The sequence below is a fragment of the Anolis carolinensis genome, chromosome 1, assembly GCF_035594765.1.
Source record: "Anolis carolinensis isolate JA03-04 chromosome 1, rAnoCar3.1.pri, whole genome shotgun sequence".
NCBI classification, from domain to species: Eukaryota; Metazoa; Chordata; class Lepidosauria; order Squamata; family Dactyloidae; genus Anolis; species Anolis carolinensis.
Window position 1 is genome coordinate 61536834 of NC_085841.1, and position 72089 is coordinate 61608922.

Genomic DNA, 72089 nt, shown 5'->3' on the forward strand with positions numbered 1-72089 from the left:
ATTTTTGTTGTGGTATAGCCACTAAATTGGGGGAGGGCATTTAGGATCAGCACTATTGTTCACTTTGAAGCTTTAATAATGGCAACATAATTAATTGCTTTGCACCTGAAGTAATTTGTTGGCCCTGGTTGTTAATCCAATAGTAGCTGTAGTTCATAACATCTGGAGGTCAGCAGACAGGGAAAAGCTGACCTACCCAGTTCTCATTGCATACTTTGTAAATAGTCATCAGTCTTCATGGTGGGGCAATGGGATCCTTGAGGATCCATATATATAATATTACTATGAAAATAAGCTCAGTACAAACTGGATGCTAGCTTTGGTTATAATTTGCCAAATTTAAGGCTCCTTCTTTACTGCCATATAATCCAGATTATAAAATGTATTTATTTGCCATATTTATATCCTGCCCTTCTCACCCCGAAGGTACTCTACATTATCTGCTTTGAACTGGATTATGAGTCTAGACTGCTATATAATCCAGTTCGAAGCAGATAATCTGGATGTTATATGGCAGTGTGGAAGGGGCCTTAGACCTTAAAATATAAATAATTGGTTCAGGAGTTACATAAGATTTAAAGTTTATTTATTAAAAAACTTGTGTATTAGTGGCCTAGTGATAAAATAATGCCCGGTAGAATGATTGCACTTTTATCAACACTGAAATATCAGCAGATTTGATTGCAATTAGACCCTCATATCTAAGATCTTTAATTGGATATCATAAATGAAGCATAATCAGCCCCTTTGTTTTGATCTGGCAGATGATAGGTAGAGGTTAGGAAGAGAATAAAAGATCCCAAAAACAATTATGGTCTTCGCTGTATGAAGGTAGGATTATAAGAAAACCTCCAAGCCATGCTGTTCTTGATAATTGATGAATAACCTAGACATGCTGTCAAAAATAGGCCATGATGGTACGAGAGAGGCTATGCTAAAATAGATATAGGACCCATTATAATTGTAATGGATGCTCATTAAAATGCTTCTGGATGTAATGGATGCTATTAGAGCTAAACCTTGAATGTCTGTGTTCACATATGTCTTTTTAGAGATATATATAGTTCATCAACAGATGAGATTGTATTTTTAAAGGACAAATGGCTAAGTTATATTAAGTTGGTAATGTTCTCCTATTTAATAATTGAACACCTATTAGAGACACAGAAAGAGGATAGAGGTCCAGCCATGTAGTGAACATATGAATCAATAAAATGTAAAGGAAGCAATGCGACCAGTCTGTCTTTTTTATCCCTGAAGGAAACATTTGTGTTTGTGTAGTTATGAGTCAATATGATAAATAACACTATGTAACAAAATTTGAAAAATTTTCTGTTCCTGGTTTGAAAGTGTTATTCCTATTTAATTGTGTGGTACTTATTTTGAAAGTAGTTGTTATACTCCAGAAACTTTGTTTTTATGGCTGACACAAATTATGTTGAATTGGTTGCAACTCCAGATATTCATTGAAAAACTAGAGCAAAATGTGCTGCAGGGTGTCCCACAAAAACAAAATTTTGGCAGTTTAATAAACTTTTCCCATGTTTTTATGACAGAACAAATTAGGAAATGACATTAATAACTCAGGAACAAAAACTGTTACATATTGTAATCTAAAGGTTTATCAAAGAGCCTGCCCATATCAATATCTCAATATTTCTCCCATTAAGAATGCTTAAGTGAAATGCTAACATTAACTTTGCTTGTCTGTTGTTGTTTTTTTGCGATCTAAACTTGGGTAACAAGGTGACAAGAAGGAGATACCAGTAACACAGATGAATCCAGAAAAGTTAACAAATGGCAAAGGACTCCTTGGTCTAAGAAGATGGGGCTGCAGAAGGAAGCAACAGGTAGAATGGCACTGAGAGATGTTGGCAATTTCATACCCGTCCTAAGAATTCTTTGGGCAGCAATCTTGTTAAAACATCCATAGGCAACATTTGGTAAACCCACTGAGAAAATATAGGGCCACTATTTTTTGTAAATAAGGGAGGGAACGGCAATAAATGTTTTTTTACTATGAAAAGAACTGTAGTTCTTTTCATATGCAATGCAAGTATACAGTATACAGGAAAAAGTTCAAGACTTGGCATTCACACAGGCATTCTGGGAGTAGTACAATATGGAATTCTGTTTTAAAATAGATTTTTATTGGAATTTCAAATAAAATTAACAGCTGAGTAGTAGAAACAGAGAAGGAAGGGTAGGGAGAGGGGTGTGCGCGAGGGTAAATGGAAGAAAAGAAAACAGAGCATCCAACCAGAAGAACCCGCGGAAAACAGCCGATCCAAAGAAAAGAAAGAAAGGAAAAAAAAAAACGCAAAAAAAAAACGCAAAAAAAACAATAAAAAAATGAAAAAACAAAAAAAAAATAAAAGTTGACTTCCATCTCATACACAGATATTTTGTATTCTCTTACATTTGATCTATTTCTAATAATTGTTTATTTAAATTAGCATCATTATTTGTTTTTCTCTTAAATACTTCTTTATCAAGCCCCAGTCCGTTTGCCTTTTTGGTATGCCATTATAATGGCATACCAAAAAACAATAATGGCGTGCAATATGGAATTCAACTGGAATGTAGCAGCTTGAATAATGACTATAGGACTTGGCACAATGTATATTTTTAATCTGTTTTACTGCATTTATGTTTTAAATTGTTTTTAAATGGATGTGTTTATTATCGTATGTGCATTTGTGGCATTGAATTTTGCCATGGTCTGTAAGCTGCTTTGAGTCCCTCTTGGGGTGAGGAGGGCAGGTTATAAATATAGCAAATAAATAAAATTGCTTGTGAATTACGTACTATATTTTCCGTCACCTCTGCTTCTGCCATTTTTAACAGGGACTTCACCAGGAAAAAATCAAACTGGCAGAGAGGTTGCGAATAGCTGCATATATATTACCTTGCTCATACACATGAAGAAGGGGGTGGGATAGGAAGAGGACACACACACACACTTGATTGTTCACTCAGTCACACACTGGAGGAAAGAAGGGGATGGGACAGGAGGGAGGGTGCTCATACTTTGCTCACTTCTGTGGGCAAGATCAAATGGAAGGAAAGAGGGTGCTCACACTTTCGCCCATTCAAATGGGAAGGATGAAGCAAGTAGACAGGACAAGAGGAGAGTGCTTGTGTTTGCTCACATATATGGGCAAGAGTGGGGAAGGGGATGGGATAGGTGTCCTCTTTCTCCCTCCATCCCATCCCTCCCTCCTGCTTGCAAAAGCAAGCAAATGAGGGAATGCGTGCACAGGCTGAGCCCAGCTCACCCTGCCATCACAGGGACCTTTTCATGTGTGTGTGTGTGTGTTTTTTTTTTCCGTGTCAGGAGCAACTTGAGTTGCTTCTGGAGTGAGAGAATTGGCCGTCTGCAAGGACGTTGCCCAGGGGACGCCCGGATGTTTTTTGATGTTTTTACCATCCTTGTGGGAGGCTTCTCTCATGTCCCCGCATGGAGCTAGAGCTGATAGAGGGAGCTCATCCGCACTCTGCCCAGGTGGGATTCGAACCTGGCAGCTTTCAGGTCAGCAACCCAACCTTCAAGTCACTTAGTCCACTACGCCATCTGGGGGCTCCTTCATGTGTGTTAAATACAGGGGTCTAGAGATATTTACTGACTTTCCACTTCTGCAATGGTTTTGCACCCTGATCACCACAAAAGTGGTGGGTTGACTGTACAAAGACAGCTCCTGAAACACTTGCATATTGTCTGCAAGTCCACAGATATGTAAACCCCACTTGCCTAGTTTCCAACAGACCTCATAACCTCTGAGGATGCCTGCCATAGATGTGGGCAAAACGTCAGAAGAGAATGCTTTTGGAACATGGCCATGCAGCCTGGAAAACGCACAGCAACCCAAGCTTTTATTGCTGCCGCCACCACTGCCATCACTTTTCTAGCATTCACTATAGCTGTGGCTTATCCTTCTATTGCTTTCCAGTTGATTATTATACTTGTTATCTATTTACCCTCCCTACAAAATCTTTTGTCATCAGTTAGTGAAGAGTTTCATGAAGAAAGACCAATGGTTTTGCATCAAAAGGTCATCAGCAGTACTAGTTCTGCTGATCTATTTAGAAGAGTGAAGCATCCTAGAGCACAGCAGTTCATGGAAAGCGATTTGCTTCCCTTCAATACTTCTAGATTGCTATGAATACGTGCAGTTGAACAACGCAGGAATAAAGGACAAGTAGTCACACTTTATTTAAGTCTGAAATGCTGATTGCTAATATACAGCACAACATGGTGTTCAGTTTGTCTTTTAGTTCTGTGCTTTTAATATCCATTCTCCTTGCAATTTAACATGTTTTTAAAAAACACACGCACATGTAACAATGCTCTGCAATTATGCAAGTTGTACCTGTTCACAGGCGTCACGCTTCGATATATCTTGTCTGAAAAACAAAATCCTATATGATACAGTACACAGTGAAGGCTACAGCAATCAAGCTACTAGGGAGTAGCATAATGAAGATGAGGAAGCTGCACCTATTTAAAAAGAAGAATCTTAACATTGCAACCATACTACTTACCTTCCCACATTCATTTGGTCAGGATTTAAGTCTGCGTTTTCATTGCCACAGTTTGAATTAATTCATTTCTACAGAGATGAATCTGTGGATAAAGTCTTTTAGATTTTAAATCTCTTAGACAGTTACATTCTGATCATCTAGAACATATATACAGTATATAAATATATTCATATATTTATGTACACAAATGAAGGTTAAACATTGTAAACAGAACCAACATAAGCAGTACAAAAATACCCACTTTGATGAGAACATGCAAATACACTATAACCCAAGTCAAATTTGTGAAGCATCTCTGAGTTGTTTTCTTAAAATATAAATTTCAGCTCACATAAATTTTAAAGCACATTTGTCAAGAAAGTCAAATTTCCTAATAAAGGTATAAAATCTATTAACAAACACTAGTTATTGACTAAATTAATATACAGAGTTTTAGATGATACAGTTTCAAGTATTTTTGTCTTCTCATAGAAATCTAGATATTTTAGTATTTGGCTCAATTACTACTTCTTTTAACAGATAGGACCATAATTCTGAAACCACTTGACAACAAATGGTTTGTGAATCAATGCCTATGGGTAACATTGGAGCCAAAAGGTTGTGGGTAAATGCTTAGGAAGATGGCTTTCCCCTATGTTGTGCCTGCAGTGTTGTATATGCTGGTGTTTATGGGTCCCTGATCCTATATATCAATTGAAATCAGTTGTAAAACACCCTTTTATTGTTTTTTAAGGCTGGAAGGAAAGCACCCAGCTATAGAATTCTTGCTCAGTAATGCCTACTAAATAGGAATATATTTAATGAGTGACATCACAAATACAATCACAGTGCATTTGGCACTGAGCAAATGGGTCTTCACAATACATTCCATCACATCTTACAATACCTGTTTGTCATTATCCTTACTAAGCCAGAAACTGAAGGGGGCGGCTGAGCTCCAGAATCACAATTAAAAAAGCTACCCAGAACTGAAACAATGCACTTGGTCAGGATTTTAGCTTCTATATGGTACAGGAATAGGCACAACCAACAGCACACTCTCTTATACTTGAGTGAACTCACAGATGGAGAGCTGTCAAGAGTCTATTCCTGCTTTTCTTGTGCAGCTGTTGTCTCAACAAGCCACCCTCCCATCTCAACACTGCATGGAAACATGATTTTTTAAAGAAGACTCCACTTTCCTTTTATGTACCCAAACCAGATGTAACACTTGCCATTCTCATTTGTCAACTAGAAACATATGCTTTGGAGGGAGATGATGAACCAACGACTGAGCTCCCCAGCCTGGTGTCCATGGGGAGCAATGTGTCTGCTGACAGTCCCCGTTGTGCTTGCAAAATTCACCAGCCCTTCCTTATTTATTTTTTTTAAAGAAAATATTTTTGTTTACCAGAGTGCTGAAAAACATGCCACTCATAACCACCCAGCATCTTTATACTGTTTGCCATGATATTTATTGAAATGATGAAGGGGAATGAATATGGAGGAAAACTGCGGATATATATTTTGCTTTTTTTTTTTACACTAGCTTGTTAAGAGACAGAATACTGCCTGCTTGAGGGGATGGCTACCTGGCTACCTGGGGAAAGTTGGAGAAAACTACAGAGAAATGGAAGTGAAGAGAAGCTAGACAATACAGCTACACAGATGGGATTGGATGGTTGAGTATGATAGGGAAGGGAGTGTGACAGAAAAATCCAAATGTAGAGTCCTTGCAGGCAATTACATGTGTAAGGAAATAAAGAATGGGTTTAGAGGAGAAAGATCTATCATGACGCAGGTGTGACTCTGAAAGAGAAAGGTACACACTTTACCAAATGAGGGTCTTGGTATTTGAGCTAGATACGCATGCCCCATTTCTGCCCCTGATCACTTTATCTTGACAAAGAGTATCCGAAGTACAATATAATATCCACAATACTTCACAATGTTGAGAATCCCAGTTGAATAGAGCTGGAACTTGTGTATTTGTAATGAGAGTTGAAAGGATTTTGTGGTGTTCGCACTTCAGAGAGCAATAAAGAGAGTTAGGGGGAAATCCTGAAAAAAGAGGAAGACACCTGTAGGTTCAAACAAGTGGTTTTGGGTTTGGAACTCCCACCCCACCTTTGCAAATTCTTGAGTGACTTACTGGCCTTTTAGGTTCATAAGCAATCCTTGCCAAGAAATTGGTGCTTAGGTCATCATAGCACCCAAACATTTCTGCGACTACGTGATGACACCCGTGACATCGTCTAAGAAGTCCAAAAGTATCCATCTCAAACAGAGAACCCCTGAATTAGAGAACTGGTAGTTGTCCTTTAGTCTTACCAAGTTATTTTCCATGTCATATGATGAATCCAGGAGTCCCCATCTGCACCATGTTCCTAGAATCTAGAGCTGGCTAAAGAAAACTGTTTGTCCCACATACCTTAAAACATTCCAGAAAAATGAATTATTGATAATATAGCATAGCTTTCCTGCCACTATAGTTTCATTAATGTTGCTAGTTCTAACTGCAAGAATGTTAAGTGCACTGTAGATATTAGAACAGATGTCCATGTTTAATTTATACAGCCATCACAATTAACTGCAGGTTGAGGAGTCACAAAAGGTTCATTGACTTTCTGATCTTCCTTCATGGAAGCTGCCTGGTCTGAAATGGAAGAGAAGGAAAGCTGATCATGTTCTACTATATGTACTTGGTCCTCTTCCTTGTCTTTCTTCACATAAAACATCTTCCTAAACTTTTTGAGTTCACGAAGTTCACAGAAAGTCTCAAGAACCACCAGCATTGCAATGAGGCCCAGCAACAGATAACCTAAGAAGGAATAAAAATAGGCTTGAAATATTAGTGAGTAAAATCTGTGTGGCAGCACTCTTAACTGGAAATGGGTTAAATGCTTTGAGTTAATGGCTAATTATACTGTACAGAAATCCACCTTTGAGCTATATGTATAAAAGATAGATGTGTGTTTACGCAAATTGAAGTACTGTATAATCTTTAAATTATTATACAATTACTATGTGTAATACAAGGTTTTGGTTTAAAATTTCTTCCATTTCTTCTTCTCCAAAGATGTTAAAAACTTAGTGATGTATTCAAAGTCAACTAGCATGTTTCATACCTAATCAGGGATTTGAAACAGGTAATTTTTAAAATGATTGCTTCTACACTAGATAGATTTACAAGATACATGCAACTGACTATCATGTTTCCTACATATGAAACTGCAATTGCTCACTTTGATATGTTTGTAGGGCTTGTTGAAAAGCCTTCCTGGTAAAGGAATGCAAATTACATAATAGGCAAAACTGAGTGCAAAGATGAATTTGACTGGAGGAATGGTGAAAGATAAAATCTATCCTTTCTCCCAACAGTCTCTTTGACCTTATAGGCATATGCTCGGAGTCCTCTGTGGAAAATCAACTCATGAGGAATAATCTGAATGGAAACCAAAGAGAAGCTAGGGAAACAAAAGAGTATCCTTCTCCCACTTTTCTTCTATTCAACATTGTAAACTTTTAAAGTTTGTTGCTGTTGTGTGCCTCCAAGGTGTTTATGACCTATGGCAACCCTAAGGTGAAAGTTTTTCTTGGCAAGATTTGTTCAGGGGTTGTTTTTGCCTTTCTCTGAGGTTAGAGGATGTGTTTTGTCCAAGGTCACTCAGTGGGTTTTCCTGGCTGAGCAGGAATTCAAACTCTGGTCTTCATAGTCCAATGTTCAATGCACTAAAGCAGGGGTCCCCAAACTAAGGCCCGGGGGCCGGATGCGGCCCTCCAAGGTCATTTACCTGGCCCCTGCCCTCATTTATAATATAATATTTTTATATCAGTTTTAATAATATAATATATTGTATATACATATGATATTGATAATAATATTATTTCATACAATATAATACTAATAATAATACCATATAATAATATTAATTGTATATTACATATAATATTACAGTATAGTGGTATAGTTCAATATAGTAATATATAATGCTAATATTGTGCTATGCTAATAATATATTATATTGTATGTACATACAGCTGCTCTGAGTCCCCTTTGGGATGAGACGGGCAGGATATACATGTAGTAAATAAATGCAGTAAATGAATAAATAAATAATGTTAGACTTAGGCTCGCCCAGAGTCTGAAATGACTTGAAGACACACAACAACAACAACAACAATCCTAATTAACCTGACTATCTCATTGGCCAGAAGCAGGCCCACACTTCCTATTGAAATCCTGATAGGTTTATGTTGGTTAAAATTATTTTCATTTTTAAATATTGTATTGGTCTTTCATTGTTATTGTTGTTGTTTTGCACTACAAATAAGATATGTGCACTGTGCATAGGAATTTGTTCGTTTTTTTTTTTCAAATGATAATTCGGCCCCTCCACAGTCTGAAGGATTGTGGACCGGCCCTCTGCTTTAAAAGTTTGAGGACCCCTGCACTAAAGCATGCTTGCTCTCTAAGTTACTTTTCATTTAAAAGAAAAACTCTGCTTGGGGTTTGCTTCTGCATAGATACTTAATGTTTATATTATCTATTAGGCTGATGCCAGCAGAGGGAGCAAGCTACTATTGAAAATAAGCCAGAAGGAGTTTGAAGATGCTGGTAAGAAGGACCAGAAATTTCATGATCCTGGTGGTGGATCTGTTTTAACCATGACCAAAGAGAACAAAAAGAAGAATAAAGAAGGTTCCTAACGCCAATACAATGCAAATCACAAAGATGCCCAATGGCCAGTTGAGCCAACACAGGTCAACCTGAAGAATCCAAATCTTGCTCAATCTAGTGGTTCAGAAAATAACTTCTATCCTCTCCCTTCCCCAGATTTATGCAAGCACTGTGGCTGTATCCCTTGGTTTGAGGAGCTTTAGATTAATGTAAACCAGTTTCCTCCTTCCTTGTACCTTCTTTTTTGCTCTTCTGTTAGCATTTCTTAGAAGCACAGTAGCTCTGCCAGCAGACTGCTTTGTCGGCAGACCTCTGACGTGAGCTGGCAGAAGCAGGTGCTGCCAGAAAAGCATTTCTATCAGTAGCAGAAATTTGCATCTCATTTTAACCCCAATAGTTTTGGTACATTTTTGACTTAGGACTGCACTGCCTGAGACAGTGAGGCAGAAGAAGGATAGTTGTGCATGTGGCGTTTTCAACCAATTGATGAACCACAACATTGTCAGAGCAGCTTTGCAGGATCAGATGAATGGCCCATCTAGTCTGAAATTCTGCATTTTACAATGTAAAACTAAATGCCTGCAGGAAACCTGGATTTAAAGCTGTTAAGATTCTAGCACCTGACATTCAGAAATACAGTCTCTCCATATTTCAACATCCTATTTAAATAAACAGTAAGTAACTGTCGATATAGTAGCTTCTTTAGATTTGTTTAACCTTGTCAAAACTCCCATAAAAACTTAATTCTGTTATTCCATTTAGTGGCACTAGGTTCTCCACTTAAAATCCCATATCATTGGTCAGCCTGAAAGAATGAAAAAATTGCCTGAATTCTATTGGGAATCCCAATTATAAACTCATGAAATCAAGATTTACCTAACTGTTAGCTTAACATTAAACAGGTCTCATGTAGCTGGGGTTGTCAATGAGACTCAGGATCTGGCTATCCACCTTCTCCAAAACAAACCTAGCTTGGAACTGTCCTCTTCTGTGTGCCATCAGTCAGAGCAATATGCTCTGTGAGGGCATGGGAGAAAACTTTCTCTATGGTGGAAGCCTAATTAGCACCAGTTTTTGTTGTTGTAAGCACCAGGTAAAAACATAGTTATTTATACAAGTTTTTGAGACTCAACAGATTTTACCAAATTTCTCCTGAGTACACAACTTCATTTTCAACGTTTAATCTGTCTCTTAATTTGTTAATATGTAGTTTAATAGGTTTTATATTTTCAAAGCTATTGTAATTATTGATATTATTTTTATTATTTTGAATTTATTTGATCATTTTTATTGTATGTCAGTCTAAGATATTCAGCTAAAAGGTGGATAGAAATATTTGCCTAAATAAATAAATAAATAAATAATATTATCTGAGACCAAGTAACCTGGTGTTTACTCTGAATTCTTCAGTATATGGGCCTTAAATGACTTACTTGAATATTGTTGGACTGCATATCCCATCATTCCTCAGCAATGGCTATGCTGGCTAAGACTGATGAGAATCACAGTTGAGCAAAATCTAACAAGTCACAAGATACAAGCTAATAGCCACTACAAATAACACTAAATGACCTGGTCATGCTGGATTTATTATTATTGAATTGGTGACAGAAAATCTATAGAAGGGGAAAATTACTTTAAAGCTGTGATCTGGAATAGGCTAGTACTTGATACTGACTCCACCAGAATGAAAAAAAAATTGTAACTTCACACATAAATAGAATTTCGGAATTATACATGAAATAACGTATTAATTCCATGCTTTTTCTAAAAAGCACACACACAAGAGGAATTTGGCAACCATTTCCAAAATGTAAACAAAATGCAGCTTTGATGTTATTTTAATTTTTTTTGGTACTGATAACTTTGATACTTACATGTTATTCCTATTTTATACAGCTCTCTGAACTTTTGATTATAACCTTCTCCTGGAACGTAGTCGCCAAGGCCAATGGTGCTCAGAGAAATGAAGCAAAAGTAAAAAGATTCCAGGAAGTTCCAGTCGTCTTCAAGGCCAGAAAATATTGCAGCTGGGATTAAGAAGAAGCAGGAGACAGTAAGAAAGCCCAGGATCACTGCATGGATGATGGCAACTATCTGCTTCGAGAAACCCCAGCGAATATGGAAGTACAGCACAGGCCGCCTGGTGACATAGACTATAATGCGCTGCACCACTGCTGTCAGGAAGAGCAACGTGAAGGGGATGCCGATGACAGAATAGATGATGCAGAAGGCCTTCCCCCCATCAGACAAAGGCACCGTGTGACCATAACCTATGAAATAAACAAGAAATTAAAAAGGAGTGAGACTTGGAGGGAAGGAATAGGTTTCTAAGAGAAATTTTTTTGTCTATTTTAAGACAAGAGCCCAGTCCAACATGGCTGACTGTATGAATTTATAGTCAAGTTTGAACTGCTTTTAACACTATTAATGCCATTTTATGCCATGACCTGTATTTTTTTAAAGAAATATTCATGTGTGTCAGAGAATAATATGAAAAATATAGGAGAACCTTTTCTTAATATTCGATTCAACATTTTTCTGTTGCTAGGAGATGTGGGCAATTTTTCACTTTAAACCATATATAGATAATCCCAAATATGAATTGGATTTGAGTTTCTTAACCATTTCTGCAAGCAATACATTTTGTCCTTTCTTGCTCTTAATAGCATCTTCCAAGTGAGGGCAGCCAACTGTAATTTCTACTTCCACTATCTTTCTTTAGTTTTCTCCTAAGATTTTTTCTTTCATATTGTAAAGTTCTGACTATTAAGCACCAGCATCAAATGATTGCTCCTGTATTTGGAGTGTCCAATCACGATTCCAAAGGATAACCTATTTCTAAAGCCCAGACTATTTGAGGCATTTGATTGTGAGTCCTATAGGCATATACGCAATCACTCAAGCGCCTACAAGTTGACATAGTACATTTGGAAGGACACGTTCTATTCATTTGTTTTCCCTAAAAACTCAGAAGAATAGCATAAGTAACTGCACAACAAGTCATGTTCTATTTAAGTACTTTCTTTTTGTGTTTTGAATTAAGGCTGTAAAACCTTTTTACAATGTTTAGTGATATCTGGCTCCCAAGTTCATAATTAACTGCAGTTTAACTTTGATGAAATCTCAAGGACTTATTTCCCCCTTCATTTAATTGCTGTTGGGAAACTGGTATAAAACAGGTATATTCTTGCGCTCTGATATCACCAAGCCCTAGGTAGCAGAAGAAAGAAATCCAAGGTGCTAAAGTGGAAATTTACTAGTCTTAAAGTGCATCTACACTGTAGAATTAACACAGTTTGACACAACTCCCAACTGCCATGACTCAATGCTATAGAATTATGGCAGTTGTAGTTTTCCATGGCTTTGAGTCTTCTCTGGCAAAGACCTCACCAAACTACAACTCAGCATTGAGTCTTGGCAGTTCAAGTGGTGTCAACATGTATTAATTCTACAATTTAGCTCAGGCATGGGCAAACTTCAGCCCTCAAGGTGTTTTGGACTCCAACTCCCACCATCTCTAACAGCCGAAGTTGAAGTCCAAAACACTTGGAGGGCCAAAGTTTGCCCATGACTGGTTTATCTTCACTGTTACTTAAATTTCAAATCAGGTCCATCTTTTTGAAACACCCTATATAATGTGAATATCTGTTTAACAATCCCACCTGAACACATGCACTTTTAATGCCATTACAGGCCCCTGGGCAAAGCAGTGCACTAAGCCTGCATAGGAATAAAAAATCCAAATTATTGACAAAATAAACGTACATCGCCTGACCTTCAACAACCTTGGAACACAGACAGCAGAGGCTCTCCTCCAATAATGGAAATGGACACTGTCAACAGTTAATTGCTTTCTGTGTCTCTTACAATATTCTGCCTCCATAATATTGCAAGCAATAAAAACGGTAAAATTTCTCTCACAAATACAGACAACTTGCTGCAAGTTGTCATTTTCCTTTTTCTACTGAGTTAGTGAGAGATTTGAATGTTGACGTGGGTGATTTCAAGCCAAATCTACATTTATTCTTCAGGTGTCATAAAACCATGCATTCAGGTCTTTGAGTGTTAATATTAAAGGATTTAACTATTTTTTAAAAAAAAATTACAGAGAAATCAATAGACAACTTCAGAATATGTTTTGTGTTTAGTGATATCTGGCTTCTAAGTTCATAATGAACAGCAGTTTAACTTTGAATTTATCTGTAATTGCAGTTAGTAAAGCAGACTACTGAATTAATGTGAACCTTATATTCCCATTAATTCCATAGATATAATTAGATATAATTGTAAAATTAGGACTAACAATTGGGAGGAGGCCAAATAATTTATACCTAGACACATATTTAATTTTATAACAGTTATTTGTATATGTTATTGCAAATGTGCCTGATGAAGGATTATTATGGATTTGAAATAAGGTAGAGTAATACATATTTTAATGCTACTTATTATTAGTGCCAGGCATCCAGTATTTCAGTTACAGATTCATAACCTATAGTTACATACACATAACTGTTCCATATTCAATAAGACTATGTGGTCTTAAATCATACTGCACCAGCCACCTTAAGTGTAAGATTCTGGAGGTTCTTAGAATTGGAATCAAGCTCTCAACAACAGTTCGCTCAAGGCAACTGATTTATTCTGTCTTTCCACAATTACTGAATAACTGCTCTAAAGGATTCCCCACTTAAAACACCCTGTAAAGAACAGTCCAATTCCCATCTGCCTTCTAATGACCAAACACTGTGTCCACAGTCTGGTAACTGCAATTCCTAATTCCCTTCCCCCTACCTCACTTCTTTATGGCAGAGAACCGAAGCAGCCAGTCCCCAGCTGTTATGGTGATCCTGACATCAAGAGCCATGGGCTGGACTGAGTGCAGGAGGTTGCTCAGCTTCTGATCAGGACATAAGACGGGTAACATTTCCACTTTGCCACCAGTAAGCAAGGTTGCAACAATCAAGAGGCATAACCCCTCTTACAAATCTTTGTTGCAACCTTAATGGTGAGGAGGAGAAGGTTTAAGCATCCTTTTTGCAACTTCATTGGAAGCTGAATGACCCTGCTTTGCCTAATCCAGCTTTGGCTCTTAAAGAGGGCTGAGATGACTGGGCCAGGAAAGGTGATCACCTACAACCTGTGGGTCCCCAGATATTTTGGCCTTTAACTCCCAGAAATCCTAACAGCTGGTAAACTGGCTGGGATTTCTGGGAGTTCTAGGCCAAAACACCTGGGAACCCACATGTTGAGAACCACTGACCTACAATGACTTAGGCACACATAACTAAATAGTGGATGCAGAATATTTACAGCAAAAGCAACACAAATTGTTTTTTTTCCTCTCAGTGAATTTTCTTCTAACCCAGATTTATTGATGTGTTTCAAGGCTGGAATCACTGGATTGTTATGAGTTTTCCGGGCTATATGGCCATATTCCATAAGCATTCTCTCTTGATGTTTTGCCCACATCTATGGCAGGCATCCTCAGAGGTTGTGAGGCAGCCTTTAATTTACAGAAATTAAATTGTACAAAAATTATCCAGCACTTTATGTACATGCCAGTAAAGTTTCACCTTTCTTCAAATTTAGGAGCTCAGTTTTATAAGTTGTCCAATGAAAATGAATGTATAGCTATGCAGTTTTGGTTTTCTGAGCACATAATGAAAGCATCTTCAATACAGGGCTTTATTTTTAAGTCAGGCTTAATTCTCTCAGGAATTAACTCTTATTCATTTCAATATATATTTTCCAAAAACAGGAAAGCAGAAAGGGGGTTCAGAATCCAGTAAAAAGATGTTAAAATGTATTAATCTGGTTTCTGAATATCAGAATTGAAAATAATACAAGTGCACTATGGTAAATCAAAATAAATTCTTCGAAAACATAACATGCTTTTCAACAAGGTTGACTTGGCTTTCCAACATTGAAAATCATATACAGGGAAAAGAAATATGCTCCTGCACAACAAAATTTAATAACCTGGATAGAAGAAGCCAGATTTGACTTCTGAAGTTCCCTTTGAGTATTTCAGAGAGACAGCTTCAAATGGCTACATTTATTGGTTTACCTATTTGGTAGACAACAAATAATCAAGAACTGCTGTTTGGGTAAGGCTCTCACTAATGAGCTAGGGATATTGCCTGGCACTGCTGAATCAATAACAAGCAGATACTATATCCATATTTACAAGGAGTATAAAAGTATTCTGAAGTAAGCAAGATCAGGGGTACTTGTGAAGACTTGTATGTAACGTTGACTCCTGTTTATCCTGTCTTATAGGGTGCATTTCAATTCATACAAGCTAATGATGAAGTAGTTTAATTGGGCAAAGGGACTAATGCATGCCTCGCCTCAACAAGGCAGAGTCCTGTATAAAAGAGATTGTGATAAGGCCATCACTGGAAAAAAAACCCCCACTTTCTGAATTTGGCTATACTGAATAATGACTAGCCAGTTCCTGATACACTTTTCTTGGACAAGGTTCTATAGCACATGGTGGCATGCCAGCTCAAGGGACTTCTACATGACATAGATTACTTAGGTCTATTTGAGTCTTGCTTCAGGTATACCCATGCGAAGGGAACAACTTTGTTCCCCTTGGTGGATCACCAACACCAGGATCTAGATTAGCGGTTCTCCTGTGGGTTCCCAGGTGCTTTGGCCTACACTTCCCAGAAATCCAAGCCAGTTTACCAGCTGTTAGGATTTCTGGGAGTTAAAGGCCAAAACATCTGGGGAGCCACAGTTTGAGAACCACTGTTGTGGTGTGTACCCACCAAACTAACGCCGCAAGGCAATGAGACATGCAACAAGGCCTTTACAGGGGATCTTTATTTTCAGGCAAGCTTGATATAGAAAAAAAACAAAACAAAACAACATAGCCAGGTTATAAAATCAACATAGATTGTAAGATGAATTGTTTATTCTAGTTTGTAATCCATAGTATCTGCCTGGGCTTGGAGCAATACTACACTATTACTATTCTAAAAATAAACAGACAAATACACACTTAGAAAAGAAAACTCTGCAGATGATTCTAGAAAACATTCCTGCACTTTGACCAACCACTGCAAGGCCCCAATTTTGATTTTACTTCTGACAGTTTACTAAAATAGCATGGATGTTCTAGTATGAAGTTGTTAATTAGCAGTAATTATCTTGTCTAGTGCAGAATATAAAAGAATATGAAAAGTCAAGTATCTCTTTGAGGCAGAAAGATGAGTTTAATGTTATGCTTTTTCATCCTCCGCTGCAGCTTTCACAAATATGCATCCATTTTTAATGCTCATCCTAATTAATCCAAGCTCTTGAAAAACACTGTTTATTCCTAACCATCTGTGCTGATTGTTGGCTGTGGAGATAGCGACTGCTGAGTGCAGCACCTGGGCAGGATGGTGATTCAGCCAAGGAATCACAAATGTCAGGTGCAATTAAACCAGAACAGGCTTATGACACTGGTTTTATGGCATCTGTTACCAACCCACACTTGGTCAACAGCTTGACAGTCGTACATTGCCATCTACTGATATATTTAATCAACCAAGAATCTTAAAAAACCAGAAGACACTGTGTAGCCTCGTTGGTAGAAAACCTGAAATATATTAGTGCATAAATGTACATAGATTGTTGGGAAGAAGAGAACAGAGTTTAGAACCACTACTCCATCCTCCAAAAAACAACGACACTTAACTCGTTGTTGTAGTTTTTCAAGAGCATCAAGCTACACCCTACTCATGACTAACAAGTACTAAATGTATTTGTGACAAGCTCTTCTTTGAGCTTCAACATTTTTGAAATAAGGAGAAAATGTTCATCGTGTGCACAACAGCAGCAACAATTTAACATGTAATTAAAGGCAATGAATAATGACACTAGCTGATATTCTGAATTATGGTCAATGGTACGTAACTTCACCCATCTGCAACTAAGTAGCACAGCCCCAACAAAACGGTGTTAATTGTGAAGATGTGTAACAGGGCACTAGCCAGAGAGTCCAGGAGTACAAAAGACAGTGATATGGCTCAGGGTGCAATGTGCACCTGCCATTTCTGTAGGTACTTTTTGGTACAATTATGTGTTAATATAATGGAAACCCTTTGGTGAATAGGATGTTGCTCAAATGCTCAGTTCTCTTTCCCGTACATGTATAGCCGCTTACGTTGATGCAAGTCCTCAACAAAATGTCAGCCAGTACTTTTAACATATTGTTTCCATATCAAGCTTGCCTGAAAATAAAGATCCCCAGTAAAGGCCTTGTTGCATGTCTCATTGCCTTGTGGCGTTAGTTTGGTGAGTACACATCACAAGACTCCCTCTCTTCCTTGACTGCAAACTCTCTCCATTCCCTTTAAGTTTCCAACTGACAGCTAAGACTGTGTTGTTTCGAATGATCTTCAAATCTTAAAACCAGGGCTTACTGCTCTGGCTATTAAACTATCCATGGTTTTAAAAGTACAGCATTTTGAAGTAATCTTTGCTTTGTTATTAAATGTTTCATTTGTATGATAACAAGTTATACAACCAATCCTGTATAACATCAACAAAATTCCTGCCTATGGTGTTCTTATAAAAACAAAATTTTTATTTCTGAGCATTATACAAAGTTTCTGTGATTCCAAAATTATTTTCATTGTCTGTTCCTCTAGTCTAGTGGTTCCCAACCTTCAGTCCTCTGAGTGTTTTGGACTTTAGTTCCTAGAATTCCTGACAGTTGGTTAAGCTGGCAAGGGTTTTTGGGAGCTGACATCCCAAATACCTAGCTAGAGAACCAGATTGGGACCACTGCTAGTTAGTCCTAGATAACATTTTACAGTAATTATGATGCTTCCTTGACCTCAGTCAAAGGATACTTCTGCACCCTTATTCCACTCTCAAGTCCCTTTTAAGTGTATTACATGGTGGATAAGTCAAGGCAGTCAAGATTTCAGCATTCCCCACTATTGGCCAGGCTGATGGTCCAATAAACATGTAGATTCCTGTAGGATGCCTATCCATGGAATATTTTATTGGAAGTATTTCAGCTCCTCTTAACTTCCTCTCTGTTTCAAGATTTCTTTTCTCACCATTATGCAGTATTAATGCTTTTTACACTTTGCTCATGCCAAAATTTGTATAGAAATCAGTCATTGGCTAAAAATAATGTTACTAGCTGCCACCAGTAGTTGAATTCAGACTACAGCCCTTGTTAAGCTGCTAACATGGGCCTAAATCCAACTGATGATCCAAGCTAGAGCAGATTCTTGTAACTGTTGAAACTGGGTTGGTATGGACTAGAGCTGAAGATACATTAAAAACAACAAATTGATAAATCATCACTTATATTGATTTGAAAGATCTGTTACAGAAGCTCCACTGCTGCCAGTCTGTTTCCAGACACAATTCAAAGTGCTCCGGTTTAGGCCATTCAGCTGAGCATATCTTCTTGTATGAACCTGCCCGGGCCCTGAGGTCTTCAGGAGAGGCCCTTCTCTCAGTCCCACCTCCATCTCAAGCTCGATTGGTGGGAACGAGAGAACGGACTGCTCTATGACTCTGGAACTCCCTGCCGAGGGAAGCCAGAATGGACCCCTCCTTGCTGTCCTTCTGACGGCAGGCTAAAATCTTTTTATTCAAACAGGCATTAAAAAAAAAGATTTTTAAGATTATGTCAGGGGTTGCTGTGGTTTTTAGTTTTGAATATGTTTTAAATAGATTTTAACTGTGAATTTTAAAATGCTGTTTATATCTATTTCTGTTTTAATGTTTCCATATTCACATATTTTAAATTGTATGCTAATGCTTTTATGATAAGCTGCTTTGAGTTTCCTTCAGGAGAGATAAAGCGGGATATAAATAATAATAGTAATAATAATAATATAATTGGGACAAGCATTTGGGAGGAGAACCATGTTTTGTTAGATTTCAAATCCCAGAAGTCCTAGACAGCATAGGTAAAGGTGAGGGATACTGAAAACTGAGGTCCAACAAGATCTGGAGGGCCACATGCTTATGACTCCTGATTTAGATTAGAGGTTTTTAAATGTAAATGAAATAGCATAGTTCTGTTGGCACAACAAGCAACCTAGATATTCTTTACTTTTACTATGATATCATGGCAGTTCAATCCATAAACCTTTCTCTATATATTTCAATTAACTTATTGGTGGCAGTTTTAGGGCAAAAAAATTAAAGTTTAGAGATATGGCCCAAGAATATTGTAATGTAAATTTTTCTCCTTTTATTATTAGGTGCTAATAACCAGCATCTCTTAGGGTTTAGACTCAAATCTTCCTCTGAATACCTGGCTTTACAAAGGAGCTTATGTATGCATAATATGTTGTGGATGTGCAATAGTTCCATAATATACATTACTAGTGAGTTGTATTGGCAAAACATACCATATTTCATTGCATAATAGTCACCACCACATATAAGTCACTACCTCATTTTGATGTACAGTACTTATATTTTGGCCCTCTGTATGTTGGGTTCTGCATCAACCAACCACAGCTTGAAAAAATTAGAAAAAACCTCCAGCACTAATTTGAGATGTTTACCATTTCACATTATGGATCCCATCTTACTATGTCATTGTATATCATGGGATTTGAGCATCTACTGATTTTGATATCCATGGGGTGGCAAAGGTGGGAAGGTTATGAACCAAACCCCAGTGGATAATGAGAGCCCACTGTAGTTCATGTACAACTACAAAATAAGGGGGGAAATAATGAAATGACTAAAATGTTATGTCAATGTAAACAGTAATAACTAAATTAAACTTCTTTGTACAACACAGCATGAAAATTATGACTATTTAGTTTACATTAATACTAGTACAACTGGGACCTCTAAACTACTCACTTAAAGAAATAGCAGATTGTTAATTTGCATGTAATTATCACATATTGTGTTGTACACAGCAATTAACTCCTTTATATGCCATATAATTAAATACTTTTTATAATTAGTTGTTGGATATTACAAATATGAATTCTAAGAATTGAAGGAGTTTGCTATTTCTTTTTCAACATCCATGATGTTTTGTTCCACAAGATCCACATATTACAATGATCCAGCTTGAAATAGAATTACATTTTCACTAATATGAAGTATACATGTTATTTCTCATCTTTAGTCTGTTTTGAACAGTCATTGCAAACTCAAAAACAGCAAATTAAAATTATCCAGATTAGTCTAGTTTTCATTCTAATCATGCAAATTAAGCAGTGTTGCATTTATCCCATACGATTTGTTACACTTACAATTGTTCTCAAATTACCCAGTACAGAGGCCCTTTGGGTCCATTGGTTTTTAGATCTGTGATTTCAACCAATCACTGATTGCCACGTGCCAGATTTTTAAAATGCAGCAACGCGAATGTAGACACACTGAAATGTGCAGGTTCACATTGCCACTATTTAATAATATGGGGCATGATCATCCATGTTTTTTGTATCCATGCAGAATCCTATAATTGAATCTTGTACAGCAGGACCACTGTACAGAGTAATGTTATATTGTATAGAATGACTGCGATTTGAGTCACAGGATGTAGAGAAAAATAGGGAGGAACAGCAGTAACTGAAATGGAGAAAGGTGGGGTCAGATTTCATCCCAGATTAATTACTTTATTATAAGTTGGAAATTGTCTTTCACCTTTTGAACTTTTCTTTCAAACTCACTTGATAAGCATTTCATCAGTGGTAGAACACCTATGATCCCTCCCAATTATTGTTTGCCAATGGCAATTTAGACTATGGTAAATATTTTGGGTTTTTTTTACATTTCCATTCCCTCCCATCTCACTAATTGCATCCTCCTACACCAAGCATGTGGACAAATATCTTCCAACTTAGGAAACTCTCTGTGCATCTAAGGAAATGGGCTACAGTCTGCAAAAGCTTACGCTAAATAAAACTTGTTAGTCTTCAAGAGCAGATATTATTTTGTGTGTTGTAGGAGTTGATACCAGATCCTACTGTTTTATCTGCAAGTGCATCTCTCTTGGAAGCTTTAAAAGGTATTGCTTGATAGAAGAGAAAATGTGGCATAGTGGTGGCTTGCTTCTTGCATTCTCTATCTTTTGCTTCACCTCACACCCTTATAGCATGCAACCTTGTGTTGTGTCCCTCACTTCCTTTTTGTATGCCACTGCTAGCTTCCCCATCTCTCCTATTTGCTCCCTCACCTCAGTCTTCCACATTGTGTCCCTTGCTTCCTTCTTGCATACCATTTAACCCACCACTTGCTTTTGCTTCCCTCATGCCAGAAGATACTGACCAAGAGTGCCTTCATGTTCTGGCACATACTTTGTCTTCTACAAGGGGCAAAAACTTGCTTTTTTGAAAAAGGAAGAGAGTTCAGAAGCCAAATGATGTTCTAAACAAACATTGAGAGAATGCCGTGTCACACCAAGAATCAGGAAAAATGTGACTATCCAGACAATATGGCAACTGTATACTAGTATCGTTCCTTTCCATCGCCATTTTCATGCCAAAGGTACCTTTCTAAGGGAGAGAACTATTGATATTGGTTTGAGAGATCGGATGGAGACAGTGACAAAGGCAAGAATAGTGCACTTCCCTTTCTTGTGTGTTCTATATATATGTATCACTATGACCTGACTAGATCTACACTCTTTGTAATGAAACTAGCCAGTAAGATTGTTAAAACTAAAACACAGATTAAGCATTTTGCCTTCACTCCACCCATTTGTCAATAAATTCTATAACCCATTACAAACTAATGCTGATGTTAGGTATATCAGGCCACTTAAATATCTTATGGCATTGTTGGACCCATGCACACTTGCTGTTTCAGGGGAGGAGACTCCCACTGATGCCACATATACACCAAATTCCTAATCCATCCATCTCTAATTTACAATAACTCCATGCTGTATGAATTCAGTTTCAGTTTATGAAATCTCATTCATTCTATTACCAAGTCTAGGCATACCTATTTGTTTTGTCTAGGGCAACATGAGGCAACTCCACATGATGATGTCATGCTCTTTACTTTATCTATTAAAAGAAAGTACAACTAAACTCCTATTATGTGTTGTTTTTTTTAAAAAAAATAAAACAGTTCTATCACAACATAAAGCTAGAACATTTGGAGCAGAATTAAGATAAGATGAAAAGGCTTGGCTAAGTACAAAGGTCTTTGTCTGCTGATGGAAAAAGAACAATGAGGTTATTTGCTCGTGGTTACACTTGGTCATTTGGATTTGGCATTGATTGTGTGTGGCCCCATTTGGACATGACCCAACCTAATCCAATCAGTCCTTGAATCCAAAACATTTTTTTTTTGCATTTTCAAACCTCCACGCCTCTCATTAACTTATATTGGGAAATTAAAGCAGGCATTGCGTTCTTCCCATATAGATGCATGACAATTTGAGATATGATAATAATAATAAACATTCACACTTGTGTCAAGCAGACAAGAGGCTTTTTTTTCTCCCACCCTAGACATTCCACAGATATATCAACCCCACTTGCCTAGTTTCCAACAGACCTCACAACCTCTGAGGATACCCGCTATAGATATGGGCAAAACGTCAGGAGAGAATGCTTCTGGAAAAATGGCCATTCAGCCTGGAAAACTCACAGCAATCCTGTGATTCCAGCTGGGAAAGCCTTTTGACAACACATAATAATTCATTTCTTACCTGCTTCTCCTGGTGGCTCGAGATGGATCACAGCACAGTTAAAATATACAAACATTGCAAACATTTTATAAACTTGCATATTAAAATGTAGTTCAATAAAAGATACATATTAAAATGTATTTATATAAAATGATATCATCTTTACAAAGGATTAATCCTGCCAAATTGGTGTGATGATTTGGGCAAATTACAGTTGCAGTTAACTTAATATATTTAAAATGTGTTAATGTGCATGTGATTATTTTCTATAATGATAGTATCTATGAATTTTTACTTCTGTTTAAAAAACTTCAAATGAAGTGCAGCCTATCACACCGTCAAGAAGATTTTACTGTCAGGGAATTCTTCCTAATTATCAGTCTTCTTTCTTGTTATTTGAATTCATTGAGGTGCTGTTGTCCATCTTTCTTGGATATTTGAAGATGGCTATCTTCTCAGCTATCAATCTTCTCTTTCCTAGGCTGTCTAAACTTCTTTTTGAAGGAAATAAAACTCCATTTTACCCAACTGACTGAACATTCATGTTTTTAAATGCCACTGGAATATAATGGAATATATAATGTACTTTCCAAGAATGATGGATTTTCTACAACAACACAAAGGCTTAGCAAATATAATTCAAATGTCAACATTCCCACCTGGGCCTTTTGTGATTACTGACTCAGCCTTTTAAAAGCATCTCATGTTCATGAAAAGAAAGCATGTTAAAATGCTTCAATGAATCATTTCCCAGGACGTTTAATTAGAGTTCTCATTCCAGCCATGCCAAACTCCCCCCCAATATTTCTTTTAAAGTGTACTTGTCATCAATCCTGATGTGAAAAATGAATTTTGAATCTAATGACACTGTTCTGCATATTTTCAGTCTTATGATAATAATTTTAATTTGAGCATTTTGCTTTATTAGTTTGACCTCTAACAACGCATAGTAATCAGGCAAACAATAGAAATGTTTTTCTGCCAAAAAGGGTTATTAAACTATTAATGCATAATAGCCAAAAACCGCTAAATAAAACAGCATGTAAGGCAAAGGTATAATCTTTTCCTACACTTGCCTTTAGAAAACTGCTTGAATTTGTCTTGCTACAGTGATTTGAATGGCCCTGATGCTTTGTTTGTTGCTGTTTACAAAAGAGTACATTTTTGTTGCTGTTTACAAGAGTGTATTATTTGAGAACACAGAAATGTTGGACCACTCTAATAACCACCATGTCAGACTAAAGAGACAAGCAGGTAGACAATTTCAACAGAAAGGAGGAAAACATGAAAATGAACAAAATCTGGCTACCAGTATTTTAAAAACTCTAAAATCATGACAGTCAATAAAGAGCGACAGTCAAAAAACAGAGGAATTCCAGACATGAAAAAACCAGGGCCAGCTAAAACTTCCCAACAAAGGATTCCTCCAGGCAGGAATCAGCCAGGCTTTAAAGCTGCAAGGCTTTTCAATACTAATCAAACATAAAAGAGTTCTTTCTCCCACCCTGGACATTCCACAGATATATACACCTCACTTGCCTATTTTCCAACAGACCTCACATCCTCTGAGAATGCATGCCATAGATGTGGGCGAAATGCCAGGAGAATGCTTCAGGAACATGGCCATACAGCCCGGAAAACTCACAGCAACCCAGTACATTTCATTTGAATGCTAAGGACTGGGTTGTTGTGTGTTTTCTGGGCTGTATGGCCATGTTCCTGAAGCATTCTCTCCTGATGTTTCACCCACATCTATGGCAGGCAGCCTCAGAGGTTGTGAGGTGTATATATACTAAGGACTTCCTGACATGAGAAGGTCTGTTGACTGGGGATTGAAAAGATGCTTCCCAGCACCAGAGCAATCATGGTAACAATTTCTGTTCAAGAGCAGGCCTACTGAGCTGCGTGTAGGGCAAAGGTCTTTTGTTTTACTATGTAATACTATACTACACTACACTACATTACAGTGATCCCTGAATGGAAAATTGTACTTTCTTAACTCGGCTCTTAGTACATTGCCTTTGGGACTGTTTACAGTACAGCATATTTTAAAGTAAAGTATTTTAGCATCATCATTATCATTAATCATCAATTACCAATCCGTATCATCATCTGCATTAATAGCCAGTTGAGGAGAACAGGTGCCCATCCATTTTGAAAAGAAACTGGGCCATTCAAAATTAAAATGATGGATTCTAAATCCTTGGACAAATCACTATTTGTGTGCATGTGAACACACTGTAAATGAAAAGGTATTTCAATATGCCAAATTACTAAGGAAACACGTGAGAGCATCCCAGGATATAACAGTATGTTGAGGTGTCAGCCAAAGATGGGGGAGGAGAAAGTACAGTTGAAACCTACAGAAAATTGTAATAAACCTGGGGAATGTAATTAGTATTAGATGACTCCTTCTTTTCCCCAATGTCATTCAGAGCAATTATTTTCCTCTTCCAATTCCCATACTCTCTTCCCTATCAGTTTCTTTCTGATGCTTCTGAGAAGAGGTTTAGGGATAGAAATGACAAAGTATGAGGCTTTGGGGCTAGAGAGACAGAAAAGAGAGACACTTTTCCTTCTCTCCCCTTCTTAAGGTAAAAGTAAAGGTTTCCCCTGACATTAAGTCCAGTCATGTCTGACTCTGGGGGTTGGTGCTCATCTCCATTTCTAAGTCGAAGAGCCGGCGTTGTCCGTAGACACTTCCAAGGTCATGTGGCTGGCATGATTGCATGGAGTGCCGTTACCTTCCCGCTGGAGCGGTACCTATTGATCTACTCACATTTGCATGTTTTCGAACTGCTAGGCTGACAGAAGCTGGAGGTAACAGCGGCCGCTCATGCCGCTCCCGGGGTTTGAACCTGGACCTTTCGGTCTGCAAGTTCAGAAGCTCAGTGCTTTAACACATTTCGCCATCAGGGCTCCCTCCCCTTCTTAAATTCCTTCTTAAGTCTATTAAAGCTACAACAGCCCTTTTCTGGGTGGACTGGAAACTCAAACACAGCCCTCTTTCTTATATGGAGCACACAGCAGTGTTTGATCCATATGTGAGATGTCGTGAAGATCAGTTGTAGAATGGGGAATGCCTCTTTCTGCATGATTTTCATCCTTAACATCCTTCAGACAATATAATATTTGGGGATGGGGGTACAAACAACACAAGAAATGAAGCCAAGTCCTAGTGAAGCTGGACTTGCAATGTGACAATAAGTCTTTCACATAGAAATATACTGATCAAATGGAGAAAGTGCCAAACAATAAGCATTGCAGTAGGACAGTGGTTCTCAAACTGGGGTCCCCAGATGTTTTTGGCCTTCAACTCCCAGAAATCCTAACAGCTGGTAAACTGGCTGAGATTTCTGGGAGTTGTAGGCCAAAAACACCTGGGGACCCCAGGTTGAGAACCACTGCTGTAGAAAATAGTTCTGTATCACCATCCAAAAGTGAAACCTTGTATCAATGGTAATTTCCAGCTGCCACAAATTAGCACTGAGAAGAAACTGCAACAATATACTTTCATAAAGGAGGCTAGTGTTTTCATTTGATTCGTGGAACTACTAAATTATGAAAAGGCAATATTCTAGTCAAGAAAAGTATCAGTATTAAGAGCAAGGGAAAGTATAGGTGCAGGATGGAGTGATCTAAACTTTTCTGGACCATGTAGGATTTCCGAGAAAATCACGCAATAATGTTTATTTAAAGCACTAAGAGTCACAGCATAGTACAAAATAGCTACAGAAACACAAGCTGCCTAAACTGGAAGCATACAATTAATTAGTTATGGGTGTACTTTTCCCCTTCAGACAGACATCATGAGCAATCGGTTTTTCCACTGCAGCTTGCAATACGATACCCATGTCCTCATCAGGTCACCTTAGCTGGAGAGCAAGGAAACACAGCAGCACGTTTGCATCTTCTCTCATTGGTCTTTGAGGTTCTCTCAGCCTTTGGAGGAGACTCACAAAACTTGTGGTCTCCCTCTGCGGAAACTGTGGCTTCTGAATTTTCCGGTTCTGCCAGTTAAGCAAACCGATAACATTTAAACTAAACAGGCTCTGTCCGTTGCTCTGTTGTCATTTACTACTATGTCTCCATGTAGGGCAAATGGAAGGCAAAGCAGTTAATTTATAGGCTAAAAACTGATTCCATATTGAGACCTTCCAATATATAAATGGAAGCCAGTGGTAGCAGAACCAAGTGAAAAACGTTTATGTTCCTATATCAATGCCTTTTTGAAAACAGCTCTGCAACTCTAAGATACATACTAATTTGAACCAATTAAATATGTCCCCCCTAGGATTTACTTCTTAATTTGATACAGTGTTGTCATCCCACCATTAGTAGAACAAAAGCTTCAGGCTGCAATACTGGGAACACATATCTCGCAGTCCCTTCAAATATAGCAATCCCGCTGCCTTTCTATGTAAATATGCACAACACTGCACTGTACATTTCAAGATAGGCCATGATAAAACTATTTATTTAGGTGCTCACTCTTGCCATGAGTGGCAGGAGTGATTCAGAAGTGAGTGGCAAAGACCCTTGAATGTTACACGGGACATCACACACAGCAGAAATCAAGGACAGTCATCCCTCCATATTTGTACATTTAAACTGTCCTTACTGATACCAACTATGAACTTGCACACACTACCAACATTGCGCAGAGACCAACTTTTCAGCTGGGTCTACAGCAGGCATGGGCAAACTTCAGCCCTCCAGGTGTTGTCGACTTCAAGTCCCAAAAATTGCAGTTTGCAGTCAGCTTACTGGCTGTTAGGAATTGTGGGAATTGAAGTCCAAAACACCTGGAGGGCCCAAGTGTGCCCAGGCCTGATCTACAGCTTAAGCAAAGGTCTACTTGATCAGATCATTGGACAAAATCCAATGTAAACTCAGATCTGAATCCAACCTAGTTTTGTGTAGTGTGTTTCCTCATACCTGCACTTCATCATCAATAATTCCATAGTATAGAGGGCCCCTCTGTTTCAGTGAAAACACAGAGTCACTGTGTGTTAAGTCTTTAAACTGCTAGGGACAGAACGGTCTGCTCTTTAAGCCAAAGGTGGCGGGGGGGGGGGGGGGGAGCCCAGCAAGGCTTTGGAAGGCAAGTCCTTGGCAGGACTCTTTCTTGAGTGTAGCTTTATGCCTTAGATTTATTTATTTGTTACCTTTCTATACTGCTTTTCTCACCCCTTGGGGGACTCAAAGCAGTTTATATCAGAGTAGACGGCAATATTCAAGGCCTCACAAGACCTCACAAAATTCAAGACCTTGTGCCCCATTTTGCCTTTCCTGAGCCTTCAGGCTTGAATCCATTGGAAGAAGGGATGAAGGGGGTAACACCAGCAATTGGGGCACTGCGAGTCGGCTTGGAACAAGGTTGGAGATTCAGGGACCTAGCCTGGCTTGAACCCCCCCCCCCCCTCCAGGCCTCTCCCCTGAGAATCTCTTTGGCTTCTACCCTGGAAGAAACTATTTCCCCTTGGGAGACCCCTTCAGCTTTAAACCTGGAAAAAAACCATTCCCCTGTGAGGTGGGGCCACTGGGGTTCTACTCTAGATGGAACAATATTGTTAAAGGCTTTCATGGCTGGAATCACTGGGTTGCTATGAGTTTTCCAGGTTGTATGTTCCAAAAGCATTCTTTCCTGGCATTTTACCTACATCTATGGCAGGCATCCTCGGGGGTTGTGAGGTCTGTTGGAAACTAAACAATAGAGGTTTATATATCTGTGGAATGTTCAGGGTGGGAGAAAGAACTCTTGTCTGTTTAAGGCAGGTGTAAATGTTGCAATTGGCCAGCTTGATTAGCATTACATAGTCTGGCAGCTTCAAAGCCTGGCTGTTTCCTGCCTGGGGGAATCCTTTGTTGGGCCCTGATTTATTCTTGTCTGGAATTCCTCTGGTTTTTGTTGTTGTTGTTGTTGTTGCTCTTTATTTATTGTCCTGATTTTAGAGTTTTTTAATACTAGGTGCCAGATTTTGTTCATTTTCAAGGTTTCCTCCTTCCTGTTGGAATTGTCCATCTGCTTGTGGATTTCAATAGCTTCTCTGTGTAGTCTGACATGGTGGTTGTTCAACAGAAATTTCAACAGACACCATAGAATCATAGAGTTCGAAGAGACTTCGTGGACCATCCAGTCCAACCCCATTCTGCCAAGGAACAGGAAATTGCATTCAAAGCACCCACGACAGATGGACATCCAGCCTCTGCTTAAAAGCCTCCAAAGAAGAAGTCTCCACCACATTCCATGGCAGAGAGTTCCACTGCTGAACAGCTCTCACCGTGAGGAAGTTCTTCCTAATGTTCAGGTGGAATCTCCTTTCCTGTCGTTTGAAACCACTGTTCTGCGTCTTAGGACTTCATCACACTAGAGCAAGCATGGGCAAAGTTTGGTCCTTCAGGTGTTTTGGACTTCAACTCCCACAATTCCTGGCCTCAGGCCCCTTCCTTTCCCCCCTCAGCCGCTTAAGCGGCTGAGGGGAGGGGAGGAAGGGGCCTGAGGCCAGGAATTGTGGGAGTTGAAGTCCAAAACACCCGGAGGGCCAAACTTTGACCGTGCCTGCATTAGGGCATGAATCCACTTCAAATTCTGGGGCTTGTAGTTTGGTGAGGCCCGGGACCTGTCTGGCTGAGCTGTTTAAAGGTCCCTCCCTAAAGCGGATTGAAAGTGGGTCCAAACTCTAGTATGATGAGGACCCTAGCCTCCAGGGCAGCAGAAAACAAGCTTGCTCCCTCCTCTCTATGATTTTCCCTCACATATTGACACATGGCCTTCATCATGCCTCCTCTTCTGCAGGCTAAGTTTGATCTGCTCTTCCAGCCGCTCCTCCTAGGGCTTGTTCTCCAGACCCTTGACCATTTGAGTCGCCCTCCTCGGGACCATTCCCCCAGGGCTGCTACTCTGGAAGAAACCAGGGCCTGGGGAAGAAACCCCCCGAGGCGTGGCCGGCCTTACCGGTGGTGGAGAGGACGGTGCTGGCGAAGAAGAGGGCGGAGGTGAAGTCCCAGTTCCAGTTGCCGGAGGCGTTGCTGAGGACGGAGACGCCGTAGTTGCTGGCCTCGAGGACGCGGGCCAGGAAGCCCTCCAGCTGCTGCTCGGAGAGGCAGGCGTGCTCCTCCACGAAGCGCCGCTTCAGCTTGCGCAGCTCCTGCCGGAGGAGGTCCTCGTAGGGCAGCTCCACGGAGGAGAAGACCACGGCGCCGAAGACCAGGTAGAGCAGGTAGCCCAGCACCAGGAGCGCGAAGCACCAGGCCGAGCGCCGCCGCTCCACCAGCCGCACGCACGAGCTGCCCGCCAGCGACTGCAGCATCCTCGCCCGCCAAGGCCCGGGACAAGGCCAGGGGCCCCGCGGACCCGCGCCCCCCGCCACCGCGGACCCCCACCTGCGCCTCCCCACCAAGCCGCCTCCTCTCCCTCCTTCCCGCCTTCGTTCCCCTCAGCGCCGGCGTGTCATCTTCTGCTTGCTTGCCTGCTTCCTCCTTGGGGCCAGTTTCGCTCTGAGGCGCCCAGAAGAGGAGGAGGAGGAGGAGGAGGAAGGGGGGGGGGTCACGTGGCTGGCGTCCCGGCTCAGGTAAGCGGCGGCGGGCCTGGCGTCAGAGGCATCGGCTGGCGAACCGGTTCCCGCGCCAGGAAGGGAGGAGGGAGGGAGGCGGAAGAGGAAACCCGCCGCGTTGCAGCCTCAGCAGGAGCCCAGGTTCCCAACAGACAGCCCTACATCCAAGCTGGGACGCACGACACGCGCTTGGAAACAGTCCCTGCGATGTCCTCGTCATCCGCAAACCCAATCAACAATTGGGCCGCACCATTTATAGAAAACCCATGTCATGAAATATATAATGTCGTGAGAAATATTATCACCAGCCAATCCCTCTGCAATGCCAGGAATACAGCTTAATGGAGTTAACATTAGAAAATGTACACCATTTCTGCTACTTTGGCAGCCTCCTCTCCACAAAAGTCAACATTGACACTGAAATACAACACCGCCTGAGCTCTGCGAGTGCAGCATTTTTCTGAATGAAGCAGAGAGTGTTTGAGGATCAGGAAATCCATAGAGATACCAAGGGGCTTGTTGATAAAGCCATTGTCCTCCCCTGTTCTACGCCTGCGAAACGTGAACAGTCTACAGACATCACACTCAACTCCTGGAGTGATTCCATCAGTGTTGCCTCTGAAAAATCCTGCAAATCTCTTGAGAAGACAGGTGGACAAATGTCACCGTGCTGGAAGAAGCAAAGACCACCAGCATTGAAGCGATACTCCTATTACGTCATCAACTCCGCTGGACTGGCCACGTTGTCCGAATGCCTGATCACCCTCCCCCAACGCAGATACTCTACTCCCAATTCAAGAACAGGAAACGGAAGGTTGGTGGACAGGAAAAGAGATTTAAAGATGGACTTAAAGCCAACCTTAAAAACTGTGGCATAGACGCTGAGAAGTGGGAAGTCTTGGCCCTTGCGAGCACCAACTGGAGGTCAGCTGTGACCAGCAGTGCTGTGGAATTCAAAGAGGCACAAATGGAGGGCGAAAGAGCAAAACATGCCAAGGGGAAGGCACATCAAGCCAACGCTGACCAGGACCGCCTTCCATCTGGAAACCGATGTCTTCACTGCGGGGAACATGTGGATCAAGAATAGGGCTCCACAGCCACCTACGGACACACCCCCAAGACACTGCGCTCAGAGGACCATCATCCTCAGTCTACAAGGGATTGCCTAAGTAAGTAAGTAAGGTTTGAATGAAATTGTATGAAAGATGTATGAATGTGGCCTAATAGGGCTGAAGATACCATTCTAAGGAATAAGGCCAGGAAAACAACTACAATTCATGGACTGCAATTAAAACCTGCTAATGAGACCTGAAATAGTTGACCTGTCTGGCAAACTGTGATAAGAACTGTGACAGTGATAAGAGAAGTGTTTACATCTGTTTACATCTGTCAACATTTGCTCACTTGATGAACTTTTGGGGCAAAGACAATGGCTCTTTTAAGTTAAGGATTTTAAGAAGGAAGTCAACATGAGGCTAACACATATCAAGAAGAGGCAAATTCTGCTCCAGGAAATTGAGATGGAGCCAGAATGGAAGGCGTCTATCATTCATTTACAACTTGTGGACAACATCAAAATATTGCTATCTAAGTGACCATATGACAATCCAAAAATTGTGGCAGATCAGAGGAGTCTAGCTCTCCCGCCGTGCTCAGTGGATGGGAGTGGCAGATGGAAGCAGTCTGGTTACTTGCCTCCTTTTCTCAAGGGAAGAGGAAGGAGTGCATTTTGGAGTCATTTTACACTGCAGGGAGTCAGTTCTGCTGTATGGAAACAGGGGGATGATCCTTGGCACTGTTCTTAGGGAAAGAAGGATTCATTCCGGAGTTTTGAAGTTTCGGCGTGTTGGCGTTATGGAGTTTTGTGTTGGCAGGCTGCAGAGGAAGCAGGGCCTGTCCTAAGCAGAGAGGGAGAAAAGGAAATAGTAATATTTGGATGTGTGCATGAAGATGAATGCCTGTACATGTGTGTGAATGCTGAGTGAAAATGTAGCCCCCCACCCCCACTTTGTCTGTCTTTTAGCCAATGTATTTGGCTGTTGTGGAATCCAATGTAGTTGCATAGAATCTGTATGCCTGTATGTTTAATGATGTTTGTGTAAAAGTTCTGATATACCTCTCACGCTGAACTTGCAATAAAAAGAACCTATGCTTTAAAGTTATTGAAAAGTTATTCATAACATACCTACATAAAAACTCCAGCCATTTTGACTCCAAGTCAAAAATGAAGCACAATCAAAGCCCTGGCAGGCTGTGCAAAAAGAATCTGCAAAGGCCACCACCTCCAAGGGGAACTGAACCACCTAAACCGGGGTCTACAGGCCAATGGAGGTTCCACCACAGACATCAAAAGAGCTGGAGCCCCCCAGTAGCACAGTGGCGGCAGGACTAATGACTTGAAGGTTGGGTTGCTGACCTGAAGGTTGTCGGTTCGAATCCAACCTGGGGAGAGCGCAAATGAGCTCCCTCTATCAGCTCCAGCTCCATTCAGAGACATGAGAGAAGCCTCCCACAAGGATGGTAAAAACATAAAAACATCCGGGTATCCCCTGGGCAATATCCTTGCAGACAGCCAATTCTCTAACTATAGAGCAACAGATATTTATATATCTCTATATAAGTGTTAAGTTGTTCTGTAACTAAATCAATTATGACACTGGTTAATAGAATGCATACAATATGTACAGTAAGATTATTTCTAGAATCAGTACTATGGGCAAAATACATATCAATATCTCTAACATCAGAAGCAACTTGCAGTTTCTCAAATTGCTCCTGACATGGAACTATCTACAGACCCACTAAGAAAATTCAACAAATGCTATGTTCAACAAAGGACAAGAGGGGTCCTCTTACCTCTGCAGGAGTCTACCGTATACCATGAAACCGTGGACATGTCTACATAGAGACCACCAACACAGCATTGCCTAAATACAAAGGAATATGAAAGGCACTGCAGACTAACCCAACCAGAGAAGCCAGCCATAGCAGAGCTCTTGATGAACCAACCTGGACACAGCATATTATTTAAGAACACAGAAATGCTGGACTACTCTAACAACCACCATGTCAGACTACACAGAGAAGCCATTGAAATCCACAAGCATGTGGACAATTTCAACAGAAAGGAGGAAACCCATGAAAATGAACAAAATCTGGCTACCAGTGTTTTAAAAGCCTCTAAAATCAGGACAGTAAATAAAGAACCATTCTCTGAAAACAGGGGAAATCCAGACAAGAAACTATCAGGGCCTGCTAACACCTCCCATCAAAGGATTCCCTCAGGCAGGAAGCATCCAGGTTTTGAAGCTGCAAGACTTTTTGATGCCAATTAAGGTGATTAATTGCAACATTCACACTTGAGTTCTTTCTCCCATCCTGGACCTTCCACAGATATATAAACCTTACTTGTATAATTTCCAACAAACCTCACAACCTCTGAGGATGCCTGTCATAGATGTTGGTCAAAACATTAGGAGAGAATGCTTCTGGAACATGGCCACACAGCCTGGAAAACTCACAGCAACCCAGTGATTCTGGCCATGAAAACCTTTGACATCACATTGTCCCTGCAATCTTAGTCGACCACAAGCAGAACAGCTTAGAAAGCCAAGGTGATTCTAGGCCAGGCATAGGCAAACTTTGGCCCTCCAGGTGTTTTGGACTTCAATTCCCACAATTCCTAACAGCCGAGCAGTGGCTACTAATTGCAGGAAAATGTTAGGAAGAACATTCAGACAGTAATAACTTTTTTAGCAGTGAAATATGGCCCTTGCGGGTCTCTTCCAACTCAAAGACTCTGTGAACAGCCCCAGCTTGATGTAATACAGCCCTGGACATTGTGATTTGACAAGGTCTTTAGCCTGGTTCTTCCCCAAGCTACAAATCCTACAATTCCACAGCATTGAGCCTTGACAGCCGAAGTTATATCGAACTGCATTCATTTTACAGTGTAGATGCCCCCTCAGTTCCTGCTTCTTGGTCCCACAGTAATTTCAGTCTGTTGTTTCTTTTTCTCTCTTGCACCCCTTCTTGACCAAGGCTAGTCTCTTTCAGGTAGATGCCAGACCCAGACTCTGAGGCACCAGCCAAGAGACCTCTTGGAAAACTTCTGAGGAATAGGGGAAGAAAAATGCCTAGAAGGCAAGGAGCCAGAGAGTTTTGTGAACCCGTGTTGTGTGTCCAGAACACACCGTGTGACACACTGTGTGTGTGTCCATGTTGTATGTCCAGAAGGTCAACCAGAAGAGCCAGCATAGTGTATGGTTTAATTGGTGGATTACAACTCTAGAGATCAAGGTCAAATCCCTGTTCGGTCCTGTAGGTTTCATTGCCAAACTGGGTGACCTTGTGCAAGTCATTCTTTGTCATTTATAAAGGAAGTGACTGGCAAACGTTTTCTGAACAAATCTTCCTAAGAAAACCCTGTGATAGGGTCCCATACTTCAGAAATGACTTGAAATTACACAGTAAGGTAGACTGAAGGGAATCTGGCCTAGGTGTTTGAAAAATACAGATAAAGATATTGTAAAATTGAAAACTAAGCCACAAATTAGAGATGAATAGATGTGATCTCTATTAGGCGGTATTGCTCACTACTCTTGGAAAATTCCCTCCTTCTCTTTCACATTCACTCATGCACTCTGCTGCATTATTTGTAATGTTACCTGCCGTGGAGTGCTGCACAAAGCAAGCTACGAATGTGTGCCTTCCTAGGTACCTTAATGAAAAGTTTTACAGTGTGTCATAATGTTTTAACATTATCTGGATGTAAGTGTCACAACTCATTTGAGATATGATGCTGGAGAGGAGTTCTGTGGATACCATGGACAGGGCTGCATTTCTGTAGGCCCTAGTCACTCTTTTATTCAATTCCTCACCTAACCTGGGACAATAAACGTAATTTCAAGACACGTCTGTTCATTTTCTATGGGCCAGAAGAATATATATTCTGAATTTCTGTGTTTTTTTTCCAATTGTGGTAAAAAAAAAATTAACCTTGCCTTTGTTGGGCCTAGGCATTGTGCCTAAAGTGCCTTATGAATAAGATTGCTCTGATCATGGACTGCTAAAAGACAGATAATTAGGTCCTAGAACAAATCAAGTGTGAACTGTCCTAGAAGCCAAGATTTCAAAATTAGGTTTATTCTATTTTGGTCATATCATATGAAGAGGTTTTTTTATTGTGTCAGAAGCAACTTGAGAACATACTGCAAGTCGCTTCAGGTGTGAGGGAATTGGCTGTCTACAGAGCCGTTGCCCAGGGAATGCCTGGATGTGTTACTGGGAGGCTTCTCTCATGTCCCCGTAAGCTAAAGCTGACAGACAAGAGCTCATCTCATCTCACAGATTCGAACCGGCACAGAAACCTCCACGTCATCAAACCAACCTTCAGGTCAGCAGTTCAACCGGCCATTGTGTCACCATGGCTCCTATAGGAAGAGATGACTGACCAGAAAGGATTGTAATTCTTGGTAAGGTGGACAGCAGTAGGAAAAGAGTAAGACCACATTCCAGATGGATAGACTCAATCAGGGAAGCAATGGCCCTGTGTCTGGAATACCTGAGCAGGGTGTTGAGGCTAGTATGACGCTGAAATCTCTGCTTCATAGGGTCAACGTCAGTTGAAGTTGACTTGAAGGTGATTAACAACAAAGGTGACTGAGCTGTTGATGCATTACATTTTCCATGTAACCTAATGGACTGTACATTGAAGCACTTGCATTACAACATACACAGAGCAGACCTGTTCTTGGTGCAGTGACACACTGTGCTGTATTGGATTCCTGTAGGTTTTATAGTTTAGTGTCAGTCCAGCAGTGCTAAATAGAACAACTACGATAGAAAGAAAGATTTACAGATTGTAATATAACAAAAAAAAAATGCCCAGGAAAAAGAACTTGGCATTGACAAGGGTTAGGAAGGCCTCTTGGAAGACTTGAAAGGAATAGGAGAAGGAGGGGAATTTCCAAGACCTAAAAGGCAAGCAGCCAGAGAGTTTGATTAACCCATGTTGCCATCGTATAGCAAGAAAGCTCAACCAGAAGAGCCAGCATGTTGTGTGGTTTAACTGGTGGATTACAGCTTTAGAGAATGGGATCAAATCCCTGTTCAGTCCTGTAGGTTTCATGGCCAAACGGAGTGACCTTGGGCAAGTCATACTTTGCCATCTACAGAGGAAGTGACTGGCAAATGTTTTCTGAATAAATCTTCCTGAGAAAGCCCTGTGATCATGTCACCATACATCAGAAATGGCTTGAGAGTGCACAGTAAAGTAGGCTGGTGAGAATCTGGCCTGGGTGTTTGAAGAATACAGATAAGGTATATTGTAAAATTGAAACCTGAGCTCCAACTTAGAGATGGATAGATGCAATATCTAATAGGCTGTATTTCACACTGGACTTGGAAAATCACTTCCTTCTCTGTGCCTATCTCTTTCTCATTCACTCATGCACTCTGCTCTATTATTTTTAATGTTACCTACTGTGAAGCGCTGTAATAACAACAACAACTACTACTACTACTGCTACTACTACTACTACTACTACTACTACTTTATTTTTAAACCCTGCCACCATCTCCCTGAAGAGACTTGGGGCAGCTTACAATTGGGCCCAGGCCCATGACATACAACAAAATTCACCAGCTAAAAACGCAGTAAACAACATAATAACGTAACAGTCCAATTAAAACACAATTTAAAAAACAGCAAAATATAGAACAGCCTTAAAACTATATCAAACAAAACTCTGCAAACCAGCAGACAGGAAAGTAAGCTAAGAGTGTGTGCCTTTCTAGTTACTTTAAAAAACAGTTGTTACACAAGTGTTGCATATTCCACCCCAATTAAAGACCAGCCTGTAATTTAGGGAACAGAGATTACAGGAAGAGATTGAACTCACTGTTGTACAAGCAAGCTTCTGCTTACACAATAGGACTTTCCCAGCCTCTCCTTACCTCCCATAGGAGCCCCCGGTGGTACAGTGGGTTAAAACCTTGTGTTGGCAGGACTGCTGACTTGAAGGTTGGGTTGCTGACTTGAAGGTTTGTTTCCAATCTGGGGAAAGCATGGATGAGCTCCCCCTATCAGCTCCAGCTCCATGTGGGGACATGAGAGAAGCCTCCCACAAGGATGGTAAAACATCAAATATCCAGACATATCTTGGGTAATATCCTTGCAGACAGCCAATTCTCTCACAACAGAAGCGATTCGCAGTTTCTCAAGTTGCTCCTGACACAAAAAGAAAAACCCTATAGCTTCCCCATGCATTCTTACCCACTCCACTTGCTCCATAGGGCTCTCAGTTCTTCAGAACAGATTTGGTAGGTGTGGAGGAGGCTGACTAGGCAAGGGGCGGGGGTCAGTTTTATCCGTAGTTTCAATTCTGCAGGATACAATTGGATTCAAGCCAAAGATAATTTAGCTTGAGCAAAGAGTATTTCATCAAAATGTCATTTGGTTGTTACATAATCTATTAAAGAGGATTGCGTCATCATTCAGTCTATTAATTTTGCAATTAATAGACCACATTAAAGGACACATGCAAGACAGAAAGATGGCTATAGTACAAGTAACTTCAATCAGATGACTGCCATAAGAGCAGAGGTAGGACTCATGTGGCTTTTCAGATCATAGAACCAAAGAGTTGGGAGAGACCCCAAGGACCTTCCAGTCCAACCCCATTCTGCCATGCAGGAATTCAAACCTTGATGGTCAGCCAGTTTAAAAAAAAAAACATCCAGAGGAGACTCAGCTACATTTAAAGCAGCGCATTCCAAAGTTGAATGGCATTATTTACCAGGATGTGCTTCCTAATATTCAGGTGAAATCTCTTTTCCTGCAGTTCTAGAGCGGCAAAAAACAATCATGTTCCCTCCTTAACATGAGTATTTAAATGTGACTATCATGTTACCTCTTAACCTTTTTTTCTCCAGGCCAAACATACTCAGCAGCTTAAGCTTCTCCTCATAAGGCTTGGCTCCTGGACATTTCATCATTTTGGTTGCCCTCCTCTGGATATGTTCCAGTTTGTCAATATCTTTCCTAAACTTAGAACTGGATGTTGTTGGACTGCAACTCCCAGCATTGGCTGTTTTAGCTAAGGTTGCTTGGAATTGCTGGATTTGAGCCATGGCTTTTATCATAGCCATTTTGTTAATACAACAAATGGGAAACCAAGCAGTGAATAGTTCAATGGGATGCCATGTGCATGGTCAGAAGAAATAGACAGTGTCTGGGGAGAAAATTAAGCAGAGGCACATGTGATATTGCGTGCATTAATATGGTTCAGAACAATAAATCTTGGTGCAATGTGATTGCAAAATGGGATCTTAATTGAAAGAATTGTGAAACGGTATGTGTAATATAGACTGTGGTTGAGTTTTGGCAATGATTCAAGAGAGCGTGAAATTTTCTTTCATTGTCACTTTTATAGCACTCTTGACTGCATCGTGACTTTTATACTCAGAAGGTGTGTCTTGGAAAACCAAACAACAGCAACAAACCAGAGAGACAGCAAGAATGCTGTAATGAAAGTAAGTCATTAACCAGACATTTACCAAGTTGGTCATTTCTCTATTTTTAAAAATAGCTCAGTATTGCTACAGGCAATCTCCAAGTTACGGACAAGATACGTAGGTAGGTTCTGTAGGTTTGTTCTTAAGTAAGTCAGAACATTTTTAAGTGTAACTCCAGTCAAATATATATACATATTAGCTTTGGATAGCATAGGGAAGGGTTAACACCTCTGTGGTGTTTGTTTTGCTGCCTGTGCCCCTGTTCAGAAGATTTCACCTCACTTTCTCTCCTTGTGATCATTGGATTTTAAAAAAATTTGGCTTCTTGTGGATACAAGGATTGGTGAAAAGTCTTCCGTGGAGACACCTTTTCCTCATAAGTCTTTCAGGAGTGAATTTCCCTTCCTATGGGCAGCTTTCCTGTTTTCTCACTCCAATTTGTAACTATGAGCCATTTGTAAGTTAGATGTTTGTAACTTGGGGACTGTACTCTACTTTTGTCCTGGCTACCACAATAATATAAACTGAATGTGTTTCCAGAAGGCATGAGCCAATTGAGGGAGTAACACATTGCCACATAAATTAAAGGACAGATACAAGGACTCCTAAATTTAGATACTCTCATAGACTCCTAAATTTAGATTATTTATCTTTTGTACAAAGAAAAGGAAGGGCAAAAACTGATTTCCTAAACAAGGGAACATCAGAATGAGTTCTTTATAAGCACAATACTTCTTTGATTTCCAAACATTATTAACTAGCCAACAAAGAGAAGATTAGCAACATTAACAATTAAATAAAAATGATTTAATGGCAAGACTAGAACACTGTGCAAAACTATACAGTCTTCCAGTAGTTCTTGGACTGCAACTTTCAGCCTTCTTTATCTTTGGCTGTGTACACTGGGACTGATGGGAGCTGGAGTCCAACAAACTGCTGCCAAAGATGGTTTGATAGAGTGCCTACTTTGCCACAGCCATGACAATATAAACATGTTTTTCAATATCAGATTGGGATCAAACTTCGGACATTTGATTGCTATCCCTCAAAAACTCATACTAGTCTTTTACTTCCCATCATAATGAACAATGACCAAAAAGAAGCAATATGAGCTGCTTGCCATAATCACAAGACTACACTTATTGAATATTTCCAACAGCATGAGAGTTTCCCTATATGAGTCTGAAACAGAATGGCAGTTTGCAGACAATAATTCAGGTTGAGCTCCTGAATACTGAAAAGCATAAAGGAAAATGATCCAGGACCAAGAGAAAGATGAATGGTCACTCACAGCAGCATACAGAATCCACAGTGGGACTGCAATGAAGAAAAGTGGTGGCTAAACCCTACTTCAGGTTGCATAGTGTAACCCTGCAGAGTGCTGCATGGGAATTTCACACTGATTGCAATGTGCAATGCTTGTGTTAAATTGTAACACTGTACAACTGAAGGCTCACCCAAATGTACATTCAAGAGCAGAACTGAGTGCAATTCTGCATCTCATATGAATCTGCATGCACTTTTGCACAGTCTGTGACACTGTATACGCAACTCAGCTTTTGCAATATTTAACTGAATGTAGACATTCTGGTTTTGGCAAAAATCTTCCAACCACTTCTACAAAGAAACTTAAGCATGTATGGGATTTCGGCCAAGATTTATATGAGTTCATGGACTTAATGAATATAATGGTAATTCTTTTAACAAAATGCATTTTTAGTACTGTAGCTGCATTTTCATCTCATCTCCAAAATATTTAATGTAGAACATATAATAAACAATACACTCAATATATTTAGTAGTCATACTTTCATAATATATAATGCAAGTTTGACTACTGTGCAGAATAATAAACTTTCATTAGAAATACCACAAGAATTAATGCTTCCTGTCCTTCTTCAAGGAGAAATTGAGTGCAGTTTCTATATACATCAAATAATGGATAAACCATGTCAGCATAGTCTAAAAACAAAACTGCAGCCAAATATCATATTACAGCCTTCTCTTCCATTGTCACTCTTATTTGTATTATCAGCAAAGGAAACTTAATAGAATAGAAACTACACTTCCAATTTTTCAGTACCGGAGAAACATTTATTGATCTGATATGGTGGCAGAATTTAATTTTCACTTGTATTGAAATGGCTAGTATTTACTAATGTAAAAAAGATAAGCAGAGCTGTTCATTGAGGATTTAGAAATTTTTATGGCAATTAATTAATAAGAACAGGAATGAGAAATGTGCAACCTTCCAAAAGTTGTTGGATTGCAACTCTCCTCACTCCTCACCATTGGTAATGCGGTCCAGGTCTGATGTGAGTTGTACTATTTGACAACGTGCAGTTATATCTGGAGACTTACAAGTTGCTGAGCAGTCTATCAAAACATGGTTTATTATAGCATAGTTAAATACTATAATCACATGTAGTTTAGTCTCAACTCAGAACTCAAGAAAGGGGGTGTAATATTGAAGTTGGGAAGAAAATCTTTGTGTAGGGTAGAATCTATGTTAGGGAAACTAGTAATTCCTGACTCACACTGGGCAGAGCAGAAACTGTTTCACACACACCGCCCCCAGCTGTCTCTTTGTTCTCATTAACACCAGTGGGAGAGCATAGATCTTGGTTCGGGTAGTGGTGGTGGTCTATATCAGGAGAACAAAGGTATTAAGATCCTAAAGATCCATGGCTTCATTTGACATGTCCCCAGAACATCTCATTTCTGGTTGCCCTACCATTGGAGCAATGGCAGTGGCAGGGCCGGTTTAACCTATAAGGCCGCTGAAGCGCCCGCCCCGGGCGCACGCCGCTAGGGGCGCTGTCGAGGCGTCGACAGCGCCCCCGTAGCGCCGCCGCTGCTGCCGCTGCGCCGCCGCCGTTTGGCTCAACGGCCTTGTAGCCTGGGCTCAACACAGGCGCAGATCGCCAGCCGATCTGTGCCTGCGTTGAGCAGACAGGGAGGAAATGGGCGATCTGTCCTGTGCACACGCGCGCAGGGCAGACCACCCATTTCCACGGAGCCTGCTCAACGCAGGCACAGATCGCCAGCTGATCTGTGGCTGCGTTGAGCAGGCAGGGCAGAAATGGGCGATCTGTCCTGTGCGCACGCGCGCGGGGCAGATTGCCCATTTCTGCGCACAGGGTAGATCGCCCATTTCCACGGAGCCTGCTTTCTCAGTGATTGGGGTTTTTTTGGGGGGGGGACCAAAATCCTTTTTCGCTTACACTTGAAAATTTCCTTGGGCCGGCTCTGGGCAGTGGTTAGGCTTTCTGTTGCCATACCTGAGAGGCCAGGACTCATAGAGATTTACAGCATCCCATGACAATCCCATGGCAATCTCATTTTCCCTGGGGAATCAGCTGTCATTCTGAGGAACATGGGATTGTTATCTGGATGTACTGCTCATTTTCACATTGTACAGCCCTGAAAGCATATAAAGCTATTTGCTGCTCAAGCAACAGTTGCCTTGGGTTGGAAAGAGCAAAGAAAGTGGGAAGTTAAAAAATGGTATGGATACCTAGCTGATTTTATGCTTCAGGATTACATCCTTGAAAGGAGAACCAAATACAGTGTTCCCTCGCTATTTCGCGGTTCACTTTTTGTGGATTCGCTGTTTCACAGTTTTTCAATAAACTCTAAAAGACTATTATAAATAATAAAAAATTACAATTTATAGCCTAAGGAAGGGAGGAAGGAGTAGCCAAAGGGAGAGAAAAGGAGCTCAAGCAGCAACGGGAGGAGAAGGAAGCAATTTATCAACACACGATTGGTTGATAAAGACTTAAAATAGTGTATAACTACTAAAATAATGTATAAATATTAAAATAAATATAGCGTCCCTACTTTGCGGATTTTCACTTATTGTGGGTGGTCCTGGAACCTAACCCCAGTGATAAGTGAGGGAACGCTGTATATGTATATCATATATCAGGCCGAATCAAAAAGAACTGGGATCTGAAATGGGGAAGACTGATAGATAAAGTCAAAGTGTTATCAACCGCGATTCAGTATGGATCAGCCCTGTGAGGGAGATCTGATCCGTCTCTCAGATGAGGGAACGAACCTTGGCGAGCCGACTGAAAAGTAGAAAATAACCCGGAATATAATTTACCTGAGACTGAAAGAAAAAGGCTCTGCCAAGTTGAAGGAAAAACCGTCAAAGTGTTTATTAAAGCGATTCAGCTGAAAAGGACATCAAGCCGCGATAGTTCGACATGTGAGATGTAACATTTTGGTGAAAATAAAGCTATTTTATACATTTCCAAGTTTGAAGTCTGCTTGAATTTCCCGCCCCGTCCCTCCACCCATCTGGCTGCTGATAGGTCGAGGGCGCTGCACTAGGTGGGAGCTTGGTTTCCCACCCTGCGCCTTGGCCAATGAGGAACAACCTTCGTCTCTGTCAGGGCCAATCAGGTTGGGGGAGGCGGGAGTCAGCTAGACAATGTATTTTGATAAATGAATCATTGGGGATATCTTATGCAAAGTGACTACCTGAGGCTAGCGCCTTCTAAAATAATCTAGGATTATTGCTGTTTTGAATAGGGCCATTTGGAATGTCCGGGGTTTTACGCACGTACACAGTTCATGAACACCTAAGGTGTGGCGGAGGTGACAGCAAACATTGATAACATGGGGTTATGGTGGCAGGACCAGCGGGGGGTCTTCCTATGGCTCCCCAGGGGTCCAGGTGAGTTAGTGGTCAACATTACCATATGAGATTTTATCACCCGAGGGACTGCTCTGATCTGGGGTGGCTCAATCTCTCGCTATGGGCCATGCAGATGCAAAATAGATTAAATTTTTATGGTGACAGTTTATCCTCTTTTGTGTGTGAAGCCCAGAATACAGGGTGAGGGAAGGCGGGAATTCTCGGGGTTAACTAGAGTTCAGGCTATGCCTTCATTGATTAAAATATACTGGGGAATGATATCTAAAGTAACAATTAAAATAATATCTAAGATATGCCATACATTCACCGAGGGGAAGTTCATATGGGGAATTCAGTGTGTGTGTACCAGCAATTCATAATATAATCAAAGTTCATGCACAGAGTTCATAGACCATAGAGGAAGTTCATAGACATGTGGTTCATAGTTCATGAAAAGTTCATAAGCAGCTCAGGCACCTGGAGGTTCATAAAAATAATAAAGTGAAAGAATTCAAGTTGATTTCTGTCCTTGGGAGCCCGGCAATTCATGGAACTATAGGTAAGTATATGAATGAAGAATCCGGTCATTCATAAAAATGAATGAATGAACAGAAGAAATTCATCCGGGAGCTCTTGCCGCCGTAGAGATCACAGCTGGTCCTTGGAGAAATTACACTTCTCTCCCAGGGGGGATGGCAGTCCACCACCAGCAGCCCTGGGGAAAACCCCATGTTCTTGCGGGGGCAACCCGCCAGCCGCGAAAGCCGAGGAGCGGCTGCAGCTGGGAAAGAGCAACCGGAACCGGCTTCTTGACAGTCAGCTGATTCGATGTTTTAAACTGGACCGATTCTGGCGCTGTTGGTTGTCCCGGAACCAGGAGTCTCCAAAAGGGTTAGATATAAAAGATAGACATGCTTTGAATATTTTTGATGAAGTTATGGGTCAAATTGTTCCGTCCGTCATGTTACTCAATGGCAGGGAGAGCCCGGGAGGCTTCCTGCCAGAGTTTGAATGGCGGCTGGGTTAGTGGAGGAAAGGAGAGAGGTTTTCTTGCAGAGGAGTCAGAAAAAGGGATACAAAATAACCACTTGAGAGAATTTCAAATTAAGAGAAAGGATACTTTTTATTTAGGGATTAGTTACAATGTTAGGGCTGGGGGAAAGTAATGAAAAGAATTTAATAATAATTTGTTGCAGTCAGAACACTTTCCCACTTCGCTGGTGATCCGGATCTGTGGAACTCCCCGCTGCAGGTCAGATGAGCTTAAAAGCGGGGGTCTCCGCTATCAAAAGGACAAAGAAAATATAAAGAACTGAATCATTCTCTTTTTACGATTGATCAATTAAAATAATATCTGAATGAAAGAAAGTACTGTTCCCAATGGGTGGGGGAGGGGGAAGGGTGAAAAACCAATAGACACAAGTGGGAGATAAAGGTGGAATTAGCAAGGATAATATTACTAAGAATATATCATTTGATATGTATATTGAAGTGGTGATGGTTTTTGATATTATTCTACCGGTGTTTACAATAAAAACATATTTAAAAAATAAAGCCATTTAAAAACATTAAACTGGCAAGCGGTTTCGTTTTTTTAAAAAAATAACAACGACAATGATATAAAGAAATTGTCCTAGGTGTGAATGGCACCACTTCCCCCTCAAGATGCTAGACAGTGTCTTTCTTGGCCACAGGCTTAATTGGCACCAGCAGCTGAATATGGGAATGCTGCTCCATGTTTCATTTCTCCACAAAATATTGTCTTCTAAAATGTAGCTGCAACACCCAGATAAGTCTGTAACTAAGGGAATGGGAGACAACATGAATCAGATATGTGTGCCAGTGGGACATTAGCTTCCAAAAAGTGGGAGTGAGGAGGCTGCCAGAGCCTCTGTAGCTGCACACGTCCAAGAGTCCTGGTAGGTTTTGCCAGCAAAGGAGGCTGTCTTGGAAGCTGATTACCTGTTGGCACTGATAAGTGATTTGTCTTCAGTCAGTTTGGCTGTTCCTCCATGGATATACTTTAAAAAAAAAAAGACAAAAATCGAGGACAGATCAAATCGTTTGATAGACCTCTTTCTTCTCTCTATGGAATCTGGTGTCTTTGTTTCTTTGGCTCCACCCTGCTGCATTCCTTTCTGGTTATTTCAGAGACCATCATAAGGGATGGTGGAATAACAGATGCCTAGCAACAAGGCTGCAGGCAACATTTAATCAACCTGTGGGTGACTGTTCAATGTATTTTGGAACTCAACTTCATTCTGCAGCCTGAAATAAAATCACTTGAATATGTTATTGCAGTGTGGGGTAGAAACACCTAGATGACACCTTTGCAAAGCTACAATAGCTTTTAAGAGAAACACCCATACTTGTAATGAAGGATTCAAACTGAGTTACTATAGCAAGCATAAGTGCTAGCAGCTACAGATGAGAAAGAATCCTAAGAACATCAGGGAGTGTTAAAGCTAAAGGTCAATCTTTCCCAAGCATTTACAGATCCAGATATGCTTAAGATTGTCTAATAGTAGTGTTGCCATTTGTCAGATTCTCCTAACACCTCTGTGACCTAGAATCTCCTTTGTTCTACACAAATGTTTAACATCCACAATAAACTGTAAGGATTTAGTATCAATAGATGCCAGCATGTTAGTTATAACCAATTTCGGGCTTATTTTGGACAGAAATCCTTGTGTATTGAGGTGTCATTTTCGAAGTGGCAAGAAATGGCTTAGTGCTACACCAGAGTAGTACCTGTAACCTTTTTTTTTTTTTTTGGTCTTGATTAGGTCAATACCTTAAATCACTGATAGCAATGTATGAACTCTAATCAAACAATAAAAAGGAAGAAAATGTTAATAGCCACTCTATTATCAGACACGATGCTGGAGAAAACACAGGCATTTGCAATTATCTCAAAATAATACACAACTTTCCTTTGCAAGATTGATCACCATCAGTTATTTAACTAAGGTATTTACAGTATAATAATTTAGTCATAGATAATAGGATTTTCTATCATCCATAGCTTCCTGTTTTCACAGTAAGTTCAGAAGCATCCCCAATGGATATGAGGCTTGTATATTTGTTGCAGAACACCTGGTAGTATAAATCACATATGTACTGTTACAAGTTGAAAAAATATTTAGGATGTGTATTTTTCATTACCATCCACAAATCCAGTTATTTTAAATGCACACTGCAGTAAATATAAAACATGAGTGGTGACCCCTAAGGAATGTTGCTGCTGGTATCATGCTGGGATGGGCATGTTGTTGTGTTCTGAAGTCACTTCTTATTAGTATACCACAAATGCTATGAGTTACTACAAAAGGAATAAAAGTACATCAGTGCTTTCTGATACTACTTGATAAGTGAAATTGCAGCTCAATCTGTCATTAATAGTTCTTTCCTGTTTTTCAAAAGCAGGTCTTTGCATCCTATATGGGCAACATCACTGAAGCTGTTAGCAGCAGATTCTGGATAGCCCCTGTCCTGCAGCTAGTGGCTGAGTGACCTTGATTCATCTAAGAAAAAAAATCCCTTTGTTCAGAATGAAACTTGACAACCAATCAGAATTGGAGATGAGAAAACTGATCACTGTGTGAGCAGATTGTATAACACTATTGTCCAGTCTTTCCACCAGTAATGATGACATACTTTGGAAAGAACTTTGCAATTTGTGCTAGAATTGCATCTGGCCTCATTTCCAGATACCTGGAAAAACAAGTATGGCAACAAGAGGCCTATAAGAGTTCACAGTTATCAAAACATATTAGATGGAATGATTTAATTCACAATATTAATTCACCTTGGTTGTAAAAAAAAAACCCTATTTTAACATGTATGAAAAATCTGCTTGTTTTGAAATGAATAGTACATTTTGTCTTCTTCGCTCTGCTGAATGTGCTGCTGTGGATAATAAATTACACCCTAAATATTTCTCTTGGGTTTTATAACAGAACAGAGTTGCATTCTAAATGGTTCTGTGCCACAGTCTGAAACAAGCAAAATCTATATTCATGAAATGTTTGTGCCTTTTAAACAGTAGTTATGGGATTGAAGTTAATATATTCTGTGCTGGGTGGGAGTCAAGTGGGATAATGAAATTATTTCCAGAAGAGAAGAAAAGGAACAATAAAATTATTTCAAAAGTATTCATGCAGGAAATAAATAATCAGACATGACAAGATACAATATGGATTATTAAACAGGATTATTAAGCAATAGATTTTTTAGACACTATAATATCACTAGAAATACTAGTGATAAAGATTTGCAGTTTCAGTTTTGATGGAATTTTATTTTTAAGATACTTAAGATGGTTCAGAAGGGAGCTACAAAGTCTGTGGGCAAGTAAAAAAAAAACCCATAATAGAGTAGCTGCCCATCAGCAAAGATGCAGTGTAGGGAATGACAAATTTAGGTTGAAGGAAAAACATGGATCTAGAGACATGTTAAGGAGCCCCTGGTGGCACAGTGTGTTAAAGTGCTGAGCTGCTGAACTTGCGGACTGAAAGGTGCCAGGTTCAAATCCTGGGAGCGGAATGAGCGCCCTCTGTTAGCCCCAGTTCCTGCCAACCTAGCAGTTCGAAAACATGCGAATGTGAGTAGATCAATAGGTACCGCTCCGGTGGAAAGTAACAGCGCTCCATGCAGTCATGCCGGCCACATGACCTTGGAGGTGTCTATGGACAATGCCAGCTCTTCGGCTTAGAAATGGAGATGAGCGCCAATCCCCAGAGTCAGACATGACTGTACTTAATGTCAGGGGAAACCTTTACCTTTACCTTAGAGACACATGTGCATGCAGACAAGGGGATAGACTGGGAAAAGCTGAAAAGGGAATCAAGTGATCTCATATGATGATAATTTCTGCTACACTTCACATAATAATAAATCTATTCGCTTTTGAAAAGCCAAAGGACTGTGTCATTCTCTGTGACAAGTTGTTTAGACTGAAAAACTATTATATTGAAGAAGAGGAAGTAGTAGGACCATATTTACTTGAATCTGATGCTCATTTTTTTTGGCCAAAATGGAAAGAAGCTTCCAGGAAGATCATTACATCCAGGGACTGAATTTACTTGGCTATGCCATTGCCTCTATGAGCATAGTTATCCTTGCACAGGTTCTATTCACCATCCTTTACTGAACATATGAAGGTCAGGATCAGGGACAATGGCCTGAAAAGTTCAACCAAAAGACCTTATGCTACACCATTTTTCTGGATTAATATGTCCTAGACAGCAATTGTCATGTATCTATAGTAATCAATTCTTCAAAGAGTGTTGCTGTAGCAACCAAGGATTGGTATTCTTCACACTTCCTTGAATAAAGAATAAAATACTTTTTATGCAATCAAAAATAAAATGGTATATTCTTCTCTGATACAAGCTGCATTTCTATGATATAGAAGCATAGTTTTTCAGCTATATTCTGGGCAGTGTTCATGCTGTTCATGCTGAGGACAGAATGGACAAGGACAGACTAACAAGTCAGTTCATGGGGATGTAAGATGTTAAGTCTCAAAGATATGCAAGTGCCTTGGCTGGGAGTTTAGCTAGTAGCCAAGTGGAATGGTCTCTTGCATAGGGAGAAGTTGTCCAGTTTTGCTTTCAACATGAGCTCATGGTATGAATTTGGGTTGCCCTTTTATATTTCACAATTAATCTAACTCTCACTGTCATGATTCAATGCTATGGAACTGTAAGACTTGAAATTTATGAAAAAAATCCCAGTGCTTAGAATTTTCTGCCAGAGACCTCTGGTACATTACAAAACAACAAACCCTAGGATTCTGCAACATGCAGCCGTGGCAGTTAAAATGGAATCATTGTGCTATAACTGTGTAGTGTGAAAGAGCCTCAAGTAGATTAAGTCAGGATGTTCTAGTTCTCATCCCTAACCCGTAGCTCTAGTGTAGGTGACTGAGAGATGAATAATCTTTGAGGTGACTGGTAGAAGAAGATACTTTTGACTGACAAATCTGTCATATACATTTCCAAGTGTATTCTTACCAGAAATTGGAAAAATAACTTTTGGGATTCCCCTTAGCTACTGGAGATTCTGGGAGCTGTAGTCAAAAAAGGTTCCTTACCCTTGTTTCCAGATTAGACAGTGCAAAAGATTGATGCTGGTATTGTACATCAGCTATTTGGTTATATATGATGTAGAATATCAGCTAGTATATGCTGACCTGATCCCTTCAGACCACCTTAACAGCCAGCAAACAAGACCTCTAGAGCTGTTACAAGGAGAATGACACATCCAGCTCCTTAGGCTCATAATTGAGGCTGTGGTGATGACTTGTAAGGGTTCTGCTTTCAATTGTTTCAGCCCCATTTGCTGTCGGGAGGAAGTTGGGCATCCTCCTATATGCACCCCAATTGAAAGCTGAACTGGCCACCATTCCCCAATGCAGTTACTGACTCTTAAGATGGAGTGGGTGGGATTTGTGTATAGTAAGACTACATAATCTTACTGAATACAGAGCAGTTACAGATCCTGTGTTCTGTGCTATTAATATGGTTACAGAATGCCAGCCATTACTCAGATTTTGAGAGTGAATTCAAATTGATTGATGGACAGATGCTTTAGTTTCAGCAAGAGTTTCAGTTTCAACATTTTTTAAAAAATCAGATTATCATTTTTGATAGCCACTTGTAGAAGACCCATATGGCTAGCTTTAGGGCATAAATAAAGTATGTTGAGAGGATTATCTACTGAAATTTTGTTTTGTTGTTCTTGGTACAGCATGATTATAAGTTATTAGCGACAAGTAACACTGCCACAAATGAGAGGGAAAGGAAGAGAGTGTCTATTCCTTTCCTGACTTGGCTAGTTGATTAATTCACCTAAATATACACATACATTCCCCCTGAAACAAGAAAACTAGGATTGGACCATTTGGGAGGTGCGGGCAATTGTACTTAGTGCAACCAGACCAAATTTTGCAACAAGATTCTAGTTAAGCTGCAAATATTGTCATGTGGTACTAGGAGATATCAGTCTGGTTGCACTAAGTACAATTGCCCGCACCCCCCCAATTGATCAAATCCCAGTTTTCTTGTTTCAGCGGGGATTTATATATGTATTTGTAGGTGAATACATCCCCCTGTATGTACGTAATCACCTACAAATTGGTGACTACACCTGTTGTTTCAGGGGGATATAAGTGTGTATTTGTAGGTGAATGCACACATACATCCCCCTGTATGTGCATATTTACCTACAAATTGGTGACTACACTCCCTTCAGCAGTTTTATCAAAGACTTTATGGACATTGGCTGACATCCTATTCAGTATCTACAATATTGTAAGATGGACTTATGATTGCATAACCACTGAGGGTTCACCTTTTATGGTTGTTAATTATTGAATATGATATCTAAACATATATTTTTGGCTTGGCAGAGACTTAACCAAAGGGTTATCAAGGTGTGGCAGGTTTAAGGCACTGGGAAATGGCGCCTGCCGTGCTCTCTTAGTCATGTCCTGCTTTGGAGCACAGTTGCAGCAAGGCCTTGATGGGTCTCTCCAGCTGCCTATTTTCATTATACCCTGCAACTAGAGAAGTTCTGCAGATGCCATTTCCCAGTGCCAAGACAAGCAGCATCTTTGTAACTCAGCTGAAGCAATGAAAGGATGAAAGGGTAAGTTGATGGGGGAGGAGAGGAATCATCGACTGATGATGCTTGCAATCACATTCAGCAATGCAAGATTTTGGCCATGATTTTCAGTAGTTCTTTATCCATGTTTTCTATGGAATAAATCAAGCAATAAGAATATGGTGAATTGATCTCAACCCAGCAGATTAAACAGTGATTCCCACACCTGTTTGGTAGCCATCACTATACTGTTATAATGTGAAAGTTGAAAAGCATGCACTCAATATTGTCCAACTCTAGGAGAGTGAAAATAGCTGCTTCTTAAACCCTTCTAAGATTTTGTGTGCTATTTCAGGCATGCTCCCACTGGCTGGTGATTCTGGGAGTTGTAGTCTAAAAATAACTTGTTCGAGCTCTGATGTGTGTTCATATGCCTTCAGTCTGTCAACTTATGATGACCCCATGAATTTCATAGGTTTTTCTTAGACAAGGAATACTAAGAGGTGTTTTTGCGTTCCTTCCTATGGTATAGAGCATACAGCCAGCATCTGGTATTGATTGGCAGCCCCCCATCCAAGTACTAACCAGGGATGACTCTACTTAATTTCCAAGATCAGATAGGACCCGGTGCCTTTAAAGCAGTGGTTCTTGACCTGTGGGTCCCCAGGTATTTTGGCCTACAATTCCCAGAAATCCCAGTCAGTTTACCAGCTGGTAGGATTTCTGGGAGTTGAAGGCCAAAAAATCTGGGGACCCACAGGTTAAGAATCATTGCTTTAAAGTGTTTAGACCTTTTCTAACCTACTTACTGCGTCATAAGGAGAATGAAGACTTTCCCTTTCATACTTTTATGATGAAATGAAATGATGAGAAATTAAATACTAAAGCAAATAACCGTATGATTCCTTCCACATAACTTCAGTAAGTGACCGTTAACAATTTATTCATCTGCTGTATTTAAATGTAATAGAGCAGCTTTGAAATTCATGTCTAGCATCTATGAATACTAATAATCATAAAGAGGGGGCTTATTAAAGTATTGCAGTGGGTCCCCAGAGTGTTCACTTGCAAGGAAAAATTATTTCTTGCTGGTGGATCTAAATGAATTATTAACGTGCTTTCCCACTTGCACCGTATACAGGCACTTAGGATTAGCATAGACAGCATTTATTAAATACAGATGGAGAATTCCCTTTACATAAAAACCTAATCTACATATGAGTAACAAAACTTATTTTTCCAATGTGAAACATTTTTAAATTGGAGCAGAGAGATCCAACTAAACTGGTGGTCTGGCTAAATGGAACTTAAGTGCTCAATTTTCAAGTCTATTCACTCAAAAAATCTACTCTAATTGGGATTAACAAAAAATTTAAAACTCTAATTGGATGGCAGGGGAAAGTATTCAAGAAGAAAAGGACAGAGAAGAAATAGAAGATGACATCAAAAAGAGGTGGAACAAGAGGCCTCTTCCACAAGTTTCTAGAAATCAGAAGGAAATGTAATCCAAGAGTGCACTATTCTCCAAGCAGCTGGGGAGCATGCTGCATGATCAAGAAGAAGAAGAAAAAAAACCCCAATGGAAATAGTACACTGATGAACTATATAAGAGAAGTTAATGGGGTACAGATTAATCCAAAAACAGACCAGATTCATTTGAGGAAGGGCTTGTAATTTTAGAAAGTGAAATGGAAGTTGCATTCACCAGGAGCAGACAGCATGCTGACAGAGTTGTTTTAAACCACAGAGCAGTGTTTCCCAAAGTAGGTGATATTCCCCCCTGGGTGGTGCTGGAATGATTCAGAAAGACAGTTGGGGGGCACTGAACAAAAATAAGGGGGCAGTGGAAGGATAAGGAAAGACGATAATAGAAGAAATAATTGAAAAACTCTTTATATATGTTTCATCTGTTGTACAAGAATTAAAGTCGTGGTGATTGCTTTATTTTCCAAATGAACACACAAAGTGCAAGTTAAAAATGATCAGTGGTCAAATCAATGCATGTATGTCTTGCATTGTCAGGAAGTCCGGCATGCATTACAGAAATACGTGTCTATAGTGACTTCTTTACAATACAATACTATAAATAGGTAATATCATGTATTAAATCTACAGATGATATCACATTAGCATTATAAAGCAGAGGTGCTCGTTTCCCTATTGGATGACTCTTGCAGAATTCTGGCAAATGTAGTTTAGGGAAGCCAAGGACCTCTTTAGCTGATATTTCCAAAGGTCCCACTCTAAACTACATTTCCCAGAATTCTGCAGGAGTCAGCCACATGATAGGGAAATGAGTGCCTCCACTTTATAACACTAATGTGACATCTTTCTAATATAAATTGTTTCTTAATTGTGTGACAAGCAGTTAACAATAGTGCAAGTGCAGTAACTGTTATTGACATCAATACAGCTGAACATTAATAAATTGATAGCAGCACACCAGGTTTATCCTTCTCATGGTTATTTTTAAGGCTGTTTATAATTTTTATTTTAATATTATCTTAGTTTTCTGTGTGCAATGTGAATGTTCTTATGGTTGATTTTAATATATAATTTTATAATTTAAACTTTCAAGGTGTCTTATTTATAACACTATTTTTACTATGTTGTAGAATGTAGGTAGAAATATTGATACCTTAAAAATGCAAATAAATTTTAAACTGCATCTTTCTGTTTGTTTGCTTAAAGAAAGTAGATTTCCAGAGGGGCACCGATTTTTCTCCCCGAAATGGGAGCAGTAGGCCAGATTAGGTTGGGAACCTCTGATACACAGAGAGAATACATTTAAATTATTCTCTCAACAAAAATGAAAACAAAGAAGGTCCACATATTGGAAGCACTCAATATATACAGTATTGCAATACTCAAGAGAGGGCAGCTATGAAATGACTGGATGATCCTGAAGTGTAAAGATATATCATTGAATACAAACACCAGAAAATCCATGCCATTGTATTTCTCATTTTTATGTATAGTTGTGAAAGCTGGACAGGGAAAAATATGATAATGTTGAGATTTTTGCTAGGACTGTGGATAAGGAGGTTGTGTCTGGTGAGCTTCCACTAAACCTGATCAGCTCAGCTTGAGAATAAGCACTCCAGGTTGAAGACAAAGCTAGGTTTATTCTGATTTGTCTAAACAGAACGCAAGGACAAGCAATACGCTTCAAAGGGTACAAACAGAAATTCATAGAAAAATACATTATATTTTATACAGTTTTGACAGCTATTCAGACTTCCCACTCCCTCCCCTGATTGGCTGAGAAAAGAGGCTGACCAGGATCTGTGGTGGGATTGGCCAGGGGTTCCCCTGATGTCACAGTCTCCAGGAGGAGATTCCCATGGCAGGAAGAATGACAGCTGGTAGTTGATCACCTTGAAGGACCAATTGGTTGCAGGGATGCCCCCTGGGAGGCCACAACCCTGGAGGAAATTTTTTCCCTCAAATGAACACCCAGGAGCCCTCTTTCATTATTTTAATTAGATCTCTATGTAATGATAGGAGGAAAACAGAAACATCAGTTGCCATCCCGACTGTGTGTGCAAACATTCTTCCTAATGATCCCAGCCCTAGATGCTAGTTGGAAACAGCCTACATTTCCTGTCCACAGCAGTGTTGGTGGGATGGATATGTGTGTTTGTGTACATATGCAGGTGTATATGTGGCCCTGACCCAATCCCTGGAGTTGACAAAGTTGTCTTCTGCACAGACATACTGTATTTATTCTTAGAAGTATAGATAACTGCAGGGCCTCATCACAGTACAGGGACATGTGCATCACTCTTTCAAAAACATGTGTGGACACTGTGTACACATGTACATATTGTACATACAATTAATCAGTAACACCTGAAGAATACTGACTCTTGAAACATATACCAAGATGAAACTCTAGAAAGAAACCAGCACATTGAACTGTTTTGAATTTGAGGACATCACAGTTGATTTGCTATTGACTAAAATTTCAAATATACAGTAGAGTCTCACTTATCCAACATCCGCTTATCCAACATTCTGGATTATCCAACGCAGTTGACCTTTTAGTAGTCAATGTTTCTGTAGTCAATGTTGTGATATTTTGGTGCTAAATTCGTAAATATAGTAATTATTACATAGCATTACTGTGTATTGAACTACGTTTTCTGTCAAATTTGTTGTATAACATGATGTTTTGGTGCTTAATTTGTAAAATCATAACCTAATTTGATGTTTAATAGGCTTTTCCTTAATCCCTCCTTATTATCCAACATATTCACTTATCCAACGTTCTGCCGGCCCGTTTATGTTGGATAAGTGGACTCTACTGTAAACTGAATCAGTGAAATACTGATGGAATAACAGAAGTTTCAGCTTGAATATAATGAGCACTTAGTCCATAAATTACAATAAGAAAAAGTATACAGAAAGCTTTTTCTCGATAATAGAAAACAGTTATTTTTTTCAACTCCACTCGCAAACACACAAAAACACAAACCAGAGATCACAAATCAGCAGCACTTAAACTGCCAAGTTCAATATAGCAAGCAATGCTTATCCCTTCTTTTCATTCTTTAGACTTCAGGGGTAGAAAAAGCTAACAAAAATCAGCTATTCCTTTGAAAGCAACTAAAATTAATGTGCCTGTGAGTGAGCCATTGAAAATGCCATATTTCAAAATACAGGGTAAGAAGGAAAAAGATTAATGGCCAGGACTGTTATTAAAATAACAAAAAGTTCCCCTGAAGCGCTTTTCTATGCTCTGACTGGCAGATAAAGCTATCAATACATTAATGACAAAAATGGCAGTTAATAGGCATGTGCGATTGATTAAAAGGTTTCGAATGTCATTACAAAATTAGGGAGCACTAGCATTTCATTTTTAAAGTGTTTCTGAAGTGTAGTTGGTGAAAATGTTATTACTATAATAAGAGTAATGAAATTTTGTTACTTTTTTGTTATAGTAATTGTGTATAATTAATAATTAGGGAAAATTCAGGAGCTCGTTTCTTCTCATTTGTATGGTTATTGGGGTGAAACTTGTTACAATGGTACCACATTTACCACTGTTAGCCCATCAAGTTTCAGAATGTTTCACTTATCTACGGATTTTTGGAGAATTTTCAAAGTTTTTACAAACAACATTTTTTTGAAAAGTACAAGAGCAATCTCTTTGAATTTTTTCTACATTGACACAAGATAAGGGGATCATTCTCCCCAACTTTCAGAGATATTCGTGCATCTACTGATTTTAGGGATTTTTTTAAGGTTTTGACAAAGAAACCAGTATAAACCAATTGTCATTTTTATAGAATCCTAGAGTTGAAGGGGACTCCCAAGGGCCATCTAGTCCAGATCCCTTCTTCCAAGCAGAAGGGTACCATCAAAACTCTCCTGACAGATGGCTATCCAGCCTAAACAAATTAATATGCTTCCCCTATTGAGTTGGAAGGGATCCCCAAGGACCATCCTTTTAAAGATTGCTTCCCATTATCATTATCATCATCATCACCATCATCACCACATCATCATCATCATCAATCCTATAACATTTATTGTAATATACATTTCCCCACAAAGTCCTCATCTGCTGCCTCATCATAATGTGGAGGTGACATCTGTGACCTTCCAAGTAGTGGTTAATTTTCATGGTAGAACTTCCAGTGCTTGGTGTCTCTTCTTTTCATCCAGGTGTGGAGCTGCAGCTGGCTAGTGCCCAGGAACAGCCTGGCCTCCCTGACCACTAACTGGCTGTTAGTGGTATGCTCTGATGCTGAAAAGCTGCATTGCAGTGGGACCAGATGCAGAAGCACAGTGATGTTTGGCACAGAGTGCTATGCTCCAGCTACAAGAGGTAGAATTTCAACTGTAATCTACTGTCCAAAAGCTAACCTGACATAGCTAAGTGGTGGACAGGTTGCATCCCACCACTGGCAATGAACTGGTCACAAAAATTGAGAAGACAACACTGGGGTAAACTAGTTGTGATCTAAATCAGTGAAGTAGTAGCTTTTCAAAGTTTTGTATTATTTTTTAACTGAGGGGACATGATGTGACATTTTTCTTCCATAGACATGGGGTTCTCCATCCACCCTTCAATTACTACCAGAAGTTGACTATAGAGCCACCCCGGAGGACCTAGAGATTTTTAAAGAGAACATATTAATCAAATCCACAAATTGCATCCGCAAAAGTTAAACTTGCACTTGTGTAGTACTGGCTGTAATTTTTTCTTTTAAAAAAAAAAACAGAAATGAGAAAATTTGTTCATAAAACAAAAAAGTCTACCTCACCAGCCATACACTTTAGAAAAGTTTGTAGAAGAGCTGTAATGCTTAACTAAGAAATAGATTCCCCTCAAAAGAATGCAATGAATGCACATTGAAGCAGGAATAACCAGCAAAACCCAAGGAATTAAATCAGGAATAGTCTCACTTCCTCAGATCAATCTGGAAAGAGGAGAGTAGGGTATGGTGTGTGTGTGTTAGGATAATCCAGAGACCTTCACGTGTCTGCCACTTCAACTTCCACATCATATTGTCTCTCCAACTGTGGCGCAGGCTGGTGAGCAGCCAGCTGCAGCCAGCTGCAACAAATCACTCTGACCAAGAGGTCATGAGTTCGAGGCCAGCTCGGAGCCTGCGTTTGTCTTTGTCTTTGTCCTATGTTAAGGCATTGAATGTTTGCCTTATATGTGTAATGTGATCCGCCCTGAGTCCCCTTCGGGGTGAGAAGGGCGGAATATAAATACTGTAAATAAATAATAATAAATAATAGTCTCTTTGCTTTCAGAACAAAAAGAAAGAAAGAAGTCAAACTAAAACCTATGTAGCTCTACAATGCAAAAATGAGCAAACTGACCAAATTGCAGAATATAAATTATATATATCCATGAGATCAGTGCTTTGGACCCATATTCTGTGTGTTCATTTATTTCTAACATATTTAGATAGAAATGATACTTTGTGTTTCTTAAAGAGATATGTATGCTATGTAAAATGTGAGGACAGAATATTAAACATGCTTGAATTAGCAAACACAATTTACAAGTACACAAATGATGATGGTGTCTAGACTAATTAATGTTAATGAATGATCTGCCATATTTTAAGTTCCCAGGCATTTATTAAGTACCAATAATGAGATATTAATGTTGGTCAATGAAATGTAGGTCACTGAACCTCAGGAGCTATGTAACTTCAAAAAACATTCGTGACTGGATTTGAATATAAGTCTGTCAAGATATGTACAGTCATTTTTGCTGAAAATAAAACCAGACATGACTCACTTCAGCTAAATGTTCCTTAAATCAACCTGGTTGTTTCTAACAAAGCATCATGCAATTTTACTTGTTTTTTATATCTACAATGTGGAGCTAGTTCTACTTATCTTGTTTACTCTTTCATGGAAGAAAGAAGGGGGATTTGGGAAGAAGACCTGCACAGAGAACTAGAAGTGAGAAGTTTTCTAGTCCAAAAAAGCCACCTTTACAAACTCAGGCTGCAATGTTAAACAGTGATCCTCCTCCATTTATTGTTGCTGTTATTAATTTCCTTAATAAAATCATAGAATCATAGATTTGGAAGAGACTTCGTGGGCCATCCAGTCCAACCCCCTGCCACGAAGTAGGAAAATCGTATTCAAAGCACCCTCGACAGATGGTCATCCAGCCTCTGCTTAAAAGCCTCCAAAGAAGGAGCTTCCACCACACTCTGGGGCAGAGTTCCAGCTCTGAACAGCTCTCACAGTGAGGAAGTTCAGACTAATCTGATCTCTTTTTTTATATAAAGTTACAAGCTGGGTAGATGCGGGGAACACCGTGGATGTAGCATACCTGGATTTCAGTAAGGCCTTCGACGAGGTCCCCCATGACCTTCTGGCAAACAAGTTAGTCAAACGTGGGCTAGGCAAAACTACGGTTAGGTGGATCTGTAATTGGTTAAGCGAACGAACCCAAAGGGTGCTCACCAATGCATCATCTTCATCTTGGAAAGAAGTCACGAGTGGAGTGCCGCAGGGTTCTGTCCTGGGCCCAGTTTTATTCAACAGACACAGATGCAGGCAAAAAGTCAAGAGAAAATGCTGCTAGGACACAGCCATACAGCCAGGAAACCACACAACACCCCATTGATTCCAGCCGTGAAAGCCTTTAACAATACTAAACTTGTGACTTCCCCAACATAATGCAAACTTTTGTACACATCTATTCCCCAATGTACTCCTTTTGGGCATAAGTCTTTTGATAATGTACACATTTTTAAACTGAAAAGCAGACCACAATTTCTGGAGTTTCCAAAATCAGAAAGATGTCCATATTCCAATCTATACCTTGCCCTGGAATGTATGAATTAGGTCAGATTTGCTTACAGGTGATAACCATACATAGAACATAATCTTCATACACAGAGAAATACTGGAAAAAAGGACTGTGCCCTTATAATCATAGAAGACAAAAAGTGATGAAACATGTTCAGCATCTTTAAAATAACCTTTTCCTTCTATGCTTCTGCCAGACATAATTCTCAGAGGTGTTGTTTCTTTAAAGTGTAAACATAATTTAAATAGCCTCAATAGAATTTTGCAGAAAAGAAAACATGATGAATGCAGTTGAACAAGAGCATGCCTGATTTCCATTGCTGCCTCCTGGGGTTTTAGTGAGAAGAAACATGCTAAGGAACGTAAATCAGGTTGCCAAGCTAAGGCTAAATTAAACACTCCTATTTGGAAATGCATGTGTACATGTGCCTTCAAGTCACTTGTTGACTGCTATGGCATTTTGATACCCTGGACTATTTTCTGGCAATTACCCAAACAACCTGCAATATATAATTCTTATCCTTGAGTGGTTTTCTTTTAAGTTCTAACATTTATTGAAAGAAACAAAACCCTCTTTCATTTTTTTTTTAATTCTTAGCATTACAGTGACTCAGTGCATCAGTATTTTTTCGACATAACACCATAATGTTGAGAGGCAAGAAAGGAGGAAAATATTTGCTCTGCATACTATATAGGAACACATGAAACAAACCATGCCCTCAATTTTAAAAAAATGGGAAAGCCATAATATAGATCCAAGAAATTGCTACAAACAAATCCTTAAAACAGTGGTTCTCAACCTGTGGTCTGACTGCTGCCTCACCATTACTACACTGTTACAATGAGAGTGCCTGGTCTTGCCAAACCCTTTTATAGTGCCAAGGCAACGGGTATGTTAGGAGGAGAGAGGTTTACTACCTGTCCAGTTTTATGCCAGAAACAGCCTTAGACACAAGTGAAAGTAAATAAAAAGGCTTTACTTCAGCCAATAAAAAGATAAAGCAATAAGTGAAACAGAAAGTACAATCTCGGTGATAATGCGTAAACAGAAGTCTTCACATCAGACAGAAATTAAAGTCTTTGATAAACAGGCTTACAAGTTGCAAATGACAAGAGCCTTCAGCAAGATGCAGTGCTGGAACAAAGACACGGTGCTTGGAACAGGAAATCCACCAAAGTAGGTCAGTTGCAGCAGCCAGCACTGGGCCCCTGACTTTGCTGCTAATTTATAGCTCTGAGCTTCCCAGCACAGCTGTCTCTAGGGCATGGTCTGATTGCTCAGGGTTTTCTCTGCTAGCCTAGCTGATCTCCTTCTTACTTCTATCTCCTTTCGACGTTCCAGAAACGTAGGGATTTGTGATATATCTGCCACTTTTTATCCTTCTTCTTCCTCGCCACTTAATCCCAAATCCCTAAGTGCTGCTTCTTCATCCACCTGTCCTCCTTCTCCCTCAGAATAAGAAGAGCAGTCCACAACACTATCTACAAAAGGTACGACAACAAACCTCCTGACTGCTGCTTCTCCTCCCCCTCTCCCTCCCTGAGTGGAGCCGTTCCATATGGCGCCTGGAAGCGGGAGCACCTTGGTGTCTTTTTAGGCCTGTTTCTGGGGTTATTTGGGGTGATGATTCAGAAAATTACATTGAATAGACCATATGAATTCTAAATTATTAAATATGGTTTTCTGTGGGCGAGCAGATGGCGTCTACTGGATGGCATATGTTCTGTATCAGAAACTAGAGCCGATGTGGTCTATCCAATGCAATTTTCTGAATCAGCACCTCAAATTACCAAACTCAATCTAAATTTGACCAAAAACTGATTCATACTAATTTTGATACTAATATTGGAAAGTGGTCCCTGGTCAAAGTGGTCCCTGGTCAAATAGTCCCTGGTCAAAAAAAGCTTGGGAACCACTGCTTTAAAAAGATGGAAAGGAGTGGATACAAAAGAGAAAACAACTAGGAAAAATTGGAAAACGCTAAGGAGCTATATTTGCAGGAGCTCACACTGAAAGAGCTCTTGGCTAATCTTTAAAGAATTACGGGACTATTTGTTGAGTTTGTAATAGCATTCGACCACTTCTGGGATTTGATCTGAAAGGCACTGATAACTAGTAATGAAGTCTTAATTCACCCAAGGCTAAATCTAGTTCTAAAAATTAGTAGCCAGAGATAAAAGACTCCTCTGAAGGCTGGCCTAGGAATGTTCTTCAAGAGAAAATCCCTTTGGATGTACTCCATTTCCACTGCTCAATGTGCAGTTAAGAATTTAAGTGCCATTGGGATCAGCTCGAACCGAGTTCATAGGCTTTGGTCTTGCATTTGAAATGTCTTTTGTATGCATTTGAAATGTCTATGTAGCACCCCTTCCCAGGGTGCACTGATGTACTGAAGCTGATTGTTGAAAGTTATTATCTGCTTCCTCAGGAAGAGCTCTGTGAATGGGTCTGTCAAAAACTGGAGAGACAAAAAGCTTTCAGCACCCAGAAAGTAAGGGAGGAAAAAGCATTTTTGAAACAGCAGCAGTTTTCTCAAGGGCAGCAGTAAATTATGCTTACTGCATAGAAATACAATGCAGAGATGGAGCTCTAGGATAAGCAAACCAATAACAAAAGTAATGAGCAAACAAATCTGTGACAAAAGGTTATTTTTCAGAGGGGTGCTCCTCCCCCTCCTCTTACTAGCATAACTGTCTCCCAGAGTTTTAGTTCTTGTTTACTTGGAACAGTTTCAAAGCATTAAAGTGTTGGGTTGCTGTGAGTTTTTCAAGCATTGAGGTGTTTTTGCAGTCTTCTGGTGAAAAAAAAAATCCAGTCATGTACAATCAGGGGAAACCCTTTAATTTTGTCATTTCTTTTATATGTGCCTCTCTACTCAGTTTTCTGTTTCCCTACGTATAACTTTAGTTGTGTTTCAACTAGATAATGCAGCTATAACAATTTAGTGGTGAAAGACATCTCAAACCAAGTGATCGTCTTCTCTTGGATATTACATGTCCGTGTTTAGGTAAAGGTAAAGATTTTCTCCTGACATTAAGTCTAGTCATGTCTGACTCTGTGGGGTGGTGCCCATTTCTAAGACGAAGAGCCGGCGTTGTCCATAGACATCACCTAGGTCATGTGGCTAGCATGACTGCATTGATCGCTATTACCTTCCCACCCGAATTGTACCTATTGATCTTCTCACATTTGCATGTTTTCGAACTGCTAGGTTGGCAGAAGCTAATAGCGGGAGCTCACTCCGCTCCCCAGATTTGAACTGCCAACCTTTCGGTCAGCAAGTTTAGTAGTTCAGCAGTTTAATCTGCTGCGCCACTGGGGGCTCAGTGCTTGCTGGAACATAAATAAAAGTTAGCATTCTGTTGATGACTTACAGTGACATAACCACTAATTACTCCAGTACAAGTTTAATATCCCTTGTGACCAGAGTTTTTTGGATTTGAGATTACTTCGGATCATGGAATGCTTATACAATAGAGTCTCGCTTATCCAACGTAAACGGGCTGGCAGAACGTTGGATAAGCGAATATGTTGGATAATAAGGAGAGATTAAGGAAAAGCCTATTAAACATCAAATTAGGTTATGATTTTACAAATTAAGCACCAAAACATCATGTTATACAACAAATTTGACAGAAAAAGTAGTTCAATACACAGTAATGCTATGTAGTAATTACTGTTCTACGAATTTAGCACCAAAATATCATGATATATTGAAAACATTGACTACAAAATTGCGTTGGATAATCCAGAATGTTGGATAAGCGAGTGTTGGATAAGTGAGACTACTGTATTTGCATATATGTACATAATGAGGTATTTTAGAGATAGAGGCTCCTTCTTTGGAGGCTTTTAAACAGAGGCTGGATGGCCGTCTGTCGGGGGTGCTTTGAATGCGATTTCCTGCTTCTTGGCAGGGGGTTGGACTGGATGGCCCATGAGGTCTCTTCCAACTCTACTATTCTATGATTATATGATTCTATGATTCTAGAACCTTACAGCACTCTAAATATGAAAATCATGTATGTTTCACACATTACACACCTTGCCCAAATGTAATTTTAATAGTTTTGTGCATGAAACAAAATATATGAACACTGGGCCATCAGAAACCACAGGTGTCACTAGTCAATCATCAATGTGGACAATTTCAGATTTTAGAGTGTTTCGGATTTTGGAATTTTAGATAAGGAGGCTCAGCCTGTACTTTGTTGAGCACTATGCTAAAGCATATCTAGTACTTCTTTCCACAGTACTTTTGCCCTAAGTGTATATGGGCAGCTGGATAGGTCCTAGGTGCAGCACTCTGCTCACTTCCCCACAATTGGCTATGGGGCACCATCCTGCTGCCCCTGTATAACTAAGGAAAAATGAGCAGACTTCAGTCTATAGGCAATGGCAAAGGTTTCTCCGTCATCCCTGAACAGCTTTCTTCACCTATTCCCTTAATTATTATTTGCTCTTGACTGCTTCTCCTTCCCTAGGTGTGCAAAGGCAGTCAGAAGACCCTATGGATAGAGCAGAGGTGCACCTGGGAGCTCAGTGGTGGCCTTTTGCGCCCCTATGGAAGCACCCATCATCCTGCCAACAGTGTGACTGCTGAGAAAGTGATCTAATAGGACTTTGGCCTTAATTTCCCAATCTGACCATTGATGAACAGATCTCTCAGGAAATCCTGTTGTGTTTAATCATAGGGAATATAGCACTTAGTATCTCCTGGTGGTCTCCCATCCAAGTACTAACCAGGTTTGGCTTCCAAGATCAGACAAGATATGGTGCCATCAGGGTATTTTGGCCCTTTAAGCCTCATTTTATAACATTTGTTTACTAAATTCTGGAGGTTGGCAGATTTGCAGCACCAGCATAATCCAGGTTGGCAACATCAGCCAGAGGTTATGCTGGTCAGTTTGTATCCTTCAGGAAATCAGTATCTGGTAAAGGTCACAATGCACAGTCTCGCTGCTTAAAATTGGCAGCATCAGCCAGAGGCTAAAATTGCCTCTATCTCTCCTTCAGATTGATAACATCAGCCTGAAGACGTAATGGCAAGTTTCTCAGCTAGGTACCATCAATTAGAGCTCAGAATCACCCATATCTAGCCTTCAGGTTGTCAGCATGAAGTTGAGTTAGCAATGATAAGCCTCTCACCTTCAGGTAGACAGCATCAGCCTGAGTTGACAATGACTTCTCTCTGTCCTGATTGGCAGCATCCGCTTGATATCATAATGGCCAATTTTTCTCCCGAGGGCAGGTGGGGTATTATATGTGAATAAATATAGTGAAATCAGTTTGAATAGTGATGTCCATTGATCCCACTGGATTTCATTCTGGTGGCAAACATTAGTATTTTCTCCTCTACAAGTAGAAACTAGCTCCTTATATCATTTTAGGAATATCAGCTGTACAAATAGACTCTAATAGGTTCCTGATTGAAGATACTTATTATTTGGTCACCCTACAATTCTTCTCAACTTGTTACTTTTGTCTGTTTATTTTATACTTATTTGTTTTGTGACTCTGTAGCAGGGATTCCCTAACTCACACCCCCCCCCCCAAATGTATTTTGGATTTCAACTCCCAGAAGCCTCAGCTGCTTTGAACAATGATCAGGATGGTGGGAGCTGAAGTGCAAAACATCTGGAATACCAGAATTTGGTCTAAAGGGTGACCTATGAGATTAATAATGCCTTGTATGCATGTGTGAACTAGATTTAATTCTATTGTGGTGTCCATATTATTATTGTATCACCACAATAATTAAAAATAATTATAATAGAAGGTACAATGGACTTGAGTGTATTTAGCCTGGAGAAAATAAAGCTGGGGGGGGGGGGGCAGATATGATAGACAGCTTCAAATATCTGTAGGGCTGTCAGGTGGAAGATGAAAAGAGTTTGGTGTTTCTCCAGGGAATAGTATTCAAGTCAAGTCAAAATTCAAAAAAGGATATATTAGCTATATCTAAGGAAACATTTACTGGGGACAAGTGCTTGCCCAACAGTGGAATGGGCCACTTTGGAATGGGGTAAATTCTGCTTAGTGCAGATTCTGCTTCGTTGGAAGCTTTTGAACAGAGATTGGGTGGCCGTCTGTGCTTCAGCTGTGCATTTCCTCCATTGGTGCAATTTGTATGAAGATGATATTTGGAATTCCTCCCAACTTTAAACGTCTGTTAATCTTAGCTGAATCTTGTGTATCTGATTGAAGCAAATGAAGGTTAAAAGTGCTTAAATTGGGCAGAAACAGTACGCAACATTTTTCAGATTGTTTTCACAGAGCTGAGCTTGAGAACACAAAGCAATCCTTCCTCTAAAATGCAAGAACATTTGGAAATAAAAGATTGTAATAAGCTATTTAGAGACTGTACATTTGGCTGCAGATGCTTATGAGGTTGCTAGGTGGAAGAATAACGTTAAGCAAGATTGGAAGTGAAATGGTATCCATTACAGTGTTATGTAACTAAGGGAACATTAAATGAACTGAATATGGCAATCTGTGGTTGAGGGACTTTAATAAATGGAAGAGTTTATCACTGAATCTCATTTATTATTATCAGAGAAAAAGACACACATGAGAACTTTCAATGAGCTGCGATAATTGACCATCTAGGGAAATGCTTAAATGCATTTCAAGTAAATTTTCAACAAGGAATTGTAAATGATCATTAAATATTTTTGCTATGGTCTGTTTAGAAAATATTATGAGTTAATGAAGGAAACGATTGAAGCCTTTAGGCAAAAATGTAGTTAGCTTCCTGCAGATTCTAGTTATATATAGTTAAAACCAATGCTTCAAGCACTGATCATTTTCTTTATGTAAGGATTTGCATACTGAAGCTGAGAGGAAACATTTCTATTTCTGTATCAACATATATTGTAGCAACCCAGATGCTAAAACTGAATCACACGTTTCATGTCTGTGGAATTCTTGCATTTTAGAGAAGGGATTGCTATGATTCAGAAAACAGGCTGAGCATTCATTATCCAAAATTCCAAAATTCAAAATATTCTAAAATCTGACATTGTCCACATGTGTAGCTGAGATGGTGCTACCTTTGCTTTCTGATAGTTCAATGTACACAAACTGTGTTTCATGCACGCAGTTATTAAAAATATTGTATAACATTAACATCTATCTATCTATCTATCTATCTATCTATCTATCTATCTATCTATCTATCTATCTATGTGTTTGAAACAGAAATTAATTGCATGTTTAGATTTGTGCCCCAATTTCCATGTACATATATACAAATACATGCACTACAACATTTTTGAAAAAATCTGAAATCCAAAGCATTTCTGGTCTTGAGCTATTTGGATAAGGAATGCTCAACCTGGATGCAATAATAATAATAATAATAATAATAATAATAATAATAATAATAATAATAATAATAATACAGAAACCAGTACAGGTGGTCCCGGTAGTGATCGGCACATTGGGTGCCATGCCAAAAGATCTCAGCCGGGCAGTGGCGCAGGCTGTTGAGCAACCAGCTGCAGCCAGCTGCAATGAATCACTCTGACCAGGAGGTCATGAGTTCGAGGCCAACTCGGAGCCCCGTGTTTGTCTTGTCTTTGTTCTATGTTAAGGCATTGAATGTTTGCCTTATATGTGTAATGTGATCCGCCCTGAGTCCCCTTCGGGGTGAGAAGGGCAGAATATAAATACTGTAAATAAATAAAATAAATAAATTTGGAAACAATAGACATTGACAAAATTACAATCTGCCAACTGCAAAAGGCCACCCTATTGGGATCTGCACGCATCATCCGAAAATACATCACACAGTCCTAAACACTTGGGAAGTGGTCGACATGTGATTTTGTGATACGAAATCCAGCATATCTATCTTGTTTGCTGTATCATAAAATAAAATAATAATAATAATAATAATAATAATACACTTTATTTATATTCCGCTTTATCTCCCCAGAAAGACTCATAGCAGATTACAGTACATATAAGGCAAACATTCAGTGCCTTTTTACAGAATAACATACAATACAATACACAGACAAGGTAAAGTCCTTCCCTTTTTCATCTTTGAAATCTTTGTCTGGAGGTAATGCTCAACTCCAGCCATGAGGAGGTGCTCTTGTTTCCATTTTTCCATGCCAAGGAGTCTGTTGTCCATAGACATTTCCAATCATGTTTCGCTAGCATGTTTTTATGGAGCACGCTTTTACCTTCCCGCTGAGGTGATACCTATTGGTCTACTCGCATTGCATGCTTTCAAACTGCTAGGTTAGCAGAAGCTAGGGCTGACAGTCAGGAGCTCACCCCCAACTCACGGCTTTGAACTGCTAACCTTCTGATCAGCAGATTTCCCTGTTTAACCTGTTGTGCCACCGTGGCCCCTATAACACTTGTATACACCTGTAGTGTGTTATAACTTAGTGTGAAGAATAACATATTTCACAGGAATCATCTTTATTAAATTGTCATGAAACTAATTCAGACTGAACATTTATTAGTTTAAGGCATTTTAATGGTCATTTACCTAAAACTAGTTCACTATCTAAGCTGGAAGTCTAGACTCCCCCCCCCCCCCCCCGCCACTCCCTCCCGGGTTCTTTTGCAATGAGAGGCAAAGACTTCTTTAGATAAGGTTTTCACTATTAACTGGTTGGTGCAGAAGCATCTTTTAATAGTAGGTGCTGTAATTGATTATCATTGTTATATTTTATATATGTTTAAATTGGTGTTGCTTTTAATAGGATAGCTTCAAATGTATTTTAAAGTTCTCATTTTATTATGATTGTTTTAACAGTATATTTTGTTTTTATTTATGTTGAGGGCTATCTCAGGTTCCATGCAGAAAAATTTAGTATGTATGTATGAGTTGAAGAATTTTAAAATCTTACTAAGATAAAAATGTTAGATTACAGGTTCTTACCTGTGCATGGAAATCAAAGGGAAATAAAAGCTGCTTGAAGCTTGGATTACTGCTTCCCAAATAGATAAACCATTTTAATTAAATAAAACAGTAATAATTAGTCAACTGACGGGCCTCTCAAACTGTTCCTAATGTCCTCCCTAGTGTCTGTTCACCAACTAGTCTTTTTCCATTGAATAGTCTCTATCTTTTTAAATGAGACTGTGAATTTTGTTCGGATGAAAGTTGGAATATACAAACTCAATTTCACAACTTCAATTAATTAAACTATTATGTGAAATAATTTATAATGCAACATTAACAAAAATATAGCCTACCAAATCTAGTCTCACTGTTGATTCTCACTGAAGCAGAATCAGCTCAACCTATGTGTCTCAACTAGAATAGCAGTTGATGGGATTTGTCAAATTAACAGAATACTGTAATATATACACAAAACAATACCTTAGTTTTCAAGAAAGGGGGTTGCATTTTGGAGTTAATATGTTCACTGATTACGGAGATTTATTGACAGTCGCAGGGCTTGTGCCTGATAGAATTAAACTTGCTCTGAATATAAACCAACAGGATTGAAGCTGACAAAAATTAATGTACTGCCATAAAGACACAAATAAATTACTGTAATGAGAAAGTACCAGTAAATCAGATAAAATTCTCCTGAATTAAATTAGAAGCCTAGGGAATAACATTTCAAAATCACACCTGGGTTTACACCATTCTTCTCTGAAAAATCAGCATTCATTCCCACAGGAATGGAATGAAGCCAATTGAAACAAAAAAATTGGGAAAGAAAAAATAATAATGGCTAAGCCATTGAGTCAGAAAATATTCTACAGATCTCATTGATGCCTGTGACATGACAGATGTGATTCTGGAGACAAGTGAAGGTTTGTCTAATCTCTTAAACTTTGGGATGGCTTATTATTTTCTGCTGGCCTTTCTGTTAAGATTTTTCCCAGCTAGAAACCTAAAAGGATAGCTATTCAGAAATTTTTTTCATGTCAGGAGTAACTTGAGAAACTGCAAGTCGCTTCTGGTGTGAGAGAATTGACCATCTGCAAGGATCTTGCCCAGGGGATACCCGGTTGTTTTACCATCCTGTGGGAGACTTTCATGTCCCCGCATGGGAAACTGGAGCTGACAGACAGGAGCTCACCCCACTTCTTGGTTTTAAACTGCCGACCTTTCAGTCAGCAGTTCTGCTTGCACAAGGGTTTAACCCATTGAGCCGGGGGGGGGGGGGGGCGGGGGGGCTTCTAATGAAGCTGCTGTTTGGACAAAAATCCCACTGATAGAAATGTATGGGTCAAAATCATCATGTGATTGTTTTAGAGCAGGAGTCTCCAATGAAGACCTGCAAGCCCTCCAGGGCCATTTCCCTGGCCTCTGCTCTAAATTTTAGACTTAGGGTCGCCCTCAGTCTGAAACAACTTGAAGGCACACAACAACAACAACAACAACAACAACAACAACAACAACAACAACAATTTTAACTAACTTGACTCTGTCATCAGCCAAAATCAGACCCACACATTTCATTGAAATACTTGTAAGTTTATGTTAGTTAAATTTGTTCTTCATTTTAAATATTGCATATGTGTAATGTGCATAAGAATTCATATATGTTTTTCTCAAACTATAGTCTGGCCCGGCAACAGTCTGAGGGACTGCGAACCAGCGCCGGCTTTAAAAGTTTCAGGACCCCTGTTTTAGAACAAGGGTAAGGAAAGTGCAGACCATGTTTGCCTCCTTTAAACCTCATTTGCAGCTGTGCAAAAATTGCCCAAAGGAATCTCAATGTGTCCCAAGAAAATGTCAGTCTGCAGATCTGTATTTTTTTTAAAAAAATAAATAAATACATGTGTGTAAATATTTTGGCACCAGAGAGATAGCTCAAAGCCAAGACAAACTATTTTGCCACTAAGACTGCTTCCCCTCTATGACCTCCTCAAAACCTAGGCAATAAAATTGTCTCCAGCCAAAAATGAAACCAGAAAGATTTTGGTGTAATTATTGCTTATATAGGAAGCATTATTATGAGCCCTAGGTAGGTCTCGGTGGGGGAATAGTGCCCACCTGCTTCGCGATGTTGTATGACTTCTTAACATCTATTATTTTGACCATCAATGCTTAGTGTGCAGCAGAAGTAATGGCACTCCATGCACACAGTCCTGTTTCCACATTCTTGAACTGTACTACATTAGATGACATTGTCTAAGTGCTTCTTTAAGAGGTATTTTCTGTGTATCAGCTACCAGCAAGAGTCTAGCCTGGGAGCAGTAGTTCAAAAAGTAAGTTTTCTGAGCTTATGAGACAGCATCCACGAGTTACTGGCCTCTGTTCAACTGGGCCTCAAATTCTATTATGGGCAGAAACTAGGATTATGATTAAGAATGTCCTCAAGTTTTGAGTGATGACAGAAATGGTTGATGGAAAAGTATGTAACTGATTCTAGTGGGACTGCAAGAGGGACTTTGGTGGCTGCAGATACAATCATTATCTTAAAATAAAGATCCAGACAAGAGGCCATCAGAGTGTGAGAAAATAACCTAGAATAATACAGCTAGAGTGACAGTCTTGTAAATTAATCTTCAACAAGTATCCCTCTTAGAAAAATAGCTCTTACAATTTTTGTGAATGCATCCCTGCAGCAACAAAATGGAGAAACAGATTGAAACGCCTATTTATATTGTTCCAAAAAACCTCCATGTGACTGGTATTGATTTAGAAGCTCCTGAAAGAAATCAGTTCTAACTATTCCCCTGAATGTCATGGATTTTATTTTCCTCCTGTTTAAAGGATCACATTTTGTAGTAGGACCTTCTGTTATGAGACTAGGTAAATGCCCATGGCAAAGAAAGATTTTGGATCCCTGAGTGGCGAGTAACATGATGAAATCTTATGCTTGTTCTCTTCCATAACAAAAAGCAGTGTGAGAGGCCATGGTTTAGACTGGAACAATGGTGTTTGGATTGTGAGGGAGCGAGGTGAATCCTTTCTCCCATGTTGTTTTTTCCTCCCGAAAAGCACCTCCCTCAACATCTCTTGAAGCATTAAAACCAAATAAAATGAAGTTGACATTGTAAGCTTCTGAGCTTGACTTTTCCAAAAGCATAGGATGGAATTCACTGCCACAGTTATAACTGCACAATGTAAAATTAAGTACAGTACAGTCTCACTTATTCAAGCTAAACGGGCCGGCAGAAGCTTGGATAAGCAAATATGTTGGATAAAAAGGAGGGATTAAGGAAAAGCCTATTAAACATTAAATTAGGTTATGATTTTACAAATTAGGCACCAAAACATCATGTTATACAACAAATTTGACAGAAAAAATAGTTCAATACGCAGTAATGTTATGTTGTAATTACTGTATTTATGAATTTAGCACCAAGATTTCACAATGCATTGAAAACATTGACTACAAAAATGGCTTGGATTATCCAGAATGTTGGATAAGCGAGGCTTGGATAAGTGAGACTCTACTGTATCTGTAACTGATTCACATTTGTAATCCCTCCACATTCACAATCGTGGCACTCTTGCCACTGCCATTAAAGTCCCACAATCCTGCTTTACTGAGCAGCAGCCACTGCAAATGATGGAAGTCTGTTATCCTATCAATGGTGATGGTGCTGTAGACCAGGGCTTCTTAAACTTTCACATTTGGGAAATGTTTACGTGGCCCAACATTGAGCTAAGAGAACCCTATTTGAAGTTG

General features: G+C 39.7%; 1 protein-coding gene across 1 annotated transcript; it reads right to left on the reverse strand.

Annotated features, from left to right (window-relative positions):
* Positions 1–4189: 4189 nt before the first annotated feature.
* Positions 4190–30459, reverse strand: kcnk1 (potassium two pore domain channel subfamily K member 1). Its single transcript, XM_003215858.4, has 3 exons — positions 29800–30459; positions 11080–11475; positions 4190–7342 (listed from the first exon to the last, which is right to left on the reverse strand). The coding sequence occupies exons 1-3, from the start codon at positions 30152–30154 to the stop codon at positions 7086–7088; spliced, it is 1008 nt and encodes a 335-aa protein (XP_003215906.1). The 5' UTR covers positions 30155–30459; the 3' UTR covers positions 4190–7085.
* Positions 30460–72089: the final 41630 nt, after the last annotated feature.

What these genes read in the sequence shown, in the direction of transcription:
- kcnk1 (XM_003215858.4), bottom strand. Translation starts at nt 30,154, where the DNA reads ATGCTGCAGTCGCTGGCGGGCAGCTCGTGCGTGCGGCTGGTGGAGCGG. An exon ending in CACCGTCCTCTCCACCACCG is followed by an intron (nt 11,476 to 29,799) that starts GTAAGGCCGGCC and finishes TTTATTTCATAG; the next exon opens with GTTATGGTCACACGGTGCCT. An exon ending in GTATAAAATAGGAATAACAT is followed by an intron (nt 7,343 to 11,079) that starts GTAAGTATCAAA and finishes ATTCCTTCTTAG; the next exon opens with GTTATCTGTTGCTGGGCCTC.